The sequence below is a fragment of the Pelmatolapia mariae genome, linkage group LG18, assembly GCF_036321145.2.
Source record: "Pelmatolapia mariae isolate MD_Pm_ZW linkage group LG18, Pm_UMD_F_2, whole genome shotgun sequence".
In the NCBI taxonomy this organism is placed as follows: Eukaryota; Metazoa; Chordata; class Actinopteri; order Cichliformes; family Cichlidae; genus Pelmatolapia; species Pelmatolapia mariae.
The window spans coordinates 35,594,594-35,664,698 of record NC_086243.1 but is presented as its reverse complement, the minus strand read 5'-3'; the positions used below and the strand labels follow the sequence as shown (position 1 = coordinate 35,664,698).

The following is a 70,105-nucleotide window of genomic DNA, read 5'->3' as shown; positions in this document are numbered from 1 at the left end:
ATCGTAGAGCCAGCGAGTCACTCAGGACTCGCTAACCCCCTCCCTCCTGTGCTGAATCATAGAGCCAGCGAGTCACTCAGGACTCGCTCACCCCCTCCCTCCTGTGCTGAATCATAGAGCCAGCGAGTCACTCAGGACTCGCTCACCCCCTCCCTCCTGTGCTGAATCATAGAGCCAGCGAGTCACTCAGGACTCGCTCACCCCCTCCCTCCTGTGCTGAATCATAGAGCGAACGAATCACTCACTCACTCACCCCCTCCCTCCGGGCTCACAGCTTCTTCTTCTTGGTTGGCAACCAATGTTAAGGCGCATTACCACCCCCTGGCTCACGGCTCAGTGGACATTTAGATGAGAAAATATATACTTGACACATTTAAGGAAAATACTAATAAAATAAAAATAAACAAGATAAATGTTCCCTTTAGAAATTTTTTTGCTCTTTTTTGCTTTATAAAATTGTTGTTTTCTTTTAGAATCACTCATCTTAGCAGTAGGATTTACATGAAAAGAGAAAAGAAATTAAGTTTGAGTGAAAATGTACATTTTTTGCACTCTCTGGTCAACTGACTCAGTGAATCAAATGACTCAAAAAACCCGATTCACTTTGGTGAGTGACTCATTAAAACTCGATTCAGTAAAAAGAATCAAATTTACCATCACTACTTCAAATGCATACTCCAAATGCACCGTCGATTTCCCCAAATATCAAGCGTGGTCGGGTGCACGCTTCATGGTCCCATATATCCCACAATTCATAGCGCAGCGGTGGGTGTGGATAATTTTGGCGCAAAATACGGCAGAAGGGAGCGGCTGAAGAGTGAACTGGCAAAAGTAAGTACTGAATATTATGTCACTTATTTATGTGCGAATGTTTAATAATGAAGAACATTAAAACATTACTGTTGGCCACATGTCGGCAAAGTTATGTGACATTAGTGATGTTTGTACTTTCAGCGTTTACTTGGTTTTAAAGCATTTACTTCTAAACATATATATATATAGTCGACCTTAATCTTACAGAGAATGTGATGATTTCATGGATAATTAAAGTCAGTCATATATCCACAAACACAACAAGCTGAAAGTCAGTGATGCTGCTGGGTTTGCAGTCCTGAATATCACGGCACAAGCAGGATTCACTGCACTGTTAATGTTAGCTATGTTATATTGCTGCCTCTGTTCGGTGGTGTCGAGCCAAACGGACTTTAACGTGTGTTTGAACGAGCTGACGGTTCACTTGTTAAGCTGAAAGAAAGATGCTTTAATCACAGGAGTCACACATGTGTCCACTGTACCATCTGGGAACTCTTCTTGTTTAGCACTCGTAATAACACAAACACTAAATCCTCCTTCTCTTGTGCTGTTTTGTAGCAGTGTATACACCTGAGACTGTCACCTGTCTGTCTGTCCTGCACTCTCTCTCTGTTTCTTTCTCTCTGATTGTGGAATAAAAGTATGAACATGTGTTTATAAGTTACACTTGTGTTTGAATCCTGCAGCTTATCACACATTTGATTTCCATGTGTGACAACTGCAAGTGTCCAGAGTGAGGACAGACTGAGGGACCCACTGCTGCACATCATCTGTGAGGCTTTGTACCCCTGATGATCCACCAGGACAAACTCAGCAGTGTGTGAGGAAGAGGAGGAGGAAGAGCCAGCAGCAGCTGACAGATGGAGAGAATACACAGACTGCTCCCTGTTTGTGAAGGACTGCTAGGAAAGTTTAAAATAACTAATTGTCTGTCCTGAATCAGTCTTATTAGGTAATGTTCAAATAATGTTATCATTCCAGTGTTTTCAGTGTGGGAGAAAGTACTCAGGGCCTTCAAGTTACACACTATGAAAGGCAGCAACAAGTTTAATATTCAGAAACCTAAAGTATGTATCAGCAGCAGAATGGAGCTAAAAATAAATGTTTGTTTCAGTTCTATGAAGCTTTGAGTATTTTGGATTAGTAGCACTGCTGTGTTTGTTGCATCATATTGCTGTAATTGTTTATATGCTTTATATATTCTGAGGTAAGTTGATCTATAGTGTTACATCATATTCTATAAGGATGTTATGTGTTTGTTTACTTTCTGCCCAGTTTGGCCCATTTAGCAGAAGTCAGCCTGTTTACGGCTCTGATATCTATTCTGTATGACTTAAAGCAGTTATGACATGGTCTGATTTTCTCACCCAATAAAGGAATATTTCATATATCAGTCTACTCTTCATTCTATCAGAAACAGTTTTCACAGCTCGTACATTTTCCTTTTTACACATATATGTAAGCATTGAGCCAAATGTAATAATGCCAACATATTAGACGAACAATATTTATCTCTTATGTATAATACATCTATATATACACTGTCAAAGATACTTGTCTTTGAGTGAAGATTTAAGGTGATAGGAAATATAAATAACTGCAACTTTAATCTTTGACCCAGAGCTCAAGCTCACTGCTGTAATATATCCTGTAATATATATATATATATATATATATATATATATATATATATATATATATATATATATATATATATATATATATATATACATATATATACATATATATATATATCATAATAATCTGACAATACATATAATATTGGCCATATTATATTTACATTACACACAGTGAGATGATTTTAGTCTCATGAACAACATTAGCTGATTGTTATTTACTAACTAATCTTAAATGACTGTTCAGTACAGAAATGAAGCCCAACTATCATGTTTTACAGTCCCGTGGTCTCAGCCTCAGATACTCAACTAATCAAAGTGATGTCATGACAAAAATGAATGACCAACAAAACATTTTTTCTCCTTCATTTCTGTCACACCCTGCTGTATGACACGTTTCTCGCGGTTAGTATCATGGTTGCTAGGCAACCTGAACAGCGCGACGAAGGCTAGACCGTCCCAATTCACAAGCCTCTCACTTCCGCACCTTCCGTACTTATAGTACGCACCGTCCGTAGTACGCGTAGTGTGCGTACTTCAAGCGTGCATACCCTGAATTGGGACACAGCCTGGGACCGAAAAGAGTCAGCTCATCACTGTTTTTTTGTTTGTTTGTTTTTTTATGAACAATGACTTTTATTTTGACATTCACCGGATGTATCGCTTCTCAACAGTTCCACAGTTTAACAGTTCCTTCCGGTATAGCCTAAACTCCAACTTTTTTTTCTTTTTTTTCAGCTCATCACTGTGGTGTTAGCGGCTTTACACTGACTCCCCGAGCTCTCTGTAATACTTTACATTCATTAATAAGAGAGAGAGAGAGAGAGAGAGAGCGAGGGAGGTGCGTTAACAGTCCCGCTCTGGCGGAGCTTTATCACGTGACACCAGGCGGAAGTAAACAAAGGGAAGGCGCTAATGCCGTTAGCTTTCCACGTGTGTGACCGAACAGAGCGTTTGTCGTGTTGTACTGTGTGAGCTGAGTGTGTGAGCTGTGTGTGTGAGCTGAGTGTGTGAGCTGAGTGTGTGAGCTGTGGCAGTAACAATGCCTTCAGTTCAGTCTCTGAGAGAGTTTATCAACGAGCGACTAACTGCTGCTGCTGAACAAATATTCTTGGAGTTTGAAAAAACGATCGTCCAGTACGAGGAAGAGATCGACCGTCAGCGCAGACTGCTGGATATCACCTGCAAACCCCAAATCAAGCTGCACAGGACAGGTGAGTGTCCCTCTGAGGGAGGATCCTAATCACAGCTCTGCGGGACATTTATGATTGTGAGGACTTTTTGGAGATGTGAGCTAACAAAGAGCAAACAGAGGACAGGACTGCACTGTGCTCCATTCAAACAGCAGGCGCTGAAACCAGCCTGGATTTTAGTGTTCTTTATGTAACAGCATAAAGTTAGAACTGTGAAGGTATCACTTTAAAATAAAATGTAATGTAAAATATCCTCATGTATGTATGCATTAAGATGCAGAATACAGATGCAGATACAGCAATAGAAGTCCTCCTGTGGGTTTCCAATAATATGAATGCATCAGTGTCATTTCAGGCAGCTCATGGTCATTTTCATCACAGACATTCTGCTGATTGTGTCCTCAGTTCTCAGTAGCTTGGTTTGTAAAAGTTCAGACTCAGAGTGTGACTTAGCGTTGCACTTAAGTGCAGCATATAGGTTGTTGCTTAGTTACAAGGCATCAACTACGTTGCCTTTCTTTATCCCATCCATAAACAGAGACCAGTACTTGCTGAGTGTTTGTGTTGTGAGCTTGATTAGATGTAGGAAACATAAAACAGGTTTTCACCTTCAGATGTTTGAGCACTGAGGATGCAGCCTGGTCATGTACAGGTAGATCCACCCTCTCAGTGTCAGGGCTTTGGTGCACAGGAACAACATCAGCATAAAACAGACACTATGAGAGCCGTTCAGACTACAGGTGAGAAGCAGCTGCTGATGTCTGGTAATCATGATAATCTTATTGTCAGTGTTTGAGTCACCTGCTGTACTCGAGAGTGTAAAGAGCAATGGGAGAGAAATCGGGTGGATTTGGACATGAATTTGTTGTCAGGTTGTTGCACTCTAGTTATAGTATTATTTATTGTATTGTCTTATTACTTGTCATTTCTGTTTGTTAAAAAAACAAAAAAACAACAACTCTTTATTATAACTTTAAGAAAAAAATTTCAGTTTCTTCATTATTTTTGTTTCTTTTCACTCCGGACCGTGTGAACATAATTTCGTTCCAAGTCATGTTAACATGTGATGCAAATGACAAATAAAGCTCCTTGAATCCTTGAATGAATGTGCAGCTTTGAAACCGTGTACTTACTGTTTGCTAACCAGACCTCAGTTTGTTTGACAACAGTGAAGATCTCAGCACTGACTAGAATTCCTTTAGTGTGTTTCTGTGTGACACGTTATAGAGTGCTGTGGAGCCTTATTCGTGTTTGAAACAACAATCTGCCTGCTTAGATCTCTTCTTTACATTTCTTCTTTGGCTCTCGGAGGAGGCAGACACATCTTTCCCCCTCTCCCCCCCTTATCTTCCCTGCTGCTTCTATGTGTTTGTCTAGTCTCGTCTAACTCTAACCCTCAAAGAGTTTCTCAGTCTTGTTCTGTAAAACCTAAAGAATTATGGATTTGATCAACTGGTCCCGTAACGGAATTGACACCCCGCGGGGCTTGGGAGAGCCCGATTGTCCTGCGGAGATGTTTGCTGCTGAATACTCAATGGTCGGTTGCGCCTGGTGACACTCTCAATGGAGGACATTGAATGACATCTACCAATTTGGAACCACGATAACAGAGGTCGGGCTGATTGGAGCTGGCTTGGATCTGGCTTATCGAAGAACAAGAAGCGGCTACAGCTGTTCAAAATCCCACAAGGCTGGCCGACATGATAGACGATTGGCAGGGCTGTGAGTACTCAGACTGTGTTTTCAAAGCAATATGGATAAGATCTTGGAGAAGAACAACGAGAATTGAGATAATTGGTGACCAGTGATGGACATTAGACCAACTGTAAAAATTGGATGCAGTTGTTCGCACTAAACCCAAACATTCACCATCTTCACTCATGCAGCTATCCCACTGGTGCCAGCTGAAGGCCTGCCAAGGTCGAAGCTGATTGGAACAACAAATTCTTCCCATGATAACAGGATTGTTGTCAGAACTCTTTGTCCCTCCTTCAAGGCCACCTGGGTCCACTGGAGACTGTTGACCTTCGCTTAACCGGGCGTGGTGACACTTTCTCTCAGCTGAACATGGGATACACATGCACACACACACACATGCATGAAACATGTACACTGATACTGATACGGCCTCACTATCACCCTCCCTCCCCTGAATCCAACGCCTCCTCCCATGCTTACCTCCCACCCGATGTGGACAGCGGATCAGCTGGAGGCGCAATCAAAGATTGCAGCGGTCCCAGATCAGCTGTACACACTGGAATACTCTAACATGTGGCATGTCTGTGTTTTATTGTGTTATAGTGTGTTGATATCTCTGCATTCCTGTATTATCCTTTTGTGTTACACATTTCACTGTTTTTTTTTTTCCCTTGCTACCTAGCCTGACCTGTCTCCCCAATGTGATGTTTTTCTATTGTATGTCGGCAAGGTCTGTCATCTCAGTTGTGGGCAACTGCAACTGACAAATAAAGTCTCTCTCTCTCTCTCTCTTTTATAGTCTCATTACTGGTCTTTTTTTTTTTTTCTTCCTCCAGACGTCCCACAGCAGCCTGTCTGTAAGGAGGAGGAGGTTCTCATTGAGCTGCAGCTCTGTGACCGGGAGGAACCAGAACCTCCACAGATTAAAGAGGAACAGGAGGAACTGTGCAGCAGTCAGGAGGGAGAGCAGCTGGGACTGAAGGAGGAGACCAATACCTTCATGGTGACTGCTGCTGAGGAAGGAGACCACAGTGAACCAGACAATGATCGGCTCATCACTAATAACTCCCCTCTTGCTGAGAGCCAAGATCAGGGAAGAAGCAGGAGTGCAGATCCAGGATCAACGAAAAATCCAAACAGAAGTAAAAATGCAGAAAGCTCTCCTTCGTCAGAGAGTCGGTCCAGTACTGGTGCAGGTACAAAGTCGTTAAAGTGTGATGTCTATGAACAAACCTTTATGCATGAGTCCCAAATGACTTTACATAACAGAGCTCACACAGGTGAGAAGCTACATGTTGGTAACTCTGCTGGGAAAAGTTTTAATCAGAACGGTGCTGTGTTGGAGCACGTGAGAGTTTATGCAGGTAGAAATCTCTGTAAGACTTGTGGTAAAATGTTTTCTAGCCCATCAGCACTTAGAAGGCATACACAGATCCACACAGGTGAGAAGCCATATTCCTGTAAAACATGTGGGAAAAACTTTCGTCGAACTTGTCATTTGACCAGCCACATGAGATCTCACACAGGTGAGAAGCCGTATTCTTGTGAAACATGTGGTAAAAAGTTTTGCAGGTCATCGTCACTTAAAGAACACGCACGATTTCACTCAGGTGAGAAGCCGTACTCTTGTGAAACATGTGGAAAAAGGTTTTGCAGGTCATCTTCACTTAATCAACACGCACGATTTCACTCAGGTGAGAAGCCGTACTCTTGTCAAACATGCGGTAAAAGGTTTTCCAGGTCATCGTCACTTAAAGAACACGCACGATTTCACTCAGGTGAGAAGCCGTACTCTTGTCAAACATGCGGTAAAAGGTTTTCCAGGTCATCGTCACTTAAACAACATGTGCTGCTCCACTCAGGTGAGAAGCCGTACTCTTGCAAAACATGCGGGAAAAGTTTTCGTCACAATAAAAGTTTGTTTTTCCACATAAGAACTCACACAGTTGAGAGGTCACATGTTGGTAACACCTCCAGTAAAAAGTTTTCAAATTCAACATCACTTAAAAAACACACAAATTCATTCAGGTAAATAGCTGCATTCCTGCAAAACGTGGGAAAAGTTTAAATTCTCATTTGACTAGCCACGTAAATGTTGAACATCAGCTATTTTCTCCTGCTGAGAGCTCACACAGGTGAGAAACTAGTCTTAACATATTTTTAGAAAAGGTCAAATATTTGGAGCCAAGTTTGACACAAATGTACAAATTCATGCTGGTTCAAATGTTTTTGCTTTTGGCTTGAAAACCTATTCAGACTTCTACAATGATTGTTTGACTGTATTACATGTCGCAATGTGTGAACTAAATCTGATGATACCTATCATGTTCAAGCTTTTTCATTCGTCAGGGAAAATATGATAAATCTTTTTTTGAAATTGATGGCAGCAACAGCTCTCAAAAAAGGTTTGACAGAGGATTCAAGCGGCTCAGCAGTCCCCCGGGTCTTTGTTGTGTTTTTGGTTTTCTGATGCTCCAGAGGTTTCAGTTGGTGAAAGGTCTGGACTGCAATAGGGCTGCGACTAAAGATTACTTTGGTAGGCGACTAATCTGGCAATTTGTCTTTGATTAGTCAACGATTATTTCAATAAATCTTGTCTCCGCTTCCTGTTTGAAGACTTCCTGTTCTAGGCTTTAGTGCCTCACCTGCTCAGGTCTGCCCACCTGTGAGTATCACCCTCTTGTCTCGTCCCGCAGAAAATTAAAACAATGATCCAGGAGACATATGAATTTGAAAATAATCAAATGTATTTTTAACATCGATACTTAAATATTTAGGTCTATTTTACTCAGTAGGACTGTACAAATAAAAATGAAATAAATACAAATATTAAGCAATATGAATTAAAGTTCTAGTAGTATTTAAACCAAAAATTCAGCTTTAAAGTAAATTTAAAAAAAAAAGATTTTGTTTTCCAGTCCAAAATAAGTTTCCAAAGTTTACAGATGATTCTGTTTTGCTGTTCGCACTGCCTTCTTCTTCGTTAGTATTGAGTGCAGTCTTGGCAGACAACATAGGTGACACTGCCCCCACAGCTTCCTGTAGTGTGTTTTAGTTTAAATAAAAAATAAAAACAAAAACATTTATGTGGTTTTAAGATGTGACAAGAAATTTCTATGTCAGTGTCATCGATTATGTCGACGAATCATTGTAGCCCTACAAATTAACCTCACTGTTTTCAAAATGCTCCTCCACCTGTTTTCTTTAGCACCACTTAATTCTTCAGCCTTTGTTGTTCCATCTTGAAACATCTCGCTGCATTAAAGTCAAAACAAGTTCATATTTTTCTTAAAATTGTAGATTTTTTCCACATTTTATGTTTTTTGTTTTCTGTTCTATTTTGAATAAAATATGGGTTTCTGAGATTTGCATTCTGTTTTTATTTCCATTTTACACAAAGTTCCAACTTTTTTGGAATTGGATTTGTATAACTGCTAACCCAGCTTTGAGTTGGACTCCTGCTGAAGGACAACATTAAATTGTTGAGAACATGGTTCGATCCTGGATTGTAGTCCAGGAAAAGAATGTAGACTTTGTTTCTCACACAAACAGTTTCCTCTGTGTCTGCCTTAGTGTCCTGAGATAAAATCATGCAGTGAATTTAGTTTTTCCTTTATATTACAGTAATAAAAGTTTGTTTAATCATAATTTTGTATTTTTTATTTCATTGTGTCTGAACGTTCCTACAGTTGGTTTGTGGTTGATGTGGATTTGCTGCTCATGTGAATCCTCCCACAGTGTTTCATTAGCAGCTGTAACCACAGTGACTCTGATAAAACAGGAATTAGCAGAATCCATCTGATATGAAGCTGTGCTTTGAATACCACTTCCCTCCTCTTTGAAGAGTAGTCAGATATCTGTGTTCAGGTTTTTGTACAGCCTCTTCTACACTTTGTATCACTGTGTTTCTAGAGCACAGTAGTAGAGAGCTGTGTCTGCCAGGGTTAGGGCTGTTATGGTCAGATTAGTTGATGTAGGTGATGTTTCTGATTTATATCGATCATCAGGAATATAATCATTACCATGCTGGGATTTTGCTCCTTTGTAGAGTATAAACTGAGGAGCCTGAAGGTCAGAATGATGTCTGTACCAGTAAAGTAAAGCACCACCTGCATCTGTCTGATAGCTACATGTGAGTGTGACAGATTCTCCTTCTGTTTCAGTGACTTCAGTTTGTTGAGGAGTGATTGAGTCTCCAGCTGTTAGTCCTGGAAAAAGAAAGAAGAAAAGTAGTGAAATGCAGTCTGTATATCTGCTTAATGCAGCAGCTTCAACTAAACTTTAATCCCTGTTCTTAAACTCACCTATAATGTGAGATAGAAGCAAAAAGAGGTGCAGCAACATGTCTTTGGAGTTATTAAAGCCAGACAGACAGCACATGAACAATGTTCTTCCACTGCAGCACAATGACCAACAAATAATGTCATTGGATGAGCTCAACTTCAGTGGGCGGGGCCAGTTTAATAGCTGAGCCAATCAAATAGTTTTGTGCTTCCACAGCAGCTCTGTCTCTGTCTCTGATCTTTACTGCTTCATTTCTCTGTTGTCTTTGTCATCAGTCCAATGACACAAGAATCAGAGGTTTAACAGTGTGTGGCTCCCTCTAGTGGATGTTGTGGAGTATTCTGTTGTCTTTGCTCCAAAGGTTTTTGTACAGAGTTTTGGTGTTTCCTGTCACTGTGGGCTGCAGAGCACAGTAGTACACAGCAGAGTCTGTCACTGCAGCAGAGGAGATCTCCAGATGAAACTCCTTTTTTTGATCATCATGTATAAACTTCATCCTTTCTGTTTTGTCTGAATAGTAGGCGATGAGAAAGTCTGGATGTGAATTAGGTTTCTGTTTGTACCAGAAGAAGTAAGTGTCAGAGCCTGAATATTTGCAGGAGAGAGTCACAGTGTCTCCTTCCAAACTCATCACTACATCTTTAGATGGTGTCAGTAAATCCTCAGAGGATCCTGAAAACAACAAAGACATATTTCACCATCATGTTTCTGTATCTTTAAACTTAGTTTAGTTTATAAAAAGTGAATCAATTCAAACAACATCCATATATTTTCATGTCTATCATCTCCTTTTACATCTCACTCCATCTTTTGATGACTCACCAGTCTGAAAGGAGACTATCATCATCCAAATGAAAAGCAGGAACATGATTTTCTCTTGGACTGAATGAACAATAGAGAGAACACAGCAGCTCTTCAGCTCCTAAATGAAGCCTTTCATATTCACTGGTGTAGCTCCTCCTCTTGCTGAGCTCTGTTTCCATTCAGGCTGATGAAGCTTTAGAAATGACAGTGATGTTGCAGTCATCGTTTCTCACACTGAAAATGAAAACGTCCAGATGAACAGAATCAACTTTTTGGAACTTGGTGTCCCAGCTTTCAATCTGTACGCAGACTGTTTGAAAAGTTCTTTCTTCAGGTGTTATTGTGAGAGTAAAACTGAAGCCACAAAAATTGATGCTCAACACGCTCAGTTTGCTAAATGTTTCATATCAGGCCAAGAATAACTCTTTTTGAGAAATACTTAAATAAAAAATGACCAGAGTTTAGTTTGTGCTCTACTTGCTTACTTTAGACTCACAAAACTCACAACAGCACTTAATGATTTACAGTGGACTGAGTCACATGTCACACTAGTGAAGTGGAGTGAAAAGAAGGGTTTATATCCAACCAAAGCACTGGGGTTTAACAGTGTGTGGCTCCCTCTAGTGGATGTTGTGGAGTATTCTGTTGTCTTTGCTCCAAAGGTTTTTGTACAGAGTTTTGGTGTTTCCTGTCACTGTGGGCTGCAGAGCACAGTAGTACACAGCAGAGTCTGTCACTGCAGCAGAGGAGATCGTTATTTGTCTTTGATCATTAATGACTTTAAAAGACACTCTGGAGAATTCTCGCTTCAATAAATCTCCATTTCCCAAATGAGAGATCAGGAACTCTGGTGGTTTTCCTGGATATTGTCGATACCAGAAGAAATAATTATTGACATTAGCTTGTCCAGAGACTCTGTAGGACAGAGTGAGAGTGTTTCCTTCTAAAGTGGACTCTTCATCCTTGACTGCAGTGAGTTGATCACAGCTGACACCTAAAGGAAGAGATAAATGTTGTTAAAGACGATGTTAAACTGTGAGCGCCTGTTCCAGTGATTTCTAGCAAACAGATCCTTTAAAGACATTTCTTCTTCCTGCTTTAACTGACCTGTTAGTGTGATCAGAAACAAAGGAAACATGAGCCAGTAATGCAGTGACAGCATCTTCCACACACTATCTGTTCTGTATGCTTCAGATATTGAATGTATCTGACAGTGGGAGTCCTTTTCTGCTCTGCTCTGTGACAGTGTTGCTCCTCCTTCAGCCTCTTCCTCCTCTCATATCACTGCATGTTCAGCTTCATCTTCATTTAGCTGCAGAAAGTTGCTGCTCATCGGGTCGATTTGGTGAATCTCACATTCAGACAGTTTATTCATGCTGAAATGTCACGTTCACCTTAATGTGAGCACAATGTCAGAAAAAGGCTTAATAAAGATTATTGTGACATTTATTTCAGCGCAGTTATGCACTTTATTAATTCATTGATGTGCGGTAGCCCTGGTATATTTTTGTGAATTTTTCATCTTCTGTTTGAAGAAAAAACTGTGAATTTAAAAGAACATGCAGACATCACAGCGGAATTCAAAGCCACTTTCCTCATCGACAGGAAGCTCTCTGTGTGACAGCAGGCGGAAGTAAACAAGGAAAAGACGGAAGTGGTTCCGTTTCTTGTGTGTCGCGCGAGCAGCAAGGCTGTTGCGGCTTCAAAGGCTTAATTTAGACTTTATGAGACATTCACACCTGTGCGGACTGAACGTGGAGCAATTTCTGTGCGTTAGGGCGTAATTTATCCCGCCTGTGAGCCGAGTGTGTGAGCCGAGTGTGTGAGCCGAGTGTGTGAGCCGAGTGTGTGAGCCGAGTGTGTGAGCCGAGTGTGTGAGCCGAGTGTGTGAGCCGAGTGTGTGAGCCGAGTGTGTGAGCTGTGGCAGTAACAATGCCTTCAGTTCAGTCTCTGAGAGAGTTTATCAACGAGCGACTAACTGCTGCTGCTGAACAAATATTCTTGGAGTTTGAAAAAACGATCGTCCAGTACGAGGAAGAGATCGACCGTCAGCGCAGACTGCTGGATATCACCTGGAAACCCCAAATCAAGCTGCACAGGACAGGTGAGTGTCCCTCTGAGGGAGGATCCTAATCACAGCTCTGCGGGACATTTATGATTGTGAGGACTTTTTGGAGATGTGAGCTAACAAAGAGCAAACAGAGGACAGGACTGCACTGTGAGGATGAATTATAAATTTAAGAAAGAGTGAGATGATGAAGTTAAACTGTCTTAATAGAGCAAATAATGTCAGGTGCTGCTACCAGATATTAATAATAATAAAATTATTTTAATATTATTTATTAGAAGTGAAGTAGTAGTTATGTAGCAGACATTAGTAAATGTCTCTAAGGTTGTCTACACCAGGGGTCTCAAACTCGCGGCCCGGGGGCCACTTGCAGCCCACGTCACCCCTCCTTATATATATTGCAATTTGGCCCTTAAAGTGACTTTTTTGTTTGTTGTTGAGTGCAAAGTTAAAATAAGTTCTTTAAAAGCCAAAAATGATTTGACATGAAGGCAATATGAGCAAAGAGTACAAACATGTTGAGGTGTGAGTTCAGTGAGAGAGTCAAAATCTAATGTGTTCTCTTATGTCTGCATTTTTATTTTGTTAAATACAAACAAAATGATAGCAGAAGTGCTGCCACGTGTCTGAACAGAAAGAGAGGACCGATGTGTTTATTTGGTAGATCAATGAAGGCTGCAGTTAGTGAAGAGTGGGAAAAAGAAATGTGCGTTCATGTTTGCTGTTTTTGTCTTGTTATAGAATATTTGAAATTTTAAAAAACAAACAGAACACTACATTTTCAGAAATATTTGTGGATGTTTGTTTGTTTGTTTTTGTACTACTTGATCACTAAAGTAGCCCTCCAATGAGATGACAGTGCCAGCAGTGGCCCACAGCTCATTTAAGTTTGAGACCCCTGGTCTACAATGTGCAGCATTAAACATGACAGAATATCTGATAAATAAATTGTTTTTTTTAATATAAGGAAATATTTTAGTAAGCAGTCTCTGTTGAAGTAAAAAAATGGACTTTTTCGCTGTCACCACAGTTTCCAGTGGAAGTAGCTGATATAGTCATGCATCGTGTGCCATGTCATGATCCAGAATGGCGGCTACATGACTGCATTAGCTATAAACACCTGTGAAGTGGCCCTCCTGGGAGGGTTAGGGTTAGCAGTATCTGTCTCATGAAATCAGCTAATCCAGGTACATGTGTGTGGTTTATTAGGTGTGTGTACACAGGAGGAGGACAGGGAGCACACGTGCTTTTCTGTAAACTCAGCCATTTAGTGCAGCAACATTCATCCATCCCTCCACTGTCATGAAGTATACTCTCTCTACGTTCGTGAATTTATGATTTTGACTAAAAACAATACTAGCTTTACCTCATGTCATTTTCTTTAGCCTACATTTTTCAGTGTTTACTCCCTTGAATATACCACCAGTGAGAAAAGTGAAGGTTGATTGTACCACATAATATCGATTATATGCTATCATAGCGAGAAAAACAGTTTTCACTTCCCTTGATTACAGGTACCTGAAAGGGTTTGAGTTTGTGTCACAGTAGGGTAACACCCTGATACAAGTCACCAGAAACTATTTTAAGCCACTGGCAGGGAGACACGTCTGGCTTCTGGCTAACTCAGGCTCCTTCCCCACCAGAGAGGTGACATTCCATGTCCCAATTGCCAGTCTTGGTAGCCAGGGATCGGTCCACCAGGGCTTCCGCTCCGCTCCTAGAGGTTGGGTGCACCCAACCCTTACACCGCCTCCTGCAGGTGGTGGGCCTGCAGGACGATGGGCCCGTGTCCCGTTTTCAGGCTGGGCCTGGCTGGGCCCCATGGACTAAGGCCCGGTCACCAGACGCTTGCTCATGAACACCCTTCCCCATGCCTGGCTCCAGGGCAGGGCTCTGGTAACCCTATCCAAGGAAGGGTGAACTGTTCCCTTGATCTTACACTCATAGGTGTCTTCTGAATCTCTTTTTGTCTGGTCCCTTACCCTGGACCAATTTGCCACATGAGACCCTACCAGGGGGAAAAAGCCCCCAGATAACACAACACACAAACCCCTCCACCACGATAAGGTAGCGGTTCGCAGCACTGACAACAAGTGGAAACCGTTTGTGCATTTCAGAGAAACATGTTCAGTTCACTTTTGTTTTTGTTGTCTCCTTTAGTCCCTCCAGATGTCCCACAGCAGCCCGTCTGTAAGGAGGAGGAGGTTCTCATTGAGCTGCAGCTCTGTGACCAGGAGAGGAGCTCCAGTCTGGGCCAGGAAGAGCCAGACCCTCCACAGATTAAAGAGGAACAGGAGGAACTCTGCAGGAGTGAGGAGGGAGAGGAGCTTGGATTGAAGGAGGAGACGGATACCTTAATGGTGCCTGCTGCTAATGAGGAAAGAGACCACAGTGAATCAGAAGGAGGCTCTGCTGTAGCTGAGAGCCAGGATCAGGAAGAAAGCAGGAGTGCAGATCCAGGATCAACTGGAAATAAAAATGAAAGTCAAGAATTTCCTCCCAGATCAGGGAGTCAGTATAATTTTGACACAGCTAAAAAGTTTTTAAAATGTGATGTTTGTGGAAAATGCTTTAAAGATAATTATGAAATGAAACGACATTACAGAATCCACACAGGTGAGAAACCGTATTCTTGTGAAATGTGTGGGCATCGTTTTAGTCAGAAGAGTACTTTGACTGTCCACATGAGAATCCACACAAGTGAGAAGCCGTATCCATGTCAAACATGTGGAAAAATGTTTACACGCAGTAGTCGTTTGCTGGAGCACGTAAGAGCTCACACAGGTGAGAAACCATATCCTTGTAAAATGTGCGGGAAAATGTTCACACGTAGTAGTTACTTGTCGGTGCACATAAGAACGCACACAGGAGAGAAACCGCATCATTGTAAAACATGTGGGGAAATGTTCACCTATAGTAGTCAGCTCTTGCGCCACATGAGAACACACACAGCTGAGAAGTCTTAGGGTATGTTGGAACTAGAGATGCACACACTAAAATATTTTTTGGCCATTTCAGATTTTTCTCTGGGTGTCCTGCTGGCACTGTTTTTTGATAATTGATGTTTAACTGAGAATATAGAAACACCAATCAATGGTTTTCTCTGAACTCTGGATAGATTAGATAGATGAAGGTGATTTGTTAGGTTTGTAGCTACAAATGTTTTATGTGGGTCCAGACTGAGATATTATGGTACACAGTGGGGGGTAAATAACTGACAGCTGTTACTTTATTAGTGTCTTATGGTGTGAAATAACATGTATGAGCTGTTTGGTTTTAAATAAATGGCAGATGTTGAAGCTGTTATATATTTGTATATTTTTATTGCGCTATTTGTTTCACTGCTGTTTTTCATTTCATTACGTGTCTTTTTTTTTTGGGGGGGGGGGGGGGGGGGGGGGTAATTAAAAAGTCAAGATAGGATATGGAAATCTCAGGTTGTATAGGTAGGGTAAGCAGGTATAGGACCAGCATGCACTGGTTGGTTGGTTTTGTTTTTAAATACCTGCACAGGAGGGGCAGCAAAAAGAAAAAGTCTGCATGAAGGGATGAGGTGACTCAAGACCTCAATCCTGTACCTGCAGAGGTGTTTGGAGACCTCTGCTCTCTGAGCCAAGTAGCCACACGAGGCCACAGCCTGAGGGAAAGATCTTTTTCCTTCTTCGTGGGGACCTCTCAGAGCTGAGGACAGCTATCTTTGAGCTCATCTGTTATCCAACCAAGCTTCATGAGGCTCACGGTGGTTGTAAGTAGTGCAGGATAAGATAAACTAGGGCTAAATGGAAATAATGGTGGGCTTGGTGATAAAGATGATAAAGATAATTATCACAAAATAACATCATGATAAAAATATGACATTGTTAATATAAATTTTTTAGAAACACTGAAAGAAACTGACATGAATGACTCGAATATTCCAGGCCACAGTTATTCAACACCAGTAATTATACCGTCACCACGTAAGAGAAATAACATCAACAAAAATATCACAAATCCTCGTGTCAAAGTCAATTAATGTAAATATTTAAAGAACAAAAGCTTGAGTCCCAGATGTGTTTGGAATAAGAATAGGTCTATATCAATACAAAAGTCAGCGTCTCCAACAAGGTCAAAGGTCAAAGCAGCTCTTCATAGCTCCTTTTGTTCTTGAAGAAGACATCTTGGTGATGAGCCTATCGAGATAATCCTTGTGTTAATGTACAGCCACTTTACAAGCCATCTGCTGTCAGGAAGTATGTCTTTCAGTCACAAGGCACTTAGTCATGATGATAACATCTCCATGAGCGATGCTTTTTTTTTGGTTCTCTGACAATTCTGACTGTCCGAAAGTTGAGGCAGATACTTCTGAAACCAGTGCTTCCAGAACAGTTCAGACATGTGCTGCTCTTGTTCCCATCAGCACTGACCTCCATCTTTCTGAAACACCCCTGTGCTACAGAGGTTTAGACGAAGGGTGTAAAACTCATTTTACACCACATGACACATACAGCCCACTTTGATGTTAAGTAGGCAAGACTGGTGAAACTTTGTCAGTGTAAATAAGTTACATTTAAAAAAAAAAGCAGAAAAAAGTCTGTCAGCATGACTCCTTAAACTGTGAGAAATACAACGACAGAAGAAGTTCTGGGAGCTCATTGCCCAGACTGTCCAGTTTTTTTTTTTAACTGTAGTTGTAAAAAATCTAAAACAGCAAAATAGCAGAAAGTGAAAAAGATAAACTTTTCTGTTTCTCACAAAGTCACAGAGGTCTTATTAGAGACACAGCTGAGCACTTTGTAGTTTGGCATCATTTGTGAAAGCTGAAATTTCTTCTGTATTGAAAAACAAAAATGAGGCTTTCTTGTCAGAAGCCACTTTTGGGAATAAACAAAAACAGCGGCTGACAGCAGCATACACAACGGTAGACTGGTGTGTAATAAGCAAGCACATAATGCAGAAAACAGATTTTTGATGGTCTCAAAGCAGAAAGAGAGAGGTGTGCAGGAATCACGGTGGAAGCAAAACAGCCAAAGAAAGTGAATTCATGAAAATGTTTTTCAAACGTGAAGCACAGTTTTGGTCTTCTGGTTCAGTGAATGTTGGTCTAATCATCGGAATCTGCATTTCCAGTGAGATGTCTGCTTTCAGCACGGGCGGCGTGTCCGTGTTCCTGCTGCTGGGTGAACGATCCACTCATTATGTTTACATCTCTTTGTTGAATCTGTTTACCTGCTCTTTAATTGTTTGCTGTTTTAGCTTTTTGGTGGTCGTTGAAACTGTTTTATGAGCTTTTAGCTGAGATTCTGACGTTTCCGTGGATACCACACGTGTCTTTGTTTAAACAACACATCTGGTGGTGCATCCTGTTAAACCACATGTTCTCTCTCTCTGCTCTGCGGGCATTAATTGTTTGTTGCTAGATTTCTTTGTGTAGTATGAATGGCCATAAGTTTGTATCAGTAGGAAAAACTGTAACACTTGTGAAAATACAGCTAAAAGTCCAAAAGATTTCTGCTTGTGTTTGTTTGTGGTGAGCAGCAGATCAAACAAGTTAAGAATTATAAGTTATATTTATAAATGGCTTCAAGTGCACATTTGGGACTGTGAGACTCATTTAGACCCTCTAACACTGAGCAAGCTGAGCTTTGACACCCCTGATTTAGACTTAAGATGTAACGGAGTCAAAGCTTCCCATTCATTGGGATCAGAAGAGACTTTAGTGATGGGCCTGTTGTTCACAGCAGCTTCAGCTTCACACAGGGCTGTTTGGTGACATTCTACATCCAGGTTTGTGTTTTAAGCATGAAATTCACACCCTGATGGCAACATATTTTACTAAGCATGAGATGGTCTTCCTGGTTGGACTTTTAGCTTCATGTGAGAGATTTTAACTTAAAGAGATAAACCTCTGTTACTCTGTTTATTTTGCTTCTGCTGCATTTTTGCATGTCCTCATCCACTAAATATAAAATAGTGTAAATGAGCAGCTTTTGATGTTTGACAGTTTTTATTGTGTCTGAACGTTCCTACAGTTGGTTTGTGGTTGATGTGGATTTGCTGCTCATGTGAATCCTCCCACAGTGTTTCATTAGCAGCTGTAACCACAGTGACTCTGATCAAACAGGAATTAGCAGAATCCATCTGATATGAAGCTGTGCTTTGAATACCACTTCCCTCCTCTTTGAAGAGTAGTCAGATATCTGTGTTCAGGTTTTTGTACAGCCTCTTCTACACTTTGTATCACTGTGTTTGTAGAGCACAGTAGTAGAGAGCTGTGTCTGCCAGGGTTAGGGCTGTTATGGTCAGATTAGTTGATCGATCTGATGTTGTGGACTGATATCGATTATCAGGAATGTATTGAGCTGTCTCCCGTTTCCCTCCTTTCCAGAGTATAAACTGAGGAGCCTGAAGGTCAGAATGATATCTGTACCAATAAAGGCGTGGGTAGCTTGCATCTGTCTCATAGCTACATGTGAGTGTGACAGATTCTCCTTCTGTTTTAGTGACTTCAGTTTGTTGAGGAGTGATTGAGTCTCCAGCTGTTAGTCCTGGAAAAAGAAAGAAGAAAAGTAGTGAAATGCAGTCTGTATATCTGCTTAATGCAGCAGCTTCAACTAAACTTTAATCCCTGTTCTTAAACTCACCTATAATGTGAGATAGAAGCAAAAAGAGGTGCAGCAACATGTCTTTGGAGTTATTAAAGCCAGACAGACAGCACATGAACAATGTTCTTCCACTGCAGCACAATGACCAACAAATAATGTCATTGGATGAGCTCAACTTCAGTGGGCGGGGCCAGTTTAATAGCTGAGCCAATCAAATAGTTTTGTGCTTCCACAGCAGCTCTGTCTCTGTCTCTGATCTTTACTGCTTCATTTCTCTGTTGTCTTTGTCATCAGTCCAATGACACAAGAATCAGAGGTTTAACAGTGTGTGGCTCCCTCTAGTGGATGTTGTGGAGTATTCTGTTGTCTTTGCTCCAAAGGTTTTTGTACAGAGTTTTGGTGTTTCCTGTCACTGTGGGCTGCAGAGCACAGTAGTACACAGCAGAGTCTGACAGCTGAAGCTTCTGGATCTTCAGAGGAACTGACTTTTCCTTCTTGTCGACTTCGGCATCAAATCTGTCGTTGTTGAATTCTTCAGCTTTAACTGCTGTTTCTGAGACACATTTGAGCATATACTTTGGGTAACTATTTACTTCTTGCTTGTACCAGATCAGTGTAGCTGCATAACTGGTCTCATATCTACATCCAAGTGTAACTGTGTCTCCTTCAGCAGCAATGACATCTCCTTGTTCCTGGATCACTTTGTCTTCTCCTTTACACTCTGAGGAAGAACAGAACATGCAGAGGAAGAGATGGATCAATAAACATGGTAAATGGTAAATGGCCTGTATTTATATAGCGCTTTACTAGTCCCTAAGGACCCCAAAGCGCTTTACATATCCAGTCATTCACCCATTCACACACACATTCACACACTGCTTCAAACATGATTGAAGTTATTGAAAAGTTCCACAGTGTAAAATGATTAAATCTCCTCTTTCTGTCCTTGTTGTGAATCGTGTGCAGAGGAAACATGTTGATGTTTGTATCTTACCAAAGAAAAGAGCAGCAAGAATAATCCACAGCCAATGTTCCATCTGTACAACAAGGTTTAAATCAACAGGAGAAACTAGCTGATGTTCAACATTCAGTCTGAGAATTGTTCTCTTCACAGCAGCACTTATTATTGACACAATGGTTGAACACAGTGCAGAAGGAGAGCACCGCCTACTGGATGATGTCGCCCTCTGTCTCCTCTTTGAGCTGGTTCTTCACTTCTCTCACTTCCTCTTCCTCCTGGTTCACAGACTGTTAGCAGCATTTGAATCACTGTGAGGAGGGAGGATGGAGCACTTTGCACTGTGTGCAAACACAACGACCCGCGGTGTCGTGGTTCACACAAGGATCAGAATCAGAATCAGAATCAGAATCAGAATCAGAAAGGGTTTTATTGCCAAATGTTGAGCAGGTTTACAACATTAGGAAATTGCTGCGGTACTTAGTGCAAACATATTGTCATATAATGCTTAAATAGACATAAAAATAAGAATTAAAAGTGCTAAGTAGATAGATATATACATGAGTGCAGGTGGTGATCAGTGCCAAACGTGGGATGATGCAGTGAACAAAGTGTAGGGTCATGTGTTAGTGGTGTGAACAGTCATATGGTTATTGTTCATGAGTCCAACAGCGGAGGGGAAGAAACTGTTCTTATGGCGAGAGGTTCTGGTGCGAATGGACCGGAGCCTCCTGCCTGAGGGGAGCAGGTCAAACAGATTGTGTCCAGGGTGAGAAGGGTCAGCTGTGATCCGAGCTGCACGCCCCAGTGTCCTGGAGGTGTACAGGTCCTGCAGAGATGGGAGTCTGCAGCCAGTCACCTTCTCAGCAGAGCGCACAACACGCTACAGTCTCTGTTTGTCCCTGATAGTGGCTCCAGCATACCACACGGTGATGGAGGAGGTGAGGATGGACTTGATGATTGCGGTGTAGAATTGCATCATCGTCCGTGTTGGCAGGTTGAATTTCTTCAGCTGCCTCAGGAAGTACATCCTCTGCTGGGCTTTCTTTATGACGGAGGTGATGGTGGGCTCCCACTTCAGGTCCTGGGTGATGGTGGTACCCAGGAAGTGGAATGAGTCCACAGAGGTGATGAGGGTGTCAGTCAGGATGATGGGGGGGAGTGGGGCTGTGTGCTTCCTGAAGTCCACAATAATCTCCACTGTCTTCTGGGCGTTCAACACCAGGTTGTTGTGGATGCACCAGGACGAGACATGAGTCACACAATTTGTAAGATGGCATTTAATATTTTAATCAAGAGAATTACTAAAATTGAAGAGAATAACGTTAACACTAATAAGTGATATTTATCTGTATGACAGTATGGAGCACCAGATATTCAGATTTGATAAACAAGATGCAAAATATTTCAGATTTGAAAATTACAAAAATAAATTTGCAAATTTCAATACTAATGATTAACAAATACTTTAACGAATATTTTTTCTGGCAATACTTTGTGTTAACTTGACTATACCTTGGACTGACTACATAACATTTTTTACTGGTGTGAACACTGCCCCTCTGTCTTTATAAAAATCACAAAATTACAAAAAACAGTTTTCTATAAAAATCTGGTGATTCAAAGTACAGAACTCAAAATTCAGGTGATGATGGTTATGACTGACTGATACAGAACATTATATTTCTTCCATTTGAAATTCTGAAACTTCCTCTACCGGAACAACACCGTGTGACACCTGACGGAAGTAAACAAAGGAAAGGCGCAAATGGCGTTAGCTTTCCACGTGTGTGTCTGAGCGCAGAGACTGTTGTTGTGTGTGAGCTGTGTTTGTGAGCTGAGTGTGTGAGCCGAGTGTGTGAGCTGAGTGTGTGAGCTGAGTGTGTGAGCTGAGTGTGTGAGCTGTGGCAGTAACAATGCCTTCAGTTCAGTCTCTGAGAGAGTTTATCAACGAGCGACTAACTGCTGCTGCTGAACAAATATTCTTGGAGTTTGAAAAAACGATCGTCCAGTACGAGGAAGAGATCGACCGTCAGCGCAGACTGCTGGATATCACCTGGAAACCCCAAATCAAGCTGCACAGGACAGGTGAGTGTCACTCTGAGGGAGGATCCTAATCACAGCTCTGCGGGACATTTATGATTGTGAGGACTTTTTGGAGATGTGAGCTAACAAAGAGCAAACAGAGGACAGGACTGCACTGTGCTCCATTCAAACAGCAGGCGCTGAAACCAGCCTGGATTTTAGTGTTCTTTATGTAACAGCATAAAGTTAGAACTGTGAAGATATTACATTAAAAGTAAATCTATCGTTGAAAATGTAAAGTCTAAATATTCCGGTGTGTATGCGTTAAGATGCTGAAGTACAGAGTCAGAAGTCTCCCTGTGGGTCTTCTTATATTCTGATTAATCACACAATAAAATGGATGCGTCAGTGTGATTTCAGGTGCAGCTATTGATCGTTTTAATGACAGATATTATAATTTTCTATTATAACAGATATTCTGCTGATTGTGTTGTCAGTAGCTTGGTTTGTTCAGACGGTCTCAGCTTAGCTTTGCACTGCAGTGCAACATTCAGGTGGTTTCTTAGTTACAGGCATCATGACGTTGCAGCCCTCATCATGCATCAGTCAGTATACAGTTGAGCAGCTCCAGGCAGGTCCACGTGTCACTGTCGGGTCTTTCATGCACAGGAAAAACATCAGCATCAAACAGACAGTGTGAGGCCGTTCAGCTCAGACCTGCTGTACTCGAGAGCTGAAAAGAGCAATGGGAGAGAAATCAGGTGGAGGTGCTGTGAATGTGCAGCTTTTAAATCATGGAGTTGCTGTTTGTTAAAGACACAGAGTTTAGCTACTTTTGCAATTTTATTCAATGACAGCGATGATCTCAGCTCTGACTATTAGTGAACATTATTTTTGTATTTGAGAGTTGTTGTTTTTTTAAGAGTTTTAGTAGTTGAAAGAACAACATATGTGCTTACGTGTTTTCTTCTGTCGTCACATTAGTTTCTGTGCTTTTTTTTCTCACTTTGTCCCTCCAGACGTCCCACAGCAGCCTGTCTGTAAGGAGGAGGAGGTTCTCCCTGAGCAGCAGCTCTGTGACCAGGAGAGGAGCTCCAGTCTGGACCAGGAGGAACCAGAACCTCCACAGATTAAAGAGGAACAGGAGGAACTGTGCAGCAGTCAGGAGGGAGAGCAGCTGGGACTGAAGGAGGAGACGGATACCTTCATGGTGACTGCTGCTGAGGAAACAGACCACAGTGAACCAGACAATTATCGGCTCATCACTAATAACTCCCCTCTTGCTGAGAGCCAAGATCAGGCAAGAAGCAGGAATGTAGATTCAGGATCAACGAAAAATCCAAACAGAAGTAAAAATGCAGAAAGCTCTCCTTCGTCAGAGAGTCGGTCCAGTACTGGTGCAGGTACAAAGTCGTTAAAGTGTGATGTCTATGAACAAACCTTTATGCATGAGTCCCAAATGACTTTACATAACAGAGCTCACACAGGTGAGAAGCATTACCTTTGCAAAACCTGTGGGAAAAGTTTTAGGTACCCATCAGGATTTAAGAGGCATGTGATAATCCACACACGTGATAACAAAACATGTGGGAAGAATTTCACTTCCATGTATAACCTGACAGCCCACATGAAAACTCACACAGGTGAGAAGCTGCATGTTGGTAACTCTGCTGGGAAAGGTTTTAATCAGAGCGGTGCTGTGTTGGAGTGTGTGAAAGTCCATGCAGGTACAAATCTCTGTAAGACTTGTGGTAAAATGTTTTCTAGCCAATCAGTACTAAGAAGGCATACAAAGATCCACACAGGTGAGAAGCCGTATTCCTGTAAAACATGTGGGAAAAACTTTCGTCGAAACTATCATTTGACCATCCACATGAGAACTCACACAGGTGAGAAACCGTATCATTGTCAAACATGTAGTAAAAAGTTTTGTGCGTCATCTTCACTTAAAGATCACACACGGCTCCACTCAGGTGAGAAGCCGTACTCTTGCAAAACATGCGGGAAACGTTTTCGTTGCCGTAATTATTTGGTTCTCCACATGTGTGAAGCGACATCTTTGTAACACTTGTGGGAAAAGTTTTCATCACAAGAGTATTCTGATGGAGCACATGAAAATCCACATGGGTGAGATGTCACATGTCTGTAACATCTGCAGGAAAAGATTTTTTAATTAAACAGGACTTAGAAAACACACAAAAATCCACCCAGGTAAACAGCTGTATTCCTGCAAAACATACGGGAAAAGCTTTAATCAAAATTCTGATTTGACTAGCCACATGAGAATTCACACAGGTGAGAAGGTGTAACCGAAAAATATTTTTAGAAAAAGCAACACCTTTGAAGCCAAGTTTAACGCAGATATTAATTCATGATGGTTCAAAAGTAGAGGCTTGGCTTGAAATCATCTTCTGAACTCTCCAATGATTGTTTGACTCTTACATGTAAGGCTTTTATATTATTCAGTGAAAATGTGATTAATCTTATTTTGGATTTGACGGCAGCAGCACGTCTCAAAAGCTGGGTCATGTTTCCACTGTGCAGCGTCCGTGACCTGAAGAGAGGAGTGTTGTCCCATTCTGGGCTGATAGAGGGTTCTAGCTGCTCAGCAGTCCTGGGTCTTCTTTGGTGTATTATTGTTTCATGATGATCCAGATGTTTCAGCTGGTGAAAGGTCTGGGTCAGTTCAACACCCAGATGTTTCTGCTATGAAGCTGTGCTGTTAGAATAGATGCAGTGTGCAGTTTAGCATCGTCCTGCTAAAATATGAAGACCTCTGAAAAAGCCGTCTGGGCAGAGAATATGCCACTAAAACCTGTAAGCACCTTTCAATATTGATGGTGCCTTTCCAGATGTGCCAGCTGCCGGTTCCACAGGCACTGATTTATACCCAGTCTTGTTCCTGACTGGTGGCCAATTAACCTCAGTAGTTGCCAAATGTTCCTCCAACTGTTTCTTTTAGTACAACGTACTCTTCCAGCTTTTTGCTGCCCAATCCTGAGCTGTGTCGCTGCGATTCAATTCAAAATATGGTCACAATTTTTTCAGAAAAAAAACTCACTTAAAAAAAAAATTCTGTTTTGTTGTGAATAAAATACGGATTTATGAGATTTGCATTCTGTTTTTGTTGAAATTTTACACAAAGTCTGAGCCTTTTTGGAGTTTGTATAACCTACAACCCAGCTTTGGTTTGTAGTTCTGCTAAAGAACGGCATTGAATTGTTGAGTTGATGGTGTGATCCTAGTTTTTCTATTCTGGAAAAATAAAAGTTAATAACTTTATTGTCACAGCAAGAGTTTCTTTTGTGCTTCCACAGCAGCTCTGTCTCTGTCTCTGATCTTTACTGCTTCATTTCTCTGTTGTCTTTGTCATCAGTCCAATGACACAAGAATCAGAGGTTTAACAGTGTGTGGCTCCCTCTAGTGGATGTTGTGGAGTATTCTGTTGTCTTTGCTCCAAAGGTTTTTGTACAGAGTTTTGGTGTTTCCTGTCACTGTGGGCCTCACAGCACAGTAGTACACAGCAGAGTCTGTCACTGCAGCAGAGGAGATCTGAAGAGTCATCAGTGTTTTGTCTCCACTCACATTAAAAGTTATTCCAGGGACTGGATCTGACAGTTTCACTCCTGTTCCTAAGTGAGAGATCAGGAACTCTGGTGGTTTTCCTGGATGTTGTCGATACCAGTAGAAATAATCACTTCCAGTTGCTTCCTTGGAGTATTTGTAGGACAGAGTAAGAGTGTTGCCTTCTACACTAAACACTTCTTTGTTGGTTGGAGTGAGATCTTGGCAGCAAACACCTAAAATGAGAGAAATATGCTTTATACAAATTATAAATATCGAAATATATTTATGTATCACTGGAATGAAAAGCAGTTGTTTTTTAAATGTACAGATATTAGCGTACCTGTTAGAATCATTATAATCAGCAGAGGATGTGTGGAACAGCTGAACGACAGCATGTTGAATAAAGAGGGTTTGTATGGTCTGTATGATGAACTCTGTGTACTGTGGAGTTTTTCTGTTCTGTACTTCACCTCAGCTCCTCCCACAGTCTGTGTCTCCTCTTGGTCTTTATTTCAGGTTCCTGTTACGCTTCCTCAGAATGAAATTCAAAGATCCTGACAGCATGTTAGATAGGTGTCATGGTCCTGAGTCTGAGGACTCGGTGTTTTGTGTTTCTTTATATTGTTCTATGTTCTCGTTTATTCTGTTTTGTCTTTTGTTTAGGTTTGCTATGTGTTAGTGTTTTTGTTTCATGCCTGCCTGTGTTCCCTCTGTCTGTCCTTGGTATCACTGTTTCTGCTCATGAGTCTGCCTGTCAAGTTCAGTGTCCTGTCTGGTTCTCTGTCTGTTTGTTTCCTGTTTATTCTGAAAGTTCATGTCTCATGTCAGTGTGTTCAGTTTTACCTCTCCCCTGTCTCGTTAGCCTAATTTCTCCCAGCTGTGTCTCCCTCCTGTTGCCCATTCCCTGATTACTCCCCTGTGTATTTAAGCCCTGTGTTTACCTGTGCTCTTGCGTTGTCTGTTTAACGCCATGTCAGTCTGCATTACTCTGTGTAACCCGGTGTTCATTCTGGGTCTCTCTGCCATCTTTCTTTGTGCATTTTGCTCCTCCTCCCGTGAGTCTTTAGTTTAAGTTTAGTTCTTTAGTTTTCCCCAGTTTAGGTTTGTTTACTCCCCGCTCTGCTCTTCCTGTTTTTGTCACCTTATCACCTCTGTAAATAAACACTCACTCGCACCCCAGCCAGTGCCTGCATTTTGGATCCTTTTCTCATTCACCACACAACTGCTGCCCAGCCGTGACAATAGGTGGCTGCTCAGAACAAGGTGCAGCATGTGAAAGGTTTGTGGTTCCTTCTGTATGTAAAGGAAAATTCTGATATTGGCATTTTTGCAGAGATTTGGAGCTTGGAGTTCAGCTTGTGTGGGGAATTTTTCTAATTCTTCTGATAGTCTGCAGTTCATGTTCCACCAGGTTGCACTGCCAGCGTGCTTCTGTCATCAGATTACAATAATGTGTCCTCTTGGTATCCAACACTTGTCTTTTCTACAGGACGATGCTTACATCACAGCATATGGATGTGACAGTTTAACCGTCACTCTGTTTATTTTGCTTCAGGTGCATTTTTGCACCTTCTAATGAAATCTATAAATAATGTTCTTTGCTATAAGTTGTCAGTACATTAAAATTCAGCAGGTGTTACTTGCCAGTTGGATCAGTTACTTTATTTCTTTGTGTCTGAACGTTGCTACAGTTGGTTTGTGGTTGATGTGGATTTGCTGCTCATGTGAATCCTCCCACAGTGTTTCATTAGCAGCTGTAACCACAGTGACTCTGATAAAACAGGAATTAGCAGAATCCATCTGATATGAAGCTGTGCTTTGAATACCACTTCCCTCCTCTTTGAAGAGTAGTCAGATATCTGTGTTCAGGTTTTTGTACAGCCTCTTCTACACTTTGTATCACTGTGTTTGTAGAGCACAGTAGTAGAGAGCTGTGTCTGCCAGGGTTAGGGCTGTTATGGTCAGATCAGTTGATGTAGAAGCTGTTTCTGAGTCATATCGATTATCAGGGATATAATCATCACCACTCTGTGACCTTGCTCCTTTGTAGAGTATAAACTGAGGAGCCTGAAGGTCAGAATGTCTGTACCAGTGAAGTAGAGGACGTGTATAACTTGTCTCATAGCTACATGTGAGTGTGACAGATTCTCCTTCTGTTTCAGTGACTTCAGTTTGTTGAGGAGTGATTGAGTCTCCAGCTGTTAGTCCTGGAAAAAGAAAGAAGAAAAGTAGTGAAATGCAGTCTGTATATCTGCTTAATGCAGCAGCTTCAACTAAACTTTAATCCCTGTTCTTAAACTCACCTATAATGTGAGATAGAAGCAAAAAGAGGTGCAGCAACATGTCTTTGGAGTTATTAAAGCCAGACAGACAGCACATGAACAATGTTCTTCCACTGCAGCACAATGACCAACAAATAATGTCATTGGATGAGCTCAAGATCAGTGGGCGGGGCCAGTTTAATAGCTCAGCCAATCAAATAGTTTTGTGCTTCCACAGCAGCTCTGTCTCTGTCTCTGATCTTTACTGCTTCATTTCTCTGTTGTCTTTGTCATCAGTCCAATGACACAAGAATCAGAGGTTTAACAGTGTGTGGCTCCCTCTAGTGGATGTTGTGGAGTATTCTGTTGTCTTTGCTCCAAAGGTTTTTGTACAGAGTTTTGGTGTTTCCTGTCACTGTGGGCCTCACAGCACAGTAGTACACAGCAGAGTCTGTAACTGCAGCAGAGGAGATCTGAAGATCCAGACGGTTTTCTCCAGAAAGTTTTGTGAAGAATCTTGCAGCTGATTTCAGAAACTCTGACTTTCTTGAATTGTTCATCCCTGATATGTGGATGAGGAACTCTGGAGGTTTTCCAGGATATTGTCGATACCAGTAGAAATAATCGTCACTTCTTGCTTCTCTGGATAATCTATAGGACAGAGTAAGAGTGTTTCCTTCTAAAGTGGACTCTTCATCCTTGACTGCAGTGAGTTGATCACAGCTGACACCTAAAGGAAGAGATAAATGTTGTTAAAGACGATGTTAAACTGTGAGCGCCTGTTCCAGTGATTTCTAGCAAACAGATCCTTTAAAGACATTTCTTCTTCCTGCTTTAACTGACCTGTTAGTGTGATCAGAAACAAAGGAAACATGAGCCAGTAATGCAGTGACAGCATCTTCCACACACTATCTGTTCTGTATGCTTCAGATATTGAATGTATCTGACAGTGGGAGTCCTTTTCTGCTCTGTGACAGTGTTGCTCCTCCTTCAGCCTCTTCCTTCTCTCATATCTCTGCATGTTCAGTTTTATCTTCATTTAGCTGCAGAAATTTGTTGTTCATTGAGTTGCGTTGTGACTTGTGCACTGAGACAGATAGGGGAGCATTTAAAGCATTCAACAGAAAACCATCAAACTTCAATCAGGACTTTTTTAAACATTTGTCATGAAGCTCTCAGTGTGGCTGTTGTTCTTAAACAAGCTGAAAATGTCCCTCAGCTTTAATCCATTAAAACTGTCACGGGGTGCCGAGGCAGGCCGTGTGTGAATATAAATGGACCCAAGATGCAGACTGCTTAAGTTGTGAGCGAGCTTTAATAACAAAAGGGTGACACAAACAGGGACGAGGAGGAAGAAAACCAAAACCTAAGAATAAACTAAACTGGGAAAAGCTACGCAAGAACTAACCTGAAACCTTGAGACGAGAAACGGAGATGCAGGGAGAATACACGAGAACATGAAGGGGAGCAACACAGACGAACCAGCAACGAGGACAGGTGAACACACACTATAAATACACACCAATAATCAGGGGATGGGAAACAGGAGGGAAACACACCTGGGAGACATAACAGCTGATGAGGCAGGGGAACGTAAACAGGACACACTGACATAAGACAGAGACCTTCAAAGTAAAACAGGAAACACATACACATAATGACACAGACTCAGAGACGCGGACTAAACACAGAGACCTACTACACTAAGGGGATGCACAAGCAGGGAAGACACCAAACAGAGGGAACACCACTAAACCCTAGGAAACCCAAAACAACAGTCATAATACAAAACTATCAAAAGTAAAAGTACATAACCAAAAACACTGGGTCACCGACCCAGGACCATGACAAAAACATTTTATTTAGAGACATCCTGAAAGTAAGAAAATTACAAACATTTTCTGAACTTTGTCTAAACCCATCTGAAGACCTGAAGATCGCTGACAGTTGATACTGATTTAACCTTGTCTTTTGTACAGAGCATTTTTCTTTTACTAACATGAAGTGAAACATTTCGAGCTTTATATCTTCAGTTTTGATGAAAATCAACAGTCTGGATTTAACAGAATACTACCGACACTAGACTCATCAATGTGTGGTCGTAAGTAAAGCCTCAGTTGTGAAGTCCATCATCTCAGTCTGCTGTATGAGCCCAGAAAAATCTTTAGCTTTGACAGAAACTGTTGTACACTTTGTTATCGAGCTGTTCTCCAGGCTGACACGTTCAGTTAGTCTGACTGATGAACTGTATTCCTGTTACAACCTGTGGATTTAAAAACGACGCAGACATTACGGGCTGTACAGGGCGGAACAAAAAGCAACTGTCCTCTGCAGGAAGCTTTGTGTGTGACAGCAGGCGGAAGTAACGAAAGAAAAGCCGGAAGTGTTTAAGTTTCCTGCGTGAGGAGTGAGCAGGAAGGCTTTTTTGTTTGAAAAGGCTTCATTTAGAGTTCTGCGTTGAATCTTTTTAAAATCTGCGACACCGTCTGTGGAAGCTCACACCTGTGCGGGCTGAAAGTGGAGTAATATCTCCGAGTAAGAGCGCAATTTAGCGCGGAAGCATACATCGATCGTGAGCCGAGTGTGTGAGCTGTGGCAGTAACAATGCCTTCAGTTCAGTCTCTGAGAGAGTTTATCAACGAGCGACTAACTGCTGCTGCTGAACAAATATTCTTGGAGTTTGAAAAAACGATCGTCCAGTACGAGGAAGAGATCGACCGTCAGCGCAGACTGCTGGATATCACCTGGAAACCCCAAATCAAGCTGCACAGGACAGGTGAGTGTCACTCTGATGGAGGATCCTAATCACAGCTCTGCGGGACATTTATGATTGTGAGGACTTTTTGGAGATGTGAGCTAACAAAGAGCAAACAGAGGACAGGACTGCACTGTGCTTTAAAGCTTTGAAGTCAGAATATTTTCCTCTTGAGGATTTTTTAGCTAAGGAATCAGATTTGTATATAAGACCAAGCTAAGAGAGGTCTGAGCATGGATAGTGTGTGAGGCTGCACTCGTGTCACATGTAAAGGTGACAGTTTCTTTAAAGTGTAGTTGACTTTATTCACCATACAAGCTTATGATTGTCTCAGGTGTCCCACAGCAGCATGTCTGTGAGGAGGAGGAGGTTCTCCCTGAGCTGCAGCTCTGGAACCAGGAGAGGAGCTCCAGTCTGGACCAGGAGGAACCAGAACCTCCACAGATTAAAGAGGAACAGGAGGAACTGTGCAGCAGTCAGGAGGGAGAGCAGCTGGGACTGAAGGAGGAGACTGATACCTTCATGGTGACTGCTGCTGAGGAAAGTGGGTACAGTGAACTTGAACCAACATGGGAGCAGCTCCTCTCTCACAGCTCTGCTGGAGCTGAGAGTCAGCATCAGGAAGGAAGCGGGAGCGCCGACTCAGGATCCACTAGAAATCGAAACATTAGTCACAGCAACAATGCAGATCGCCCTCCTGTGTCATACAGTCAGTGTAACAGCAATACTGGTGAAAAGTCTATAAAATGTGATGTTTGTGGAAAATCTTTTAAGTATAATTCCAGAATGAAGCGACATTATTCGATGCACACAGGTGAGAAGCCGTATTCTTGTGACATATGTGGAAAAGGTTTTTCTCAGAGGGATAATTTGGCTGTGCACATGAGAATACACACGGGTGAAAAGCCGTATCCTTGTATTGCATGTGGGAAGAACTTTACTATAAGGAGTAATTTGTTGATCCACATGAGAATCCACACAGGCGAGAAGCCGTCTTCTTGTAAAACATGCGGGAAAATGTTCAGGTGTCACAGTCATTTGTGGCGCCACAAGAAAATTCACACGCGGCAAAAGTCTTAGAGAAAAATGATAAATATCCATCCAAGGATTCACAGAATCTCAGAGCAGAGCTTCCAGATTTACAAACCTTCACACTGCTCCATCATTTTATTACATGTCACACTGTGTGAGATCAGTCTAACAACAGATGTTGTCCATTTGTGTCAGCCTGCAGAGTCTCGTGGAGGCTTTTAAATGCTCAAGTGAAAACACGATGAAGGTCTTTTATTTAAAATGTACTTTGGAAAAAGTCAAATTAAAGGTCTTTTGAATGAAATATTAAGTTTGCTTTTTCTGTGTATGTTTGTACTGTGTCAGGCAGACTGAGATCCCTGAGCTCAGCTCCATCCAGAAGTGAAGTTAAAGGCCTAAAATCCAGCCGTTGTGGGTGTAATGTAACACAGAGTGCTTTAACAGAGTTCTCAGTGTGTATAAAATCCAAAACCTTTCCATTTCTGTCTTTTTTGCCTGCTTCACTTTTATCAGATGTTTGCACTTCTCTCTCACTCAGACAGAAACAGCACATGCACACACACACAGAATCCAGGTCAAAAGGTTTAAATATAATTATTTCATTGCAGCAATTCTTTTTCAATTTTATTGATTCAGAATCAGAACTGAAACCTGCATGTGAACTACGTAGAATAAGAGGGGAAACTGTGTTTCTAATCGAGATGATAAGAAATCAGGTTAAAATTATGCAAACTGAATTATGTTGAATAAATGTTATGGAACGCCAGGACTGCCAAAATGAATTAATTAAATACACCATTAAATAATTAATTAAATGTGGCATTAATTAAAATTGGAATTAATTAATTAAATAAATAGTTATGACACATGTAATTAATTGACACATTTAATTAATTATTTATGTATTTCATATTTTAATTAATTATCGACACATTTAATTAATTATTTAATGATATATTTATTTATTTCATTTTGGCAGTCCTGGCGCCTGGCTCTCATCATGAATTAATTTTATCTGTCAGACTCACCCATCAAACTCAGGGGGCGGGGTTAACGCTGATCGACTCAAAACCATTGCTTTGGCCTGGTGGCCATTGTTTTTAGCACACAACAACCGGCAGAACTGAACTTTGAAAAACCCTGTTTGTGTGTCACCAAATACAGTTTTAATATTTTTTTAGCCGAGAATGTAGTGGTTTAATCTTCATATGTGTGGTCGGTTTGTCAAGATACAGCCTCTTTGCAAAAGTGCTTCGATGATTTCGGAGATGTCTGCCCAGTCTCACGGCAAAGCGTGGGATAGACCCGCTCGCCTCGCAAGCAATCAGCTGTTGTTACCACCGACAAAGCGCAGGCCCCGGTACACAGCTGTAATAACCCCCGCTGACACGGACTTCTTTTACTGAGGTTATATTTATCGGGGTTTTATTTCCTGATGTTCGTATGTGTCCTACGTGTTTCAGTCGCCAATTCTGAATTATAACTAACATTAAAAACATGTTTAAGGAGGAGAGAGAGAGCAAATAAATTCGATTAACAGCTGATCTTTGGGTTTTTGTTCAGTAATCAGCGTGACCTGCGTATAAACGCATACAAGAGATAACGTTGGTGTTTCCGTCATGTAGTAACTGCTGGCTTTAACTGTACAAAGGTTGTTCGACACTATGAAACACATAAAGACTTCATGATGTTCGGCTAATATTTTTATTGTGAATATTAATCATGAGGGTAAACGGCCCTGTACACCACGGAGCAAGATCAGCATCTCCACGATATCTTCAGCTCTCTGAGTTAACCCAGAGTTTCCCAGCTGACTATCTAACTGTCATCTACGAATATGTCACGGGTCATATCAATATGATTTTACAGAAAATCATCCTTAATACTGCCAACTATTCCAGAGACGTGAAAATCTACAGCATAAAGAACACAAAAATATAGCAGTCTAACGCAACACTGTAACAGAGATGAACCGTCAGTTTGTCACAGATCAAAGTGGAATGAAAGTGATTGGTTGAACAGGTGTTCATGATCTGTGTTATCTGCATTTTCATCAGTGTAAGAGACTCAGCAGCAGATTAGAATAACAGTTATACATTTAATAAATTACCAAATGAATCCACGATCAAACCTGTTCCGACAGTTTGAGTTTGTATTCCCTCAGCTGCAGACTCGCTGCTGTTTAAATGTTTGAGAGGAAGATTATATAAAGCAAACGTCAAACATAGACTCAGTCTGCGTTCACATTTGATATGAGGCCAGCACGTATAGTGGCTGTGTCCTGTTTTAAGATCATACATGTAAAATTGTTGTCTGACCTCCGTCGATCCAGCCACTCAGAGTCCGTGGTTACCATGGTTACTGCATAAGCAGCTATAATGTAAACATTACGCAGCATGGGTGTTTATGTTTTTCATTGCAAAAGAACTGTCTGAATGGTTAACTGAAGTTAACTTGGATAAATTATAGTTAAGGAGTATCACAGATAACGCCCATGTGAGCTGTGTGACTGTTCACCACTACACTGAAATCAGTAGGCTATTACTGAAATACACCTGCTATATCATAAACTATGATATAAACAGGGAGGTCCTATTAACATGTTTAGTTTTAAAGGACACCTTCCTGCCTTTAGTCTCATTCATGAGCAGTATTAGTTTTCTTCTAACATCCAGAAGTCTGCACGATGTGTTTCATAGTTTGTAACAAACCTTTGACAGTTAAACATAACATGACCGAAAAAGCAAAAAAAAAAAAAAAAAAAAAAGAGAAAAAAAATCACACAAATTATATGTTAACCTCATTTATTTTTAGTTAAGTAAACTCTAAAAATTCTAACAGATAGCTGGTGCTTAGAATACAGTTGAATAACTATTAAAAAACAGATGATATAATATTTCTGTCCAGGTTGCAGTCTGCATTATGAACATGTAGTTGGAAACTCTGCTCCTCTCGGTGGAAATGCGCCTTCTCTTTCCTCTTTGTATAAAAACATTTTAAAAGTCAGTTTAATCTCAAAATTCACTGTTAAATCCAAAACACACCAGATAAAGAAAAGCGAATAGTTCAGTCTAACACATGTGCCAGTGAACCATTAAACGTCTGTAAAACTCTGCAGTTATGAAACGTAACTTTAACCTCAGCCAAACCGATTTGCTCAGTTGTAAATAAAACAGCGAAGTAAACGTGACCCGACAGACAAAACCTGAGTGAATTAAGTCCAGCGTTTAACCACTGAGAGCTAAAACTCAGGTGAGGTTTCAAAGCTGTGTGCGGTGATTGGACATCAGCCGCTGTGGCTTCGCCTATAAAGTGCTCTGTAAGGAAACAAGCTCCAGCAGCTCTGCGCTCGGGAGAAATACTATATTTACTTATCTTATGCAGAAAAATGCGCTGACATTGCGTTATATCGAGCACCGGCTGCCCAGTTAAACTGTGACGATCACCAGGTAACGTGGGCGTGTTTCTTGAATTAGCAGCAGGTGTTAAACAGCTGACAGGTGAGGAGGAGGATGCATGCAGGTAAACTGACGGTCTGTTGAGCTGATCGCTGGTTTCGTGAGAAAAATGTCAACTCGTTCTTTATGTTACAGAAGCACAGATACACAAGACCAGGCGGAAAGAGACGATCGTTCGGTGAAAATGAGAATCTGCGAATGCAACATGTGGAACACAGAGAGTGGAATATGTAAACAAACCGGTTAACGTAACCCCCTCGGTGCACTCTGCATGCTGACTGTTAGCAGAGCAGTGAAATCTCTGAAAACATCTGAGCACTTTTGCAAACATGTTCTATGTTGACAACCTGACCAGACATGTGAAGATTACCGCGCGACTTTCGCGTGTAGTTGGTGACAGAAAAACGGGGTATTTTAAAACTACACCACCACCATTGCTGCCTGTGATTTGAAATGCATTCTGGGATACCTGGCTGCCTCAAGTCTACAGAAGCAATCGATTATCTAGGATTGACCTGTTTTGACTTACTTTGCACGGCAACCAATCAAATGTTAGAGAAGCTGCATGGGCAGCGTTAACCCCGCCCCCTGAGTTTGATGGGTGAGGCTGACAGATAAAATTAATTCATGATGAGAGCCAGGCGCCAGGACTGCCAAAATGAAATAAATAAATATATCATTAAATAATTAATTAAATGTGTCAATAATTAATTAAAATGTGAAATACATAAATAATTAATTAAATGTGTCAATAATTAATTAATTACATGTGTCATAACTATTTATTTAATTAATTAATTCCAATTTTAATTAATTATTTAATGGTGTATTTAATTAATTCATTATGGCAGTCCTGGCGTTCCATAAAATGTAACTGTAATAAAGAAACGTTTGCTGCAGAGGGAAGTAGAGAGAGAACACCAAGGTGTGGCTCGACATCAAATGATTGGATATAACTGGATGATGCCATGAGGGAAAAGTGGAGAGGACTATCAAACTCTTTCCTTTTAATGATTAGTCATTATTTCATCTGGATTTTGTTGCAGTGTACTGACTGAAAGATCCAGGATCACACGTGGTGTAGGAGCCTAAATGCATGCGCGTGTCTACATATAAAGAAACATTCCTGAGTTAGAAGCCAATGACATTAAGATTAGGTAGCTCCTGACCATGCACACAGGGTTTCACCCAAAGCCCAGCACCCTGTGACTGTATGCTAAGTGAAGAAAGCAGAAACTCAAGAAGGAGCAAGAGGAGAAACCATCATGGAAGGACAGGCCCCTGCACGGTATGTACCACTGGCAGATAGCGGAGGTGGCTGACATCCAGAAATCCTACCAGTGGCTGGACAAAGCTGGACTGAAAGACAGCACAGAGGCACTAATCATGGCAGCACAGGAACAAGCTCTGAGCACAAGATCCATAGAGGCTGGGGTCTATCACACCAGGCAAGACCCCAGGTGCAGGCTGTGTAAAGATGCCCCTGAGACGATCCAGCACATAACAGCAGGGTGTAAGATGCTAGCAGGCAGGGCAGATCCCAGGAACAACATCGGAGATCTCTGTCCAGAGGAGCGCAGTCCTAGGAACAGCTAAGATACTGCACAGGACCCTCATGCGGATTAGTTGATTTAATTAGGTCATTATTATTATTTAGTTGAGCTGTTTGCTTTGTCCTCGCTAAATTGCTTTATAAATTATCCTATCTGCATTTAAAGTTAAGCTGGTGTACATTACCTTTGATATCATTCAATTAGACTTAGTATCTTCTAATATAAAACAGTATACAGACTGACAGATGGTTTGTCTCTTTTTTACTGTAAAAGCTGAGTTTTAAAGGTTTTCATGTAGGAAATCTTTACCTATTGTACAATACAGAATTTATCATCAACCAGCAATGATGTTTCCTGACTGTTGATGCTGATATAAAGTGTTGGTTTGTGGTTGATGTGGATTTGCTGCTCATGTGAATCCTCCCACAGTGTTTCATTAGCAGCTGTAACCACAGTGACTCTGATCAAACAGGAATTAGCAGAATCCATCTGATATGAAGCTGTGCTTTGAATACCACTTCCCTCCTCTTTGAAGAGTAGTCAGATATCTGTGTTCAGGTTTTTGTACAGCCTCTTCTACACTTTGTATCACTGTGTTTCTAGAGCACAGTAGTAGAGAGCTGTGTCTGCCAGGGTTAGGGCTGTTATGGTCAGAGTAGTTGTTGTAGGTGATGTTTCTGAGTCATATCTTCTATTAGGGATATATTGAGCTGCAGATCCTTTTCCTTTTTTCCAGAGTATAAACTGAGGAGCCTGAAGGTCAGAATTATGTCTGTACCAGTGAAGGTTAGCATAACCCGATGTTGTCTGATAGTTACATGTGAGTTTGACAGATTCTCCTTCTGTTTTAGTGACTTCAGTTTGTTGAGGAGTGATTGAGTCTCCAGCTGTTAGTCCTGGAAAAAGAAAGAAGAAAAGTAGTGAAATGCAGTCTGTATATCTGCTTAATGCAGCAGCTTCAGCTAAACTTTAATCCCTGTTCTTAAACTCACCTATAATGTGAGATAGAAGCAAAAAGAGGTGCAGCAACATGTCTCTGGAGTTATTAAAGCCAGACAGACAGCACATGAACAATGTTCTTCCACTGCAGCACAATGACCAACAAATAATGTCATTGGATGAGCTCAACCTCAGTGGGCGGGGCCAGTTTAATAGCTCAGCCAATCAAATAGTTTTGTGCTTTCACAGCAGCTCTGTCTCTGTCTCTGATCTTTACTGCTTCATTTCTCTGTTGTCTTTGTCATCAGTCCAATGACACAAGAATCAGAGGTTTAACAGTGTGTGGCTCCCTCTAGTGGATGTTGTGGAGTATTCTGTTGTCTTTGCTCCAAAGGTTTTTGTACAGAGTTTTGGTGTTTCCTGTCACTGTGGGCCTCACAGCACAGTAGTACACAGCAGAGTCTGTCACTGCAGCAGAGGAGATCTGAAGTTCCAGATGGTTTTTTCTGGACAGTTTTGTGGAGAATCTTGCAGCTGATTTTAGAAACTCTGACGGTCTTGAAATATTCATGCCTGATATGTAGATGAGGAACTCTGGTGGTTTTCCAGGATATTGTCGATACCAGAAGAAATAATCATCACTTCTGGCTTCTCTGGATAAACTGTAGGACAGAGTGAGAGTGTTTCCTTCTAAAGTGGACTCTTCATCCTTGACTGCAGTGAGTTGATCACAGCTGACACCTAAAGGAAGAGATAAATGTTGTTAAAGACGATGTTAAACTGTGAGCGCCTGTTCCAGTGATTTCTAGCAAACAGATCCTTTAAAGACATTTCTTCTTCCTGCTTTAACCGACCTGTTAGTGTGATCAGAAACAAAGGAAACATGAGCCAGTAATGCAGTGACAGCATCTTCCACACACTATCTGTTCTGTATGCTTCAGATATTGAATGTATCTGACAGTGGGAGTCCTTTTCTGCTCTGTGACAGTGTTGCTCCTCCTTCAGCCTCTTCCTCCTCTCATCTCGCTATATTAGGTTTTTTTTTTTTTTATAAAACTTAATCTCAACCCATCTGAAGGCCTGAAGGTCACTAACAGTCAACATTGATTTCTAGCCTGTCTTTTGTGTGCATTTTTCCTAACATAAAGTGAAATGTTTTAGAAATGCCTTTTAGCTTTAGTTTTTAAGATCATGGGATAAACCTAAAACACAATCTCCAAAAGAATAGAATACTGCCTACAACAGACTGCTCAATGAGTGGTTGTGAATAAAGTTCTCACTTGTAGAACTCAGCATCTCAGTCTGTTGTATGAGTCAATAAACATCTTTAGCTTTGACATAACCGGTTATAGTTGATGTTATTCTGTCAGTCTGGTAAAGCTTAGTGCAGGCTACACTGGTTAGTTTACAGTGAAATGTACAGTGATGCTTGATGTTTGACTGCTGCAGAGCAGCTGCGGTGTTCATGGTCAATGGTAAATTACACTGAGAGCAGCAGACATCAATTTACATTAAAGATGTTGATGCTGTTTAAATTCACTTTGAATTTAACTGTTTATAACAGGTTTATAGTGTCCAGGGGTCGCAAATCAGCGACAGCTTGTGTAACATCTGTTTCTGCTCCTGGACTTGTGGGAGGATGGAGGATTGTAGCTGCTCGATACTTGAGTATTCTTTATGGTTTCTTTTGCTTTATGAGGCTCCAGATGTTCTCAGCTAGTAAAAAGTCTGGACTGCAGGCTGGCCAGTTCAGCACATGGACTCTACAAGTACGCTGCTGGTTCCATAGGCACTGAGGCACCACCATCTGAGATGCAGGTGTTTGAACTCTGCGCTGATAATGAGCGGGTTGGCCCCCTTCTCTTTAGTCTAATAACACATCCACATTTGCCAAAAAAAAGTTCAAATTTGAAATAATGGTCCAGAGAAGATTGCTTTGCATGATGGAGCTTTAACCTGCATTTGGACACACAAATCTGTAACTGTGAGCAGTTTTTAATTTGTTAAAATCTAAAACCAGTCTGTCCTAAATCCCGTCTCTGCTGGGATTCTGTTCTGCTGTCATTGGTAAGTGTGAGTATCATCATCTAGAAACTGAATGTCTTCTTATGGCAACTTGCGCTGATACTGAATAAGGCCCCACAGTTCACCCTGCATACCAGGCCAAAAATCAAGCTATGAATATAAAAGCTTGTTAAGCACATGACTTTTCATAAAGCTGAACATCTTGGCAAACTCAAAACATCCTTGAGATGTTTGTATGAGACATTTTAAGATGAGCCTCTACCTTAAAAATCAAATCAGAGAAATAAATGTACAAGAGTCAGAACCAACATAAGCTTTACTGTAGACTTCAAATGACAGTTACAAGAAATATCAGGCAGAAGAAATAAAACTGCACAGAGTGTTAATGATCTGAGGTCTGAGTGATGTCTTTGGTATGCTTGACTATCGCCATGGTAATGGGCTTGGAGACAAGTTGGTTGCCAAGGACAGCAGCAGGGTGAGTATCCAGGTGCTCGGACATAACGGGAACCTGGCTGAAGTGGCGTCGAGCTTGTGCGTGTTTGCGTTCGATCTCGTGGATTAACGTCGTGTCGTATGTCTGAACACACAAACACACACAGGTTTTGGAACAGGTGGCTTAGAGAATTCATCAAGGTCAAGTCTATTTATATAGCACATTTCCAAACAGTCCATGCTGCACAAAGTTCTTAACAATGTAAAATGCCACTAAAGTGCCTTCAATTACAGTGCAAATATGTAAGCTTTGTACAAAACTAAGAACAACATTCTAGCCAGAAACATGAGCAGGTGCTGTGCCAAAAACCATCGGAACGAGTCAACAGTTCTGGTCTGATGGCTTCAGGCCCTGGATACATGTCAAACCGCAAAACGTGTAATAGACACGCCGTCCATCGTGTCCATTTCACGCTTTACCTCTCCAAAACATGAAATGGACAAGTATGCAGAAGTTGCATTACCAGCAGGGGGAGATAATATATAATATATTTAAAGCCAAGAAGACGGTAATGAGCAAAAAATGCCATTAAGTACATTCCAAGGTTCTAAATCGTCAGAATCGATTAAGCTAGGGACTAATATGTATTTACATGTAAATGTGTTACTGTCTGTTTAAACACTTTCTCTTGATTATTTTCATGTTGGCTGGAAATAAAATATCTCCCTCTGTTGCTGTTACTGCAACTTACTGTAACTTCTGCATGCGTGAACATTTCACGTTTTGGAAGGCAAAGCGTGAAATGTAGACGGTGGACTGGACGTGGTGTGCGATACCTGTTCACAGAGATTAGCATTAAGGAGGTCGATTCAGAAGTGAAACACAGAGTCAGAGTTCCTTCTAGTGGAAACTGAGAGAGGCAGTCCTAATACAGACTTTCTCTCAACAAAAGATACATTGATATTGTACAGACATGTACAGACCGTGTGGATGTCCTCCACCTCTAAGTGAGCTGAGGTCTCTTCTTTGGACAGCAGAATGCAGTTCCAGGGGCTCCAGTCCTTGTGACGATCCCACCGAACAAACACCAGGTTGTAGAGGTCGATGCTGGCGCTGAGGGCCGACCGGGACGCCCACACTGCTTCCACCAAGTACTGCATGTCCTGCACCTGAAATGATGAAGATGGCAGACTTCTGTAGATAAAAGAGTGAAATCAGTGGAGCTGTTCAATATACACAATGAAAGCAGTTCACCTTCAGCAGGAAGGGGATCTTAGCTTCTGCGTTAAGCCTCTGCTCGTCGGCTCTCAGCCTCATCAGGATGCTTTTGTAAAAGGTGAAGTCATCGCGAGATCTGGCTATGTTGTTGAGTCTGGCGCACTGGCGGCACTGGCGGTTCAGACTGCCGCTGGCCGACATAATGAAGTCCGTGAGGCGCAGGTAACGATGACAGTATTGGCATAGTATCATGTCATTCTTCAGCTGGGAAGGATTCTGGGGAACCTGGGGCAGATTTTTAATTTTACATATGAAATCATATTTGAGATTGTGCTAAACATGTGGGATGAGGAGGGATGGTTGCTCACCTTCAGCAGCTTGGCCACCTCAGGGTTGAAAGCTGGAGTTTTGATGTACTGAAGTAACAGAGTACAGATCCTCTTCCTCAGGCCCTCCAACTTGGCTGATTTAACCCCTCGAGTCATTAGGTCTACCTCCCTGTCAACCAAATCCATGATGTCCCGGGTCAGCTCACACTCCTGCTCCTGTCCAATGAGCATGGAAGAAAAAACATTTCAGCGCAACCGCACTGCTCACGTAAAACAGATATTTATGTTATTGTGATGTACGTTAGGATCTCCAGGTCAGTAAAGTTGATTTGTCAAATTATGAACAGGGCAACACCAAGCACAGTGTTGCGTCCCTCTGCAGCCCCTAATCATCTCAATGTGTTCAACTGGTGCTAATTGGCCACACCTAGTCAGGTGTGGATAAAAGCATACCTGAGGCAAGCATCCAGAGAGCTCACTTGTCTTTGCCTTGATGGCACCAGCCATTTTTAGCCAGCCTGTGATGCCATTGTAAGATTAAAACCTGAGTGTCTAAACCTCAGTTTAGACTCATTTATGCTATGAACCGTGAGCGATTCACTTCCACTTATTTTTGATAAAAACGTAACAGCATGAGCAGCTGACCAAATGCTACAAGGCTGAAATGTTGTGTCTCAGTCTGACCTGAGCCCCGTTGCTGTTTGTCCTCAGCGAGTCCCTGCTTTCCTGTCCCCTCCCCATGACTATGTTACTGAATGAGGCAAAAGTCCCGAAAATAATATAAAAAATAAGAGGACGACATCAGAGTACTGTTAGCTGTGAAAGAACTGTGTGCGTTTTACCTTGACAGTGTGTTTCAGTGTCATGAGGAAGTGGAGCCTCTGCTCCTGGCTGACGGTGGTCAGGCTGATGCTGTCGTACAGATCTCGCAGCTCTCGGGCTCTGATGGTGTTCTGAGTTTCAATCTCAATCAGACGACCGTCCGCTGCTCGCCTTTGATGAGGAGACGCAGACTGGAGCAGATACAGCACAGTGTTAGTACCTGTGAGACCAAACGCTCCTCTAAAGTTTGCTCTGAAAAAATACATTCCACAGTCACCTGAACCGATCCAACATTTACGGAGAAACCAGAGACTGTATATAAAAGATGGCTGTAGCCACCAAGCTCTCACCCAAGTCCTGTTTGAAAGTTGAGTGTTTTTGTGATCACCGTGTTGGTGGGGATCTGACTCAAAACTGAGGGACCCTCTATTCTGACAAACCATCCTACTTTGGCAAAATGTCCTACTGTAAGTAGTTTATGCACATTTCTGCTGTCACAGAGTAATTCCAGCACAAATTTACGCAGGTATGACGGTTTGCCACTTAACGTTGCCCATCAGAGTATGCTTGTAGCCCATATTCATAAAGCCAGGACAGTTTGCCACTTCATTTTACTGGTTAAAGTATGTTTCTAGCTCATATTCACAAGGGTAGGGCAGTTCGCCACTTAATTTCGTGTTGTGCGCATGTGTAGAAACAACGGGTAGGATGGTTTGTCAGGTAGGATGGATTCCCAGAACACCCTCCACTCTTGGACAGTCACTTAGGAAAGTGTGCAAGGTCTCTCCGATTCTAACGAGGATACGTTAAATAATGACTGATCAGATATAAAAACCAGCAGTTGAGACCAGAGATGGGCAGTAACGCGTTACTGTAATCCCATTACTTTTTACTTTTACTTTTTTCGAGTAACGAGTAAAGTAAGGGATTACTATTGCAAAAACAGTAATTAGATTACTGTTACTTTCCCGTAAGCACGCCGTGTTACTGCGTTACTAAAACCGTGATTTTCTTTTGTGAGTGTCTCATGACAATGACATAAGCAAGTGTGACGTTCGCAGCAACAGCTGTGTGCAGATCAACAATGGATAATATATCGAGTGTGAAGAAAGTATGAGCGTGCAGCGTTTAAAGCGTGGAAGTACTGACCTTACTTTGAGTTTGATTCCATAAAAAGTGACAAAAACATTAGTGTCCGCTGTGCGTCGGAAGAAAACTTCTTTTTACAGCGAAAAAACCCTAAACTTCCAAGCAAGCACCGAGTGCGCTACCACGTAATGGGAAATTCACAGAGAAACTCGCGGAGTCTTCAACTGACCGCCGCGGCACACCTGCACCAGGGTAAACCTCCGCCTACCCCACTCCTGCTTTACAGGTGAAAATAGAGCAACAGGGCCGCTAGTGTTTGATTTTATTTATTTTCTGCTGTGTTTTACTTGCATCTATTTGAAAGAGTGAGTGTAAACACAAAAAAATATTTTATTTTATGAGCTGGAATGTGCAGAAAATAGGTTTAAATGTTAAACAAATTTCTTCCAGTCAGAGAGTGTTGCATATAATTAAATTTTTGCTTGATGCATAAAGTTAAAAGATTAAAACTAATGAAACAAGTTTTAAAAAGAGACTTTTTCATTTGATTACATTTTGTATGATGGATTATGCAGAAAAAGTAGAATTGGGCTGAAAGATCTATCGCTTTATTACCTATTCAGGTTGTAAATCATGTTTTTAAAAAGTAACTAAGTAACTAAGTAATTAATTACTTTTGAAAATAAGTAATCAGTAAAGTAACGGGATTACTTTTTGGGGGAAGTAATCAGTAATTAGTTACTGATTACTTTTTTCAAGTAACTTGACCAACACTGGTTGAGACCATAGACTGATCAGGAAAGTCTTTCCTAATCAAGTGAGCCAAAGGAGTCATTTCCTTAAACTGAACTGTTTTTTTACAAGCCGAGGAGTCGCCCTCTGCTGGCCATTGGAAAGAACGCAAGATCAAGTTTTCAAACTTAGAAGCTATGCCTCATAACACATGTCACAACAGTATAAAATATTAGATCTGTGGCCAAAAATTTGCTTTACATTATGTAACAAAAGCTGAGATTCTTCCGGCACACTTTTAGATTCTGGTTGCAATCGATAATCCACAACAAACAACAAGCTTATTGTCACATTTGGTGTGAACACGCCATAAGAAACCCAAACATTACTGACATCATTAGAATCTCTTTGGAACATCGTGCTACGAAAGCATGTGATGAGAGTGCTTGTAAGTGTATCGAGCAGCCTTGCTGCTACAGATCTGACAGCGCTGATTGAAGTGCCATGAATAAGAATGAAACAGGCTCCACCTTAAACATCTTATAACGAGCACCGCAACAAACTGAAGGTGCGTAAAATTCAAATCAAATTAAGATGATGTGACTACACACACTTAACCATGGTTCTCTTCTTGTGTTTAATGATGACTTTTCTTTGCATATAAATGATAAATTATGAAATTGGGTTGAGAGCTGGAGTAGAGTAGGAGGAGCGACCTCTGACCTTGTCCAGGAAGTTCCTGACAGCTTTGTCGTAGTTGTCGCTGTGAACGGCGATGTGATGGCGTCCGATGGCAGCAATGAGATCCATCTCCTGGTCCAGCAGGGCACAGAGAGCTGCTTTCCTCTCAGCTCCTCGCAGGGACGAGCTGATCCTCTGCTCCTCCTCGTTCCTCCACTCTGAGACACACAAAGTTAAAATACGTAACTGCTCAGCTGCATTCACAGACATAAAGCGGTGAACTCCTCCTGCCCCTAAAGCCTACTCTCCAGAGCTTGGTACAGCAGATTGAAGTCCTCCTGCCTCTTCGGATTCAGCCAGCGGTTTCGGCGGTCTCTCAGCTGCTCCTCTTTCTCCTCGTTCCTCCTCCTTTCCTGCATCTCCAGCCAGGCCAACCGCCGGGCTCGCTCCTTCCTCAGGTGGTCCACCGCCTGCTGGGCCAACCAGCGCCGAGCAAACGTCTGCAGACGGATCACCTGGGTGTGTGACGGGTCATATACTTAGTCCCACTAAATTTATTTTTTATTTAGTGTTAAAAGCATCACACTGAATTTACTGTGTATATGATAACTACACACACAAACTGTTCTTCATCTTCTGTGATGCAGAACGAGACTGAAGACATCGAAACCATTTCAAACACCAAAAATCTGAAAATTCAAACACCGTGAATCCCCGAGATGACGAAGAAGAGCAAGATTTCACTGTAACACAGAGGGCCAGCAGCCTGAAGTTACCAGCCTCAGAAATCTGAGCATGTGTTCCCACCATAAAGCATACTGAGCTCTAACAGCGCAGCATTGCTGAATCATCACTCGCACTATGAAGCTCAAATTTGTTATTTCCTAGTTTTGATATCTTCAGTCTTGTTCTACAAAGCTGGAAACCGCATAAAAGATGAAAACCCTTTTAGAGCAGGCGTGTCCAAACATTTGGTCCAGCAGGTACTCACAAACACTGCATTGTAACCACACATGCTCAGTGTACACTCACAGCTCTCAGCCTCCGGTCGTGGTACTCATCAGCAGTGGTGTATTTCCCTGGAGTCACCAAACTGTCGTTCATGCAGGAGACGTAGCAGCCGATGCCAGTCATCTGGGTGGAGGCATTGATTGGACACTGCTGAGCCTGAGACTTCAGCTCTACTGTCTGATACAGAGAAAACAAACTAAATCAGGGGCTGACTGGCTTTAAGAGCACACATCTATAAACATGTAGCCAAAGTTAATACCAAAAGATGTGAAAGTTCTGTGAGGAGCTTCCAGCCTGCAGACAGACCTCATGACTTTGTTTTGTTTGACTCGGCTGGGTTTTCTTTCAGTGTGGTTAATGGAAAGTTTTTGATCAAATTCAGACTTCAATAAGATTACTGTAATGTTAATCTCATTGACATTTAGTGTAATAGTACTCAAGTAGTAACTAAAACTGAATTCAAACTGAAACAAATTAAGTAAGTATTGACTGTGATGGAATAAATGAAAGGAATAAGAAAAGATCCCCTGTGATGTAAAATTGACAGAAAGCTGCAGCACTGACCATATGAAACCTCAAGTGTGGAGAGTTTAAGAGATTTTAAACAAAAAAGAAAGTAGATGAATGTTTAAATGAGCACATCAGCGTGGAACAAAGCCAGAATCACACTAGCTGAACGCTGTAATCCTCAGAGGTGTTTCTCTCTGTTGGTCCAGGGAGCTCATTACACTCTCTTCTTATCTCTATAATTACATTGTTTAATTTGAACATGAAGTCTGGGTTTCCTGTGCTGATCTTTTTCATTATTTATGTAAAGACTTTTTTAGTCCCAATTTTGACTCTGATATAAACTGTGGTGCTTTTGAAGCTGTTTTCTGTACTTGTGTGTCGCGGCTGAAGACCGCCACTCCTCTGTCAGGTCTCCTCTTGGGCAGCGTCTGGACTGCGGCGTGATGGTACTCCACCCCCATCAGCCGATGCCTGTAGCCACCGAGGAAGGCTTTCTGATGGCGTGGGCGCTCAATCTCCACCACCACCTCCTGAAGCACCCCCCCATCTGAGAGACAACAACTGAAGGTTTTTCAAAGACGGCATATCTTTGTATGGAAATCTTTAGCTTGGCACCAGGATTAACCCAGGTCTGGCAAACATGTTGCAGGAGTTTAGCTAAAAGTCGGTTCAAATGAATGCACGTCACATTATGACGATTCTCTCTTATCCTTATCTTTACAGTGTTATTTACTATGGAGTCTTGTAGTTTTATATAAATCAGATGTAACTCATGATTTCTTAGTGCTTTCATGTCTTATGGAAGCACTTTGTGTATACGGACAGGAAGCAGCTTGTGTATTCGTACCTGCTTCAACTTGGACGGTGATAACATCGGGCATGCTGTCGTGCTCTAGGGGGCGAAGAGGGCGGAGTGGGTGGAAGCTTGGGTCAGTGGAGCTCATTTCCATCCGGGTGGAGCTGTGAGGCCTGACGCCGAGCTCCATCAGACTCTTGTGTTCCTCCACCGCTCTGCCTAAAAACACACTGACCCGTTAATCTGTATCCACACAGGCAGCAACTCGCAGCGACTTGGTGACCAAACATCATAGGAAATGAAAAAAACACTGGCAATGTCCAAGTTAAACTCCTCTCAACTTGAAGGCAAATAACTGAAGCAACTACTAGTCAGGATACTAGTGACTGACATATGGCAGGTAGTAAAGACTTTATAGGGTTAGCTAGAGAACTGACACCTATGTCCACTAGTCGTCATCTTCACAGTGCGACTCTGTAGAAAAACTTGTGGAAGTAGAGAAAGAAACAAACCGTCCAGAGAGATCTGAAGCACGTCCGCGGGGACTCTGAGCTCTGAGGCGAGGTGACGCTTCAGCTCGTGAATGCTGAGCTCGATAGCAAACGCCACGGTCATCACATGGCCCTCCGGCACCAGCACCACCTTCACTGCAGCCACACACAGAGACAGAGTTTGCTATCGAGTCTGTCTGTGCTCAATCACCTTCCAGAAAAACAGCATTTCAGTATTTCTCCCCTCCAGCGTATAATAAAACCTTTGATGTGAGTCTCTGCTGCTGTGAAAAAGGTCACATTCTATTTATTCCCGAGTATTTATCCGAACACTGTGAGGAGCTCCAGCCCACCTGGACTCACCTGAAGCCGAGCTGCCGGACCTCACCTCCTCTCCTCCCGGCACCCCGCCGTCCTCCTCCGCGGTGTCTCCGCCTGGCTCTGTGTTTGTTTCTTTCTCCTCCTGCTCTTCGTTTCCTCTTTGCGCCGACATGACAGATTTCAGAGACTGAACTAAACTACAGCTCTTGTTATGAATGAAAATGATACAAAAGCCTTTCAAACGTCAGGTTTGAAGACCGGGCACGGTTCGCTTTTCTGTATTTAATGACATTATATGCGCCAACCTGGAGCTAACGCTGTGCATTAACTGGTTTCCACGCAAAAGCAGTGTTTACATGTTGCTATAGCAACGACTAGCAGTCACTTCCTGTTGGAAGAAGAGTCAGAGGATTTTGTCCCTCTCATTGGCGCTTGTTTGGGTCAGATTAAATAAAATATACCACAAACTTCACTGAAATGAAACCTCATTAAAATAAAAATCTGAAACTATTGCCTAAGAAAAAACATACATTTAGTAAAATAATAATTCACATCAATCACAATGACACCTGGTTGTCAATCACAGACCACTAAAACGAATAGAATAGAATAGAATAATCCTTTAATTGTACCATAAGGGAAAATTTGGTTGTGAAAGCAGCAAAAAAAAACAACAACAACACATATACAAACAAACAGCACACAGAACAGAAAGATACACGATTTATTACATATTTATATCATGGACAATAGTTACCAAAAACAGAGTACTGTACAGTTATTGAAAGTAAATAAAATTAAATACAGATAAGAGGCAAACCCAGGTTGTAGTGTGAATCAGTTGCAGCGCTGATGTAAACCTCTATGTTTGTTGGGAGCAGTTTTGATTGTACAGTCTGACAGCTGCAGGGAGGAAGGAGCTGCGGAAACGCTCCTTCATCCATCTAGGATGCAGCAGTCTGTCACTGAAGGAGCTCTGTAGTTCAGCAACATTTACATGCATGGGGTGGGAGACTCTTCCCATTAGAGATGTTATTTTGGTCAGAGTCCTTCTGTCTCCCACCACCTGCACTGGGTCCATTCGGTGTGTAACACTGCCAAAACAATGCACGACTGTGTAGTTTTCAAAACTGGCAGATAAACTGATGTCTGTCTGAATGGTGTTGAAACACCAGTGTGCCTTTGTAGATATTAGGGAAATTTTCTGGGGAAAACCTGATTTTGTGAGGGCAGAAAGCATCCAGGTGAGATCTTACACACCTATAATGTGAGATAGAAGCAAAAAGAGGTGCAGCAACATGTCTCTGGAGTTATTAAAGCCAGACAGACAGCACATGAACAATGTTCTTCCACTGCAGCACAATGACCAACAAATAATGTCATTGGATGAGCTCAACGTCAGTGGGTGGAGTCAGGTACCTTGTTGTTTCAGATCAGCACAGCCAATCAAATAGTTTTGTGCTTCCACAGCAGCTCTGTCTCTGTCTCTGATCTTTACTGCTTCATTTCTCTGTTGTCTTTGTCATCAGTCCAATGACACAAGAATCAGAGGTTTAACAGTGTGTGGCTCCCTCTAGTGGATGTTGTGGAGTATTCTGTTGTCTTTGCTCCAAAGGTTTTTGTACAGAGTTTTGGTGTTTCCTGTCACTGTGGGCTGCAGAGCACAGTAGTACACAGCAGAGTCAGACAGCTGAAGCTTCTGAATCTTCAGAGGAACTGACTTTTCTTTCTTGTTGATTTTAGCATCAAATCTGTCGTTGTTGAACTCTTCAGCTTTAACTGTTGTTTCTGAGAAAGATTTCAGCATATACTTTGGGTAACTGTTCACTTCTTGTTTGTACCAGAACAAATATGGATATGCATCTGTTGTTTCATATCTACATCCAAGTGTAACTGTGTCTCCTTCAGCAGCAATGACATCTCCTTGTTCCTGGATCACTTTGTCTTCTCCTTTACACTCTGAGGAAGAACAGAACATGCAGAGGAAGAGATGGATCAATAAAGATGATTGAAGTTATTGAAAAGTTCCACAGTGTAAAATGATTAAATCTCCTCTTTCTGTCCTTGTTGTGAATCGTGTGCAGAGGAAACATGTTGATGTTTGTATCTTACCAAAGAAAAGAGCAGCAAGAATAATCCACAGCCAATGTTCCATCTGTACAACAAGGTTTAAATCAACAGGAGAAACTAGCTGATGTTCAACATTCAGTCTGAGAATTGTTCTCTTCACAGCAGCACTTATTATTGACACAATGGTTGAACACAGTGCAGAAGGAGAGCACCGCCTACTGGATGATGTCGCCCTCTGTCTCCTCTTTGAGCTGGATCTTCACTTCTCTCACTTCCTCTTCCTCCTGGTTCACAGACTGTTAGCAGCATTTGAATCACTGTGAGGAGGGAGGATGGAGCACTTTTCACTGTGTGCAACCACAGCGATCCAAATGTTCTCCATCACTGAGCTGCTTAATGCTTCTCGTGTTCTCTTATGTTTGTTTTAGTATAAGAGCTTTAAGTTTGACATGAACAGCAGAAAGGATTTATCGTGGTTCATACTAGAATGAGACATGAGTCACACAGGGATTTATAAACAACACTATAAAGTAAGATGGCATTTAATGTTTGGCAAACCAAAACTGAAAAGAAAGAAGTTGTCAGGAAGTGAAATAATTGGTTTTTATCAAGGAATGTGGCCCCTGGACTTCAAATGTATTAAACCAGATGTTAAATATTTAAGATTTGAATAAACCTGAAATATAAATTTGTTATCAGCCAAACAACAGATCAACAAATAAATTGTTCTCAGCATATGTGAAATTACAAGGGTCCAGGATTGTGGCACATGATTCAGTCTCCAGCCTACACGTGTATTCACAGTAAACCTGAAGTTTTACCTTGTCTTGAATATTTACTTCTAACAGCCAACAGTTTGACACAGCTTATCACGAATAAGAGACGAGACTGACGATTTGACACCATGTCGAGCTTTGGAAACACAGATGTTTTGAAACACTCATAAATACTACGTGACGTTACCGTGGTTAATTGAGGTTTCGCCAGGTGGCTTACCTGCTGCTTCTAGGCAGGGGAGGCTCGAGGATTGCCTTTTTTGTGGATCACAGTCATTTGTGCTCGGTCTTGTATTTACTTAACGGATGTTTGATAATACAGCTTATAAATATTACAAGTGGGCACACGTGCATGATTAAAAGAAACAGTACCTTCCTTTTTGCTGTTGATTGTGCAAATTGGAATTTTTGCTGTATTTAACAGTCTCAGGGCTTTCACGGGGGTTTCTCCAAATTCACAACAATGAAGTTCTGTGATGGATTTTCTATGTAATCACGCTGTGTGAAAACTTTGCTTTGTGGAAGAAAATATTAACCCGAGTCTGTGGTGTCAGCCGGTGTTGTGCCAAAAACTGATTGCTTGTATTTAAACTGCTATAAATAACTTGTTGGTCTATAATATGTGAAACATATGTCAGATGTATCCTTCATTACTGATATCAAGTCATCTTGAGCAACAAACAACATTCCTGTAACAAGGTAGAAGCCGCAATCAGTTTTTGGCAGTGACTTTCATGTGTCCTTTATTTATGCAGTTAAAAAAATTCTTGTTGACTTTAAAAATGTCTCTTTTAAGAGTAATCTGGCCAAGAGGACAGCTGAAATTCCAACAAATGCAAAAATAGTTCTGTAAACATATTTTAAGTGGACAAAAGGGAGCTGATTGATTATAATGTAAGTGCAATAACACAGTTACAAAGATGCTTGAGAAACTGGTAATTTTTTAATTTTATATATAACCCCTTTGTAATACCTGTTCACCAAAGTCTATTTAGCAACATACGTAACGATATTATACATAAAAAACACACAGAAACATTGGAAATCAGTTTTTGGCAGGCAATCAGTTTTTGGCACAACAACAACAGCTTATGAAACATCTTGATGCATGCTCAATCATCCAGGAAAGTAAATCTCCAAAAGTTGAATCTGTTCATCTGGACGTAGCGTTTTGTGGGAGAAACGCTTCGTCACTCATCCAAGTGACTTCTTCAGTCTCAGCTGACTGCAGGTTTCCCCAATCTTATAAACAGTACATTTGCATAATGACTGGAACCAGCCCAGTGAAGGCTTTTGAAGGTACTGGGTTCAAACTAACAATCTGTTTAAACTGAGAAAACTGATAATTGCAAAGAACCAAAAACTCAACCGGTTATAAAAACGTTTTGTTTCTGAATGATAGAAAATAAATATGCTTTCCTACTAGAAACTGATTTGGAGCAGAGTGAAATCCTCCGAGATGTAAACGGGCGGAACAAAAGGCTCAGTGTTCTTTGTCGGAACTTGAACGTGTAACACCAGGCGGAAATAAACAAAGGAAACGCACTAATACTGTTAGCTTTCCTCCTGTGTGACTGAACGGAGAGTGTGTTGTGTGAGCTGAGTGTGTGAGCCGAGTGTGTGAGCTGAGTGTGTGAGCCGAGTGTGTGAGCCGAGTGTGTGAGCCGAGTGTGTGAGCCGAGTGTGTGAGCCGAGTGTGTGAGCCGAGTGTGTGAGCTGAGTGTGTGAGCTGTGGCAGTAACAATGCCTTCAGTTCAGTATCTGAGAGAGTTTATCAACGAGCGACTAACTGCTGCTGCTGAACAAATATTCTTGGAGTTTGAAAAAACGATCGTCCAGTACGAGGAAGAGATCGACCGTCAGCGCAGACTGCTGGATATCACCTGGAAACCCCAAATCAAGCTGCACAGGACAGGTGAGTGTCCCTCTGATCCTGATCACAGCTCTGCGGGACATTTATGATTGTGAGGACTTTTTGGAGATGTGAGCTAACAAAGAGCAAACAGAGGACAGGACTGCACTGTGCTCCATTCAAACAGCAGGCGCTGAAACCAGCCTGGATTTTAGTGTTCTTTATGTAACAGCATAAAATTAGAACTGTGAAGATATTACATTAAAAGTAAATCTATCGTTGAAAATGTAAAGTCTAAATATTCCGGTGTGTATGCGTTAAGATGCTGAAGTACAGAGTCAGACGTCTCCCTGTGGGTCTTCTTATATTCTGATTAATCATACAATAAAATGGATGCGTCAGTGTGATTTCAGGTGCAGCTAATGATCGTTTTAATGACAGATATTATAATTTTCTATTATAACAGATATTCTGCTGATTGTGTTCTCAGTAGCTTGGTTTGTTCAGACGGTCTCAGCTTAGCTTTGCACTGCAGTGCAACATTCAGGTGGTTTCTTAGTTACAGGCATCATGACGTTGCAGCCCTCATCATGCATCAGTCAATATACAGTTGAGCAGCTCCAGGCAGGTCCACGTGTCACTGTCGGGTCTTTCATGCACAGGAACAACATCAGCACTGGCAGCACTCATACATCTATTTTTAAAAGACAACCTCTGGATATGACGCTGAGCACGTGCACTCAACTTCTTTGGTCGACCATGGCGACGGTTGTTCTGAGTGGAACCTGTCCTGTTAAACTGCTGTATGGTCTTGGCCACTGTGCTGCAGCTCAGTTTCAGGGTGTTGGCGATATTCTTAAATCCTAGGACATCTTTATGTACAGTAGAGTAACAAGTCTTTTTTTTTAGAGCCTCAGAGAATTCGTTGCCATGATGTGCGATTTTAGACTTCCAGTGACCAGTATAAGAGAGAGCAATAACACCAAATTCAACTGTCATATCTTCAATGTTGTCCCATGAAAAGATGTAACAAAATATTTACAAAAATATGAGGAGTGTACTCACTTTTTTGAGATACTGTATGTACTTACATGTGGTGTTCTGTCATCACCTTAGTTTTCACATTGCTTTTTTCTCAATTTGTCCCTCCAGATGTCCCACAGCAGCGTGTCTGTGAGGATAAGGAGGAGGAGGAGGAGGAGGAGGAGGTTCTCTCTGAGCAGCAGCTCTGGAACCAGGAGAGGAGCTCCAGTCTGGACCAGGAGGAACCAGAACCTCCACAGATTAAAGAGGAACAGGAGGAACTATGCAGCAGTCAGGAGGGAGAGCAGCTGGGACTGAAGGAGGAGACTGATACCTTTATGGTGACTGCTGCTGAGGAAGGAGAGCACAGTGAACCAGAAGCAGACAGTGAACAGCTTCCATCTCTCAGCTCTGATAACTTTTTTTATACCAAACCAAAAGACACAGAAAATATTAGAAACAGTTTCCAGTACCAAGAAGAGATCAACCATCAACAAAGGCAGTTGGCTGTCACCTGGAAACCAGAAATCAAGCTCGACAGAATAGGTGAGTCAGTCTCAGGGAGGATCCTATCAGGAGGATCAGAGGAGCAGGTCATACAGATCCATAAAGAAACAGTCAAATGTCTGTAGCTCAGTTGGCAGAACAGTTCACCTACTAACTGGAAGGTTGTGTCGATCCCCGTCTGGTCCAGTCTGCATGCCAAATATCCTTGGGCAAGATACTAACTAAGAACCAGGCCATTTACCAAATGTAATATAATAGGATACTCTCATAGCCTGGATAATAGGCTATGGGAGTAATGCTACAGAAAATTGTTTATCTTGTAATTTATCATCACAAGCTGCATGCATTTAAACCTTACAGGTTACTCATTGTATTCAGATCTGACATCCCAAATACAGGTCATCTGGAGGGATAGAGCTATATAACCTTTTTTCTAATTTTGGTATTATATCCATCCATCCATCTGTCCATCCATCTATCTATCACCCTCGGGCCTCGGATTTCTTCGTCCAAACCTCCAGAAACTCTTTCCTCAATATCCCGGACGAGCCCCCAAAACTGTCCCGATTTCCAAATATTGAGGATAAGAACAAACCAACTCTGGCCCAGAAGAGTTCAGTCAAACGATGATTTTATTGAACACACGCGTGGGAAGATGTATACTGCAACACCACAGCATAGATCTCCGCTAGAAAGCACATTTCAGAATGGTTTTAATATATCAGGGTTCAGCCCCTTCATGCGTCAGCAAAGAGTATGACATGTATCAGTTACAGTAAATGATTAACTAAAAAGCTAAAAACAGCTAGACAAGTTCCCTTTTTTCATCAACATATTACCATATATGACAGTTTATTTCGACCCTCACATCTTCCAGATGTTTCCTGTTGACTTACAATTTTCTTAAATCCTCTTTCATCACTTTTGGTGGGCAGGGCACAAATGAAATTTCAAACTAAATGGATTCCAGGCCTTCGGCCTAGGCTATCTTCTATAATTGTTTGTATTTGTAAGCATGTATGCATTAACCTTCTACTGCTCGAAGTCACTTACACAATGTATCGTCGGGACCATCACGCCAGACAAACCTTATGACCTTAAATGGACTGAGCATCAACTCTTTATAGGCACAATTTGCAATGTGTATATAAAATCACTACAGCTACACCTTTAATAGAAGTTTTAATAAAATGCTCGTGATGCAAGCCATGTTTAGCAATGATATATTTTCCTTTATTCCCACACTATCCATCCCTCCATCCGTCCATCTATCTTCCTTCTTCTGCTTATCCAGGCCCAGGTCGCGGGGGCAGCAGGCTAAGCAGAGAAGCCCAGTCCTCCCTCTTCCCAGCCGTCTCCTCTAGTTTGTCTGAGGGAACACCAAGGCGTTCCCAGACTAGCCGAGAGATATAATCCCTCCAGCATTTCGTGGGTCTGCCCTGGAACCTCCTCCCAGTGGGTCATGCCCGGAACACCTCACCCAGGAGGCATCCTTATCAGATGCCCGAACCACCTCACTTGCCTCCTTTTGATGTGAAGGAGCAGCAACTCTACTCTGGGCACTTTCAGATGGCCGAACTCCTAACCCTATCTCTAAGGGAGAAAGCCGCCACCCTTCTGAGGAAACCCATTAACATTGCTTGTATCCACGATCTTGTTCTTTCGGTCACCACCCACAGTTCATGACCATAGGAAGGACCATAGGAAGTGTAGGAACGTAGCTCGACCGGTAAATTGAGAGCCTTGTTTTCACACTCCTCTCTCTCCCTTTACCACGACGGACCGGTACAGCATCTGCATCATTGCAGCCGCAGCTCCAATCTGTCTGTCGATCTCCTGATCCATGAACAAGACCCTGAGATACTTAAACTCCTCCATTTGGGGCATGAACTTGTCCCTGACCCAGAGTGGGCACTCCAGCCTTTTCCGGCTGAGGACCCTGGCCTCAAATTTGGAGGTGCCGATTCTCATTCCCACCGTTTCCCACTTGGCTGCGAACCGTTCCAGTATGAGCTGCAGGCCATCACCCAATGAAGCCAACAGAACGATGAGATTCTGAGACCACCCAAGTGAAAGCCTTCCACCACTTGGCTACGCCTAGAAATTCTGTCACATTATTACAATGAATTGTAAATAAAACAACTCGGATGCAGTTGAAGTGCAGACTTTCAGCTTTAATTCAGTGGGTTGAACAAAAAGATTGCATAAAAATGTGAGGAACTAAAGCATTTTTAACACAATCCCTTCATTTCAGGGGCTTAAAAAGTAATTGGACAAATTAAACAACTGAAAATAGAATATTTATTTCTATTTTTTATTGAAAACCCTTTGCTAGCAATGGCAACCTGAAGTCTTGATCTCATGGACATCACCAGATGTTGGTTTCTTCTTTTTACTGCTCTGCCAGGCCTTTGCTGCAGCGGCTTTCAGTTCAGTTGTTTGTTTGTGGGCCTTTCTGGTTGAAGTTTAGTCTTCAACAAGTGAAATGCTCAGTTGGGTTAAGATCAGGTGACTAAGTTGGTCATCCAAGAATATTCAACTTCTTTGCTTTTATAAACTCCTGGGTGGTTTTGGCTGTATGTTTTGGGTCATTGTCCATCTGTATTATGAAATGCCACACAACCGATATGACTGCATTTAGCTGGATTTGAGCAGACAGTATGTCTCTGAACACATCAGAATTCATTCAGCTGCTTCCGTCCTGTGTCACATCATCAGTAAACACTAGTGTCCCAGTACCACTGGCAGCCCTCCACGTCCAAGCCATCACACTGCCTCTGCCATGTTTTACAGATGATGTCCAAAGATTGTTTTCCAAAACTGTTCTGGCTTTTTTTTTTTTCTTTAAATCTTTTAGCAAAGTCCAATCTAGCCTTTCTATTCTTGAGGCTTTTGAGTAGCTTGCACCTTGCAGTGAACTCTTTGTATTTATTTTCATTCAGTCTTCTCTTTATGATAGACTTGATTATCGATACGCCTCCTGCAGAGTGTTGTTCACTTAGTTGGCTGCTGTGAAGAGGTTTCTCTTCACCATGGAAATTATTCTGCGATCATCCACCACTGTTGTCTTCTGTGGACGTCCAAGTCTTTTTACCTTGCTGAGTTCATCAGTGCTGAGTTCATCAAAGAACTTGCTACCAAACTGTAGATTTTGCCACTCTTAATATTGTAGCAATTTCTCAGGTGGGTTTTTTTCTGTTTTGCAGCTTGCAGGCTTGTTTCACCTGCATGGAGAGCTCCTTTGACCGCATGTTGTATGTTCACAGCAAAATCTTCCAAATGCAAGCACCACAACTCAGATCAACTCCAGGCCTTTTATCTGCTTAATTGATAATGACATAACAAAAGAAGTGCCCATGTATTTCAGTCAATTGTCCAATTACTTTTGGTCCCTTTAAAAAGAGGGTGGCACATGTTAAGGAGCTGAAACTCTTAAACCCTTCATCCAATTATAATTGGAATAAAATGTGTTTCATTTCATCTGACCAGCTCCTTTGCTGACTAAAATGAGAATCTTGGCCTTATTTTTACTATTTTCTATCCAGAAAAGAACTCAGGGTGGGACCACTGGATTATCAGACTGGGCTGGTGGTACTCTCTTTTAAGAAGGGAAGGTGTGCTCCAGCTGTATGGGGGATCACACTACTAAGCCTACCTGGGAAGGTGTACGCTGGAGTACTGGAGAGGAGAATTCATCCATTAGTCAAACATCAGATTCAGGATGTACAGTGCAGTTTTCATCCTGGTCTTCGGATGCTGGCTCCTCTTGAGGCTATTCGAGGGTGTGTGGGAGTTTGCCCAACAGTCTACAGTGCTTTGTGGACTTGGAGAAGGTATTCGACTGCAGTCCTTGGGGTGTCCTGTGAACGGTGCTTTGGAACTATTGGCTATTTTGCCATTGTCAAAGGGCAGTTAGTTCCTGTACAGCTGCCCTGAGAACTTGGTCCATGTTGGCCACAATAAGTTGGACTCATTCCTGGTGGATGATGGGTTCCAGCAGTGCTGCCCTTCATCACCAGTTCTACTCTACATTCTACTTTTATATCATCAGGACTTTTTGGTACAGCCAAGTGGCAGTGAGTCTCAGGTTTGGTGGTCCCAGAATCTTAACTGTGTGTTCAACAGACAACTTGTTTCTTTTGGTGGTGACTTGATGCACTTTGCAGCTGTAAGTCACCTGGTGCAGAGTGTGAAACAGTGGAAATGAGAATTAGCGTCTCCAAGCACAAGGCTTTTCAGCCAGACAAGGGTGGGGTGGCCAATTCCAGACCAAGGCAGACCCACGACATGATGGCCTGGGAATGCTTCAGTGTCACCTGGATTTGTTTATACAGTGGGGCAAAAAAGTATTTAGTCAGCCACCGATTGTGCAAGTGCCCCCACCTAAAATGATGACAGAGGCCAGTAATTTGCACCAGAGGTACACGTCAACTGTGAGAGACAGAATGTGAAAAAAAAATCCATGAATACACATGGTAGGATTTGTAAAGAATTTATTCGTAAATCAGGGTGGCAAATAAGTATTTGGTCACCTCAAACATGGACAATCCCTGGCTCCCACAGACCTGTAACGTCTTCTGTAAGACGCTTTTCTGTCCCCCACTCGTTACCTGTATGAATGGCACCTGTTCGAACTCATCATCTGTATAAAAGACACCTGTCCACAGCCTCAAACAGTCAGACTCCAAACTCCGCCATGGCCAAGACCAAAGAGCTCTCGAAGGACACCAGGAAAAGTATTGTAGACCTGCACCAGGCTGGGAAGAGTGAATCTACAATAGGCAAGCAGCTTGGTGTGAAAAATCAACTGTGGGAGCAATCATCAGAAAATGGAAGACTTACAAGACCACTGATAATCTCCCACGATCTGGGGCTCCACGCAAGATCTCATCCCGTGGGGTCAAAATGATCATGAGAACGGTGAGCAAAGATCCCAGAACCACACGGGGGGACCTGGTGAATGACCTGCAGAGAGCTGGGACCAAAGTAACACAGGTCACCATCAGTAACACACTAAAACGGCAGGGAATCAGATCCCGCAGTGCCAGACGTGTTCCGCTGCTGAAGCCAGTGCGTGTCCAGGCCCGTCTGAAGTTTGCCAGAGAGCACATGGATGATACAGCAGAGGATTGGGAGAATGTCATGTGGTCAGATGAAACCAAAGTAGAACTTTTTGGTATAAACTCAACTCGTCGTGTTTGGAGGACGAAGAATACTGAGTTGCATCCCAAGAACACCATACCCACTGTGAAGCATGGGGTGGAAACATCATGCTATGGGGCTGTTTTTCTGCCAAGGGGACAGGACGACTGATCCGTGTTAAGGACAGAATGAATGGGGCCATGTATCGTGAGATTTTGAGCCAAAACCTCCTTCCATCAGTGAGAACTTTGAAGATGAAATGCGGCTGGGTCTTCCAACATGACAATGATCCAAAACACACCGCCCGGGCAACAAAGGAGTGGCTCCGTAAGAAGCATTTGAAAGTCCTGGAGTGGCCTAGCCAGTCTCCAGACCTCAACCCCATAGAAAATCTGTGGCGGGAGTTGAAAGTCCGTGTTGCTCGGCGACAGCCCCAAAACATCACTGCTCTGGAGAAGATCTGCATGGAGGAATGGGCCAAAATACCAGCTACTGTGTGTGCAAACCTGGTAAAGACCTATAGTAAACGTTTGGCCTCTGTTATTGCCAACAAAGGTTATGTTACAAAGTATTGAGTTGTATTTTTGTTATTGACCAAATACTTATTTGCCACCCTGATTTACGAATAAATTCTTTACAAATCCTACCATGTGTATTCATGGATTTTTTTTTCACATTCTGTCTCTCACAGTTGACGTGTACCTCTGGTGCAAATTACTGGCCTCTGTCATCATTTTAGGTGGGGGCACTTGCACAATCGGTGGCTGACTAAATACTTTTTTGCCCCACTGTATGTATTTTTATTTCATTGCACTAATTTTCAATTTTTTCTCCAGACGCCCCACAAGAGCACGTCTGTAAGGAGGAAGAGGAGATTCTCCCTGAGCAGCAGCTCTGGAACCAGGATAGGAGCTCCAGTCTGGACCAGGAGGAACCAGAACCTCCACAGATTAAAGAGGAACAGGAGGAACTGTGCAGCAGTCAGGAGGGAGAGCAGCTGGGACTGAAGGAGGAGACTGATACCTTTATGGTGACTGCTGCTGAGGAAAGAGACCACAGTGAACCAGAAGCAGGCAGTGATCAGCTCATCACTAACACATCTTATCTAGCAGTGAGCCATGATCAGGAAGGAAGCACTAACGATGCACAAAACTTTCCACAGAGTCAGTCTAACACTAACACAGGTAAAAAGTCTTTAAAATGTGATGGCTGCAGAAAATCCTTTACACATAAGTCCCGCTTGACTTTACATAACAGAATCCACACAGGTGAGAAGCTGTTCCTTTGCACAACATGTGGGAAAAGATGTAGTCTAAAGGATCCTTTGTTAGACCGTGTGACAGTCCAAGCAGCTAAAACTACACATCTCTGTAAGACCTGTGGTAAAATGTTTTCTAATGCATCACTACTTAAGAGGCATAAAATAATCCACTCTGATGAGAAGCAGTATTCCTGCAAAACATGTGGGAAAGGTTTTCACTATAAACACCATTTAGTTGTCCATTTGAGAGTCCACACAGGGGAAAAGCCATATATTTGTAAAACATGTGATAAAAGATTTACAGCGTCGTCCTCACTTAAAAAACATTCATGGCTCCACTCAGGTGAGACACCATACTCTTGTAAAACATGTGGGAAAGCGTTTGCCACGACATCTTCATTTACACTACATTCAAGAATCCACACAGGTGATAAGCCATACTCTTGCAAAACATGTGGGAAAAGTTTTTCCACCAAATCGTGGCTTAAAATACATTCAAGAAGCCACTCAGGTGAGAAACCATATTCCTGCAAAACATGGGAAAAGTTTCCATCTAAATCGATTTGAGTATCGATTCAAGAACTCACACATGTGAGAAGTCGTAGTCGTGAACTATTTATAGAGAAGACAAAGTCGAGCTTTTTGACTTTTTGTCTTCAAACAATCAAGCAGCGATTGTCTGACTTTATTACTTTACTAAGATAATTCTGGTAATACCTGTTTTTCCTTAATGTCAGACTGTAAGTCATGTTAAGACTTTCGAATTCTTCAGTAAAAATATTATGAATCTTATTTTATACTTCTTTTTTTCCAAAATGAAACATTTTCAAATATGTTTTACATTCATTATTAAGGGGTTTGGTTTTTTTTTTTTTGTTTTGTTTTGTTTTGTTTTTTTGCAGAGATGTCTGCAAAAAAAGCTTCTTGCCAAGTGTCCTGGTAATTCGAGGTAGGTCACTGTGCTATAAACTAAGTTTAGCATGGCCAGACATTGATTATGTCATCAGTGTGTTTCAGCATATCTAAGTGAATGTAACCTTCTTGTAAAATGAGTATTTGTAAAGATGAAACAGCTGCCAAAGTTCATGCATTTGTGTCGTCACGTATTGATTATTGTAAAGCTCTCCTTTCTGGGCTACCAAAGAAAAGTTTTAAAGGTTTACAGATGGTGCAAAATGCAGCTGCTCGTATTTTAACTAAAACTGGAAAACTTGAGCACATTACTCCTTTACTGAAATCCCTTCATTGGCCACCTTGACAGGTTCGAGCAGATTTTAAGGTCCTGCTGCTCACCTACAAGGCTTTGACTGGTTTGGCACCTTCATACATCTCTGATCTTTTTCATCTTTATGTTCCATCCCGTGCTCTCCGATCTCAGGATTCTGGCCTTTTAAAAGTTCCTAGAGCCAGAAAAAAGACTATTGGGGAGCAAGCTTTTTCTTTTCATGCCCCACTTTTTGTGGAACAACCTCCCTCAAGATATTAGGCAGGCATGCTCTGTGGAGGTTTTTAAAACTAAGTTGAAGACCCATTTGTTCACTCTATCCTGCATGTCTTAATTCTATGCCTTTTAGGGTTTTTTTTTTAATTTTTGTTTTTTACTTTTATTATGTTTTTAACTTTCTATTGTGTTTTTAACTTGTATTGCTATGCATCACTTTTATTTATTTATCTCTTGGGATACACGTGGGATACACGGCATTGTTGGTACGGTTACCCCTACCAGGCCATGACTCCAGGTCTTTATCACTACTATGTGACAGAACTGGCCTTCTACTGGTCGCTCATGTTCTCCCAGTTCACCGACTTTAAAAGGAAGGACTTCCTGATCATGTTCATCACTTATTATTTGTATTATTTTAAAAGCACTCACTGTCAGCTGGTGTTTTCATGACAGCTTTGAAGCTGCAGAGGAAGACAGAAAAAGATCCACACCTAAGTATAAAGGAGCTGATATTGTTTTACATTCTGTATCAATGCTGGTATGAAAACTGTTGATGTTGTGTAGATTCATTTGGCAAGGATGTTCATTAAATCTCAGATGTTTGAAATGTTTGTTTGTTTGAAATGCAGCTGGCTGCTGCAGTCAGACACAATGTTAGAGGAACAGGTGATGAATCAACACACCGAATAAATAAAGTGGTGTTTGTAGCTGACAGCCTGAACATAACAAGCTCCAGACCAAATTTACCAAAAAGCAACAGTGGCAGCAAGAGCTGCAGAAAATCTTGGATCTTATTAATTCACATGTGAATGTATTTCCCACTCACTCAAAAACACTCACTCCTCAGTCTGAACCTACACAACTCAGAGAAGAGCACACACCTGAGGACAGTCAGGAAAAATGGGTGAAGAACTTTTCAGACCGGAATCTCACTGAACCTGAAAAGAAAGCGTTAGCCAAAGGACTCAATTTTACCATTTCTCCGCAACAGTTGCCCATAGTGGACCTCATCACAGCCACAGAAACCGCCATACGGATTAATAAATTATCACAGACAGGAGCAGAGCAAATCAGGATGAAAGTCTCAGCCACCCTCTCCAGTGCCAAAGTCCCTCCGTCTAACACTACAAGAAAAGAAGGCCGTCGCTTCCCTGAGCAAAGACCACAACATCACTATATTACCAGCTGACAAGGGAAGGTGCACCGTGGTCCTGAACACAACGGATTACCACACAAAGATCACTACTCTCCTCAGTGACAACAATACCTACGAAGCTTTAAAGCAAGACCCCACAAGCAGCTACAAAAAGAAAGTTATAGCTTGCCTTCAAGACCTTGAAAAGGACAAAATCATTGACCGCATTACATATCACCGCCTTTATCCAGGGGATGCCATACCCTGCATTTATGGACTTCTTAAAATCCACAAGGAAGGGGTCCCACTCAGACCCATAGTCAGTAGCATAAACTCAGCCACTTATAACATTGCAAAACACCTTGCTACCATCCTGGCACCTCTTGTGGGGAACACCCCACACCACATCAAGAGCTCCACCGACTTCACCGACAAGGTCCAGAAACTTACCCTGGATCCAGATGAAACCATGGTGTCCTTTGATGTAGTCTCTCTCTTCACTTGCATACCCACCACGGAGGCAGTGGAGACTGTCAGAAAACGACTACAAGAAGACAGCTCCTTGGAGGACAGGACCAACTTCACACCCGATCAGATTTGCACACTGTTAGACCTCTGCCTTACCACTACATATTTCAAATACAACGAGGGTTTCTACAGACAAAAACATGGCTGTGCCATGGGCTCCCCCGTGTCACCTATTGTAGCCAACCTTTACATGGAGGAAGTGGAAAGGAAGGCACTTGGCTCTTTCAAAGGAAGAGTACCCAGCCAGTGGTACAGATATGTAGACGACACCTGGGTCAAAATCAAGACACAAGAAGTGGAATCCTTCACTGCGCACATTAACGCTGTGGATAAAAACATCAAGTTCACCAGGGAAGACACAAAGGATAACTGTTTGCCTTTCCTGGACTGCGCTGTGCACATTGAAGAGAATGGCAACCTCAACATAGTTTACCGGAAGCCCACACACACGGACCAGTACCTCCTCTTTGACTCCCATCACCCTCTGGAACACAAACTTGGAGTAATCAGGACCCTACACCACCGGGCAGAACATGTTCCCTCTAAGCCTGAAGGGAAAAAGAAGGAACACACACATGTAAAGGAAGCACTTAAAACATGCGGTTATCCTAATTGGGTTTTTATCAAGTCAGCAAAGACACACAGAAAAGAAGACCAGACACCAGCGAGGGAGGATAAGAAAGACAGACGCAACAACGTTGTCATCCCCTATGTAGCCGGTGTATCAGAGAAACTCAGGAGAGTTTTCTCCAAGCACGACATCCCAGTGTACTTCAGACCCAGCAACACACTCAGACAGAAACTGGTTCACCCGAAAGACAAAACTCCAAAACACAAACTTAACAACGTGGTGTATGCTGTACAGTGCAGTGAGGAATGCCCAGACCTCTACATTGGAGAGACCAAACAGCCACTTCACAAGCGCATGGCACAACATAGAAGAGTCACCTCCACGGGACAAGACTCAGCTGTCCATCTGCATCTAAAGGTCAAAGGTCACTCTTTCGAGGATGCCAATGTTCACATTTTGGACAGAGAGGACAGATGGTTTGAAAGAGGAGTGAAAGAAGCCATCTATGTCCACTGTGAGCGACCATCTTTGAACAGAGGCGGTGGTTTACGACACCAACTGTCTGCCATCTATAATCCAGTTTTGAGTTCCCTCCCCAGACGCCTTAATGCCCACTCACATCCTGGGCCATCTGACCTCAGGAAATCACATGATAGGGTGAGGCCAGGTTTCACAATGAGCTCACCCGAAACCCTGGCTGATTGGCACTGGGTTTAAATCTGGGACTCTCCACTATTTGACCCTAGAACTGAACAATCTTCTCTGATGAGAGGTGAAACGTCTTCAAGCAACTTAAACAAGTCCAGACACTTTTCTTTCCAAGCTCCTTAGACTTCCCACTCTGAGTGCTGTAACACATTCGAGCTGTGAGCCAGCGTTATATTTATCATCAGTCCATTCAGCCTGTCGACGCATGAAGTAAACCAAACATCTGTTTTAATCTTGAAATACATTCAGATAAATATTCTACAAGATTAATAGATTATTAGGTTAATTTCCTTTTAGTTGGACTTTGAGCAGTGACTTGGTAACATTTATTTACTGCAAGTGAATCCATGCAGATGTTTTTGACAGTGCATTTAGTTTGCACTGCTGTAACTTTAGTGCAGGTCTTTCCTCAGCAGTGTTACTAACAGACTTTAAAATGGGGCAGATAAATAAAACGTTCTTTCAACAGAGACTCTGTATCACACTTGATGCACACTGTCATCAACAGGAACTGTGAAAATGTGGTTCTTGTAACTGAAAGGCTGAACATAACCAGCTCCAGACCAGGCTGTGTGTTCAGCAGAAGTTACTATGGCGATCAGCCAGCTGCTTCTGCAGAATCTTGTGGTTATATATTTATAAGTTAAGTAATGAGGCTTTTATTAAAGGTATTTGTGAGTGTGTATTCGGATCCATGTGTCAGATTTGTAAATGTGGAAATAAATGTGTGCAAACAGTCTAAACGGTTTGCTTCAAGCCCTGAAAATACAGATAAGTCATCAGCCGGCTTTTCAGCTACGTGTCTTTTTACATGACCTTTGCTACATGTGTGCAGTGCGCCCTCTGTTCCTCAGGCTCACGGGCTCAGACTTTTTCCCTCACTCGGTACAGTGCGTACCACCAGGTGGCGTTGTACTCAATCTTTGACTGTGGTTCTGTTGAAGCAATGCAGGCTCAGATGGACAGAACACAGTGGAGCTATAATATGTTTTGTACTACATGTTCATGGTGAAGTATCTTGTATTATAATAAATGATATATGTAACCAGTCTGCCTCTGGGTGAAGTCGGAGGCTCCTCAAGGATTTTCTTGTGCGCCAGAGGAACACAAACTTCTTCTTTTCTGTCTAACCTCCGTCATTTACAAACTGTCATTAATGTCACAAAAACTTGCAGTTTGGTTGTCACAGCAGCAGTTTCTCTTAAAACTTCCACAGCAGCTCTGTCTCTGTCTCTGATCTTTGCTGCTTCATTTCTCTGTCTTTGTCATCAGTCCAATGACACAAGAATCAGAGGTTTAACAGTGTGTGGCTCCCTCTAGTGGATGTTGTGGAGTATTCTGTTGTCTTTGCTCCAAAGGTTTTTGTACAGAGTTTTGGTGTTTCCTGTCACTGTGGGCCTCACAGCACAGTAGTACACAGCAGAGTCTGTCACTGCAGCAGAGGAGATCTGAAGAGTCATCAGTGTTTTGTCTCCACTCACATTAAAAGTTATTCCAGGGACTGGATCTGACATTTTCACTCCTGTTCCAAAGTGAGAGATCAGGAACTCTGGTGGTTTTCCTGGATGTTGTCGATACCAGTAGAAATAATCACTTCCAGTTGCTTCCTTGGAGTATTTGTAGGACAGAGTAACAGTGCTGCCTTCTACACTGAACACTTCTTTGTTGGTTGGAATGAGATCTTGACAGCAAACACCTAAAATGAGAGAAATATGCTTTATACAAATTATAAATATTGAAATATATTTATGAATCAGTGGAATTAAAAGCAGTTGTTTTTTAAATGTACAGATATTAGCGTACCTGTTAGAATCATTATAATCAGCAGAGGATGTGCGGAACAGCTGAACGACAGCATGTTGAATAAAGAGGGTTTGTATGGTCTGTATGATGAACTCTGTGTACTGTGGAGATTTTCTGTTCTGTACTTCACCTCAGCTCCTCCCACAGTCTGTGTCTCCTCTTGGTCTTTATTTCAGGTTCCTGTTATGCTTCCTCAGAATGGAATTCAAAGATCCTGACAGCATGTTAGATAGGTGGCTGCTCAGAACAAGGTGCAGCATGTGAAAGGTTTGTGGTTCCTCCTGCATCTAAAGGAAAATTCTGATATTGGCATTTTTGCAGAGATTTGGAGCTTGGAGTTCAGCTTGTGTGGGAATTTTTCTAATTCTTCTCTGATAGTCTGAAGTTCATGTTCCACCAGGTTGCACTGCCAGCGTGCTTCTGTCATCAGATTGCAGTAATGTGTACTCTTGGTATCCAACACCTGTCTTTTCTACAGGACGATGCTTACATCACAGCATATGGATGTGACAGTTTTACCGTAAAGAGCTAAACCTCTGTCACTCTGTTTATTTTGCTTCAGGTGCATTTTTGCACCTTCTAACTAATGAAATCTATAAATAATGTTCTTTGTTACAAGTTGTCAGTACATTAAAATTCAGCAGGTGTTACTTGCCAGTTGGATCAGTTGCTTTATTTCTTTGTGTCTGAACGTTCCTACAGTTGGTTTGTGGTTGATGTGGATTTGCTGCTCATGTGAATCCTCCCACAGTGTTTCATTAGCAGCTGTAACCACAGTGACTCTGATAAAACAGGAATTAGCAGAATCCACCTGATATGAAGCTGTGCTTTGAATACCACTTCCCTCCTCTTTGAAGAGTAGTCAGATATCTGTGTTCAGGTTTTTGTACAGCCTCTTCTACACTTTGTATCACTGTGTTTGTAGAGCACAGTAGTAGAGAGCTGTGTCTGCCAGGGTTAGGGCTGTTATGGTCAGAGTAGTTGATGTAGAAGATGTTTGGGATCCATATCGATCATCAGGAATATATTGAGCTGTCTCTAATTTTCCTCCTTTGTAGAGTATAAACTGAGGAACCTGGAGATCAGAATGATGTCTGTACCAGTATAGGAGTAGGTGACCACTATCTGTCTGATATTTACATGTGAGTGTGACAGATTCTCCTTCTGTTTTAGTGACTTCAGTTTGTTGAGGAGTGATTGAGTCTCCAGCTGTTAGTCCTGGAAAAAGAAAGAAGAAAAGTAGTGAAATGCAGTCTGTATATCTGCTTAATGCAGCAGCTTCAACTAAACTTTAATCCCTGTTCTTAAACTCACCTATAATGTGAGATAGAAGCAAAAAGAGGTGCAGCAACATGTCTTTGGAGTTATTAAAGCCAGACAGACAGCACATGAACAATGTTCTTCCACTGCAGCACAATGACCAAGGTTCAGTGGGCGGGGCCAATTACATTTTGACATCATAGTTTCAGTTCATCTCAGCCAATCAAATAGTTTTGTGCTCTCACAGCAGCTCTGTCTCTGGTGTTTCCTGCTTCGTTTCTCTGTTGTCTTTGTCATCAGTCCAATGATAAAAACATATGTGAACTGCTTCAGTCTGTCAGGGGTTGTGTGTGGAGGCGTGGAAGAGATGACCCAAACGCAGGACTCACGGTGCAGAACGAAGAGGATTTATTGGAGCGAGTGAATGGACAAAGCAGGAACGGCAAGACTGACTAGCTGACTGAAAGACTGAGTGGCTGGCTGAATAACTGAACACAGACGGGAACGACAGTAATGGCAACGACAACATCAATGACACGGCACTGGACTGGTGGAACTGAGGAACATAAATACACAGGCTGAATGATGAGTGATTAGAAACCGGTGAGTACACAGCTGAACTAAGTCTGACTAATGATACATGGAAATAACTGGAACACAATACACAGGTGGTATGCTGGCACAGAAAACAGGAAGTGAGAAAAGTGAGCAGGTCCAGTGGGCAGCCACGCCGGTGGCAGTGGCCGCAACTGAGCAGGTCCGGTGGCCGTGAGGAAGACGGCGGCGGCCACTGAGCAAGTCCGGAGGGCGGCCGCGAGGAAGACGGCGATGACGTCTAGCTGATGGCCCGGAAAGTGGCCGGCGATTCCGAGGTACAGAACGTGGCTTGGGCGGCGGCGTGGCAGCCGCAGGACCAGGCAAGGCTGACGCAGAGGCTGAGGCTGGACCAGGCGAAGGTGAAGCTGAGGCTGAAGCTGAGGCTGGACCAGGCGACGGCGAAGCTGAGGCAGGCAGGGCCAGCAGGCGCGGAAACCCCTGGCTGGAGACAGGCAGGGCCAGCGGGAGCGGAAACCCCTGGCTGGAGACAGGCTGGAGACAGGCAGGGCCAGCGGGCGCGGAAACCCCTGGCTGGAGACAGGCAGGGCAAGCGGGCGCGGAAAACTCTGGCTGGAGACAGGCAGGGCCAGCGGGCGCGGAAACCTCTGGCTGGAGACAGGCAGGGCCAGCGGGCGCGGAAACCCCTGGCTGGGGAGCGGCCGGGCCAGCGGGCGCGGAAACCCCTGGCTGAGGCGCGGGAGAGCTCACAGCTGGCTCTGGATGCTGTGGCTGCAGGTCAGGGAACTGAACAGGATGGTGAATGAGTGACTGGACTACAGACGGTGGGAGGATGGGTGACTGAGCTACAGGCGACCGGACAGGAGGCGACTGGACTGACTGGACGGGAGGCGACTGGACTGACTGGACGGGAGGCGACTGAGCTGCGGGCGACTGGAGAACAGGACACTGAGCTACAGGGGACGACTGGACTGACTGGACAGGAGGAAACTGAGCTACAGGGGACTGGAGGACAGGAGGAGACTGAACTACAGGGGACTGGACTGACTGGGCTGGAGGCTGAAAAGCAGGTGAGTGAACTGACTGGACTGGGGAGGCTAAAGGATGAACAGAGGTTGGTGAGGCTAATGGCTGAGCTAACGACTGAATTACTGAAGGGGATAAAGCTGCAGCTTGGGCTAGTAAAGCTGGTGCCTGAGCAGGGGACAGGTCGGCTAGCCTAACCAGGGATAGTGCTAGAGCATGGAAGGCTGGATCAGAAGGTGGATGAAGAGGTAGACTAGCAGGGGGAGAGGCTAGCTCTTCCGAGCCTCCAGGGAGGTCAGGCTGGGTTCTGGCTGCCCTCAGCCTGGGCGCTGGGACAGGCACAGGAGGTGGCTG

General features: G+C 42.4%; 6 protein-coding genes across 7 annotated transcripts; 5 read left to right on the top strand and 1 right to left on the bottom strand.

Moving 5' to 3' along the window:
* The first annotated feature begins 3,397 nt into the window (after positions 1-3,397).
* LOC134616379 (zinc finger protein 664-like) lies at positions 3,398-8,653 on the top strand. The gene is made up of 2 exons (XM_063461239.1): positions 3,398-3,664; positions 6,178-8,653. Exons 1-2 carry the CDS (start codon positions 3,493-3,495, stop codon positions 7,371-7,373), a joined length of 1,368 nt encoding a protein of 455 aa, XP_063317309.1. The 5' UTR covers positions 3,398-3,492; the 3' UTR covers positions 7,374-8,653.
* Positions 8,654-12,092: 3,439 nt separating this feature from the next.
* LOC134616398 (zinc finger protein with KRAB and SCAN domains 8-like) lies at positions 12,093-15,783 on the top strand. Of its 2 annotated transcripts, none has more exons than XM_063461267.1 (2): positions 12,093-12,533; positions 14,667-15,783. In XM_063461267.1, the coding sequence occupies exons 1-2, from the start codon at positions 12,362-12,364 to the stop codon at positions 15,461-15,463; spliced, it is 969 nt and encodes a 322-aa protein (XP_063317337.1). In that variant the 5' UTR covers positions 12,093-12,361; the 3' UTR covers positions 15,464-15,783. The 2 variants fall into 2 exon arrangements, with proteins under 2 accessions (XP_063317337.1, XP_063317336.1); XM_063461266.1 differs by having other exon boundaries at positions 14,658-15,783.
* Positions 15,784-21,890: 6,107 nt separating this feature from the next.
* On the top strand, positions 21,891-27,731 carry LOC134616217 (uncharacterized). The gene is made up of 3 exons (XM_063460946.1): positions 21,891-22,127; positions 23,084-23,467; positions 27,682-27,731. The coding sequence occupies exons 1-3, from the start codon at positions 21,956-21,958 to the stop codon at positions 27,729-27,731; spliced, it is 606 nt and encodes a 201-aa protein (XP_063317016.1). The 5' UTR covers positions 21,891-21,955.
* Positions 27,732-30,265: 2,534 nt separating this feature from the next.
* On the top strand, positions 30,266-31,969 carry LOC134616406 (zinc finger and SCAN domain-containing protein 31-like). Its single transcript, XM_063461276.1, has 2 exons — positions 30,266-30,668; positions 30,982-31,969. Exons 1-2 carry the CDS (start codon positions 30,497-30,499, stop codon positions 31,725-31,727), a joined length of 918 nt encoding a protein of 305 aa, XP_063317346.1. The 5' UTR covers positions 30,266-30,496; the 3' UTR covers positions 31,728-31,969.
* An 8,067-nt stretch (positions 31,970-40,036) lies between these two features.
* Positions 40,037-48,262, bottom strand: iqub (IQ motif and ubiquitin domain containing). The gene is made up of 12 exons (XM_063460945.1): positions 48,133-48,262; positions 47,791-47,925; positions 47,330-47,497; positions 46,854-47,029; positions 45,994-46,149; positions 45,266-45,476; positions 45,004-45,179; positions 42,480-42,650; positions 41,677-41,853; positions 41,345-41,593; positions 41,074-41,259; positions 40,037-40,234 (listed from the first exon to the last, which is right to left on the bottom strand). The coding sequence occupies exons 1-12, from the start codon at positions 48,260-48,262 to the stop codon at positions 40,037-40,039; spliced, it is 2,133 nt and encodes a 710-aa protein (XP_063317015.1).
* Positions 48,263-52,464: 4,202 nt separating this feature from the next.
* On the top strand, positions 52,465-61,483 carry LOC134616376 (zinc finger and SCAN domain-containing protein 2-like). Its single transcript, XM_063461233.1, has 3 exons — positions 52,465-52,851; positions 53,941-54,357; positions 60,297-61,483. Exons 1-3 carry the CDS (start codon positions 52,680-52,682, stop codon positions 61,286-61,288), a joined length of 1,581 nt encoding a protein of 526 aa, XP_063317303.1. The 5' UTR covers positions 52,465-52,679; the 3' UTR covers positions 61,289-61,483.
* Positions 61,484-70,105: the final 8,622 nt, after the last annotated feature.

Excerpts from the sequence above, each read along its gene's own strand:
- LOC134616406 (XM_063461276.1), top strand. The coding sequence starts at position 30,497 with ATGCCTTCAGTTCAGTCTCTGAGAGAGTTTATCAACGAGCGACTAACT. Across the intron at positions 30,669-30,981 it reads AATCAAGCTGCACAGGACAG|GTGTCCCACAGCAGCATGTC; the intron begins GTGAGTGTCACT and ends TGATTGTCTCAG.
- LOC134616379 (XM_063461239.1), top strand. The coding sequence starts at position 3,493 with ATGCCTTCAGTTCAGTCTCTGAGAGAGTTTATCAACGAGCGACTAACT. Across the intron at positions 3,665-6,177 it reads AATCAAGCTGCACAGGACAG|ACGTCCCACAGCAGCCTGTC; the intron begins GTGAGTGTCCCT and ends TTCTTCCTCCAG.
- LOC134616398 (XM_063461266.1), top strand. The coding sequence starts at position 12,362 with ATGCCTTCAGTTCAGTCTCTGAGAGAGTTTATCAACGAGCGACTAACT. Across the intron at positions 12,534-14,657 it reads AATCAAGCTGCACAGGACAG|TCCCTCCAGATGTCCCACAG; the intron begins GTGAGTGTCCCT and ends TGTCTCCTTTAG.
- iqub (XM_063460945.1), bottom strand. The coding sequence starts at position 48,262 with ATGTCGGCGCAAAGAGGAAACGAAGAGCAGGAGGAGAAAGAAACAAAC. Across the intron at positions 46,150-46,853 it reads TCTTCAGCCGCGACACACAA|ACAGTAGAGCTGAAGTCTCA; the intron begins GTACAGAAAACA and ends TCTCTGTATCAG. Across the intron at positions 42,651-45,003 it reads TCAGGAACTTCCTGGACAAG|TCTGCGTCTCCTCATCAAAG; the intron begins GTCAGAGGTCGC and ends TATCTGCTCCAG.
- LOC134616376 (XM_063461233.1), top strand. The coding sequence starts at position 52,680 with ATGCCTTCAGTTCAGTATCTGAGAGAGTTTATCAACGAGCGACTAACT. Across the intron at positions 52,852-53,940 it reads AATCAAGCTGCACAGGACAG|ATGTCCCACAGCAGCGTGTC; the intron begins GTGAGTGTCCCT and ends TTGTCCCTCCAG. Across the intron at positions 54,358-60,296 it reads AATCAAGCTCGACAGAATAG|ACGCCCCACAAGAGCACGTC; the intron begins GTGAGTCAGTCT and ends TTTTTTCTCCAG.
- LOC134616217 (XM_063460946.1), top strand. The coding sequence starts at position 21,956 with ATGCCTTCAGTTCAGTCTCTGAGAGAGTTTATCAACGAGCGACTAACT. Across the intron at positions 22,128-23,083 it reads AATCAAGCTGCACAGGACAG|ACGTCCCACAGCAGCCTGTC; the intron begins GTGAGTGTCACT and ends TTGTCCCTCCAG. Across the intron at positions 23,468-27,681 it reads TCGGTCCAGTACTGGTGCAG|AGTATAAACTGAGGAGCCTG; the intron begins GTACAAAGTCGT and ends GCTCCTTTGTAG.